This window comes from Myodes glareolus, chromosome 2 (genome assembly GCF_982192425.1).
Source record: "Myodes glareolus chromosome 2, mMyoGla1.1, whole genome shotgun sequence".
Lineage (NCBI taxonomy): Eukaryota > Metazoa > Chordata > Mammalia > Rodentia > Cricetidae > Myodes > Myodes glareolus.
In genome coordinates this window covers 93095626-93156255 of record NC_142027.1, presented here as the reverse complement: position 1 = coordinate 93156255, position 60630 = coordinate 93095626, and the positions used below count along the sequence as shown (strand labels likewise).

Here is a 60630-nt window from a genome sequence, read left to right as displayed (position 1 = left end):
AATCAGACCGAATTAACAAATCCAGATTTAATAAAGAGTGCAGAGTGAAGCAGTTCCCGGGTGACTCTTGGGAAAGCAGGAGACAGAATGTGCAGGGCTGAAGCCTAGGTCTTAAATAGTCTGAAGGTGGTCTTGAGCAGTTCCAGAGGAGCAGCTGCTGATGGTGGACTTTCTGAGGGGCGGGGTCTGGAATGGGAGAGCGAAACCCAAGTGGAACTTCCCAATATCCCATATTTTGTATACATATGGGTACCGGTTCAAGTCTGGCTACTTCCTGTTGGCAAAGGACAACATGCGGAGGGAAGATTCAGGAGTTGGTGGGTGCCATGCTCCATGGGAGGTGTAAGTGAAGAAGCATTCAGTCAACTGCCTTCCTGGAGACCTCAGACATCTGCCCCTTGAGGAGGCAGAGGACGCAGATTACTAGGAGAAAAATAGACTTTTAATACTGGCCCTATGAATAGGGCTAGGTGTGGGGAGAGTGATGATGACCAGAAAGAATGAGATGGAGATATGCCCTGGTTGAACAAAGAGACAAAGGGTGAATGAATGAGCAAGACATGAAAGCAGATATGCCCTTCATTGGGACATCCTGGAAAATCAGACCCCAGTGTGGGGCAATATTATATAGGCCACATATTTCTGCACTGTATGGCAGTCAGCCTCTCAACCCACAGTCGCACCTGAGATGGGCACAAAGTATTTGCAGACTGACTGTCTCCTGGGTCAGGATATGCTAATGCTGTTCTGCTCTCTTCTTTGGGAAGAGGTATTAATCCAAGCTAGTCACAGAGCTGCAACTTTAGTCCTGCTACCCCAAAATAAAATGCTAATGAACCTCCCCCTCAGCTTACCTTCGGGGATAAAAACTGTTTTGAGAATAAACGCGGGTGATCTTCAGGATTTGAATGGACCCCGAGACTCACTTCCGATATTGTTGTGAGAACTGTGTCTCAAATATTCCCGCGCCTCCACGCCAGTCCAGAGAGATAATTTATGTTGGGGTTGGACCCCGACACCCTAGTTGCTGGATAGGTACCTGCTTGAGCCTGAATAGGCGGTACCCGCCCTGAAGTTCCAGGAACTTGGGGAGATGGCATACCGAGGAAAGATTTGTTTTCCAGGAATACCTGAACCATCACACCTGCTGATACTTAGGGCGTGGGAAATGCCTCTATGCATCCTATAAAAGTGTCAACAAGAGTTAGGAGACAAAGGAGTTTTCTTCATGAGTGGGCTTGTGGGTGAAGTCAACCTGCCAGTTCTGGAACTGTTGGTGTCCTCGTAGTTGGTGTAGGGGTGGCATATCTGGAGGGCCGCCTGTGTTGGGCTTGACATGCTTTTCCCAGGAACATGCAGGCACCTGTAAAACAGTTGGAGTTGATTTTTTTCCCTTGGTGTCATATCAGAAGTCTTTGGCTTTGGGTTTGGGCATGAACATTTTTTCCTAGGGCCTGGTTTCATCCCAATGAATACACACCTCTAATTTGGGAGGAGCAGATTCAAAAGATTTATTGTACAACACGGTGACAACAAAGCAAACACTGGGAAAAAGTCTCAGAGTAAATTTAAAGAACCAGCATCACAAAAGCAACGTTAAGAAATCCGTGTTAATATGTAGGCATTCCACAATGCCTGCTAACTTCAAATCATACATATGTACAATTTTGTTAGTTTAAAAATGAAAAAGAACATTTGGCAAACTTTTTAAAAACAATTAATAACCACTTGTTAACTTTATTCATTGCCTTAAATTCTCGTCCATCTTTATCTTGGCCCTCAAGGCTGAAATGGAACATGGGGTCCTGCTGGACCCAGGACCCAGCACCTGCTTCAGTCCAGCATCCCTTTTCTTAATCCAATGGCAAAAGCCAAGCCTGGATTAGTCCTTCCCTCAGCAAGGAAATTGGTGGTTTGTACTTATTAGCAATGATTCGTAGCCAATCGTTGCACAAGAGAATAACCCAGGGAGCTTTAGAAAACCCCAGTGCCCAATTAAGGGAGGAGCACTGCTGGTGGGACCAGTTATTAGCATTTTTCATTGCTTTCTGGGTGATTTCCTTGTGCAGCCAAACTGCAGATCCAAACTCCTACCCCCATCTGCCTGAAGCTGTATGGCCACAGGTGAGGTACTCAGGTCTGAGTCTGTTTAATCCCTTCCCATGCAGAGGAGATATGATTCTCCAGCTGAGCTAACACAGATAGCATCCTCTCTCAGCATGGTGACCAACGCAGTCAATGTCGGCTTGGGAATTAATTCTCTAAGCGACATTATGGTCATTAAATAAATCTTTCATTTCTGTTCCACTCAAGATTTTGCTTTAGAATAAGACATGGAGGGGAAGCCGGCTGTGGAGGAAAAAATTCAGCAGAAGCAATAGCTGCTTCAAGTTTCTGTGACTTTTTTTTTTTTTAAAGTTTTCCCTCATCCGCAGCTGAAAACAGTCTCCTGACAGCCCCGTGCCAACTGGATACAGCTCAACACTATGCCGCATCCAAATGGCTACTTTCCATCTGAACGCCTGCCTTCTATTTTATCCTAATTTCTTTAGCTTTCATGCAAAGGAGTCAGATAGCTTCTAAATCGTTCAACACAAAGAATTTAGAACTCAGATGATAGAATCTGCAACTGGCGACCGCTGAACTCTCTATGACTGTGGTTGTGAGTCAAATCCCTAAGACAGTGGGTTCCCAACCCCACTACAAAAGAATCCCTTGTGTCTCCAGGGTGGTCCAGTGGTGAAGGCACTGGACTCAAGATCCAACAGATATAAGTCTGCAATGGTCTGAGCAACACTCACAGTAACACCCTTAAGTCTTAATTCACTGAACAAAAGAGGTTGGGCAAGTGGAGGAGGAGGGAGTTGAACATACCTGCAGGGTTCCAAATCCTCTCTAATGCTAACTCTAATGTTCTAAAAGCTGGGAACAGTAAAATCCACAGAAATTTAAGGACCCCAAGAAAACTGTAGTTGGTCCTCTATCGGTTCATCAAGATTGTGTTTATCAATACTAAAACTCTGAACCTCTAAAGTTACATCTAAAACCCGTTTATCTTGAACCATAAAACCTGTGAATGAGGCACACACCTGTCTGTACTTTTAACAGGAAACCAATGAACCAATGAGCTACCAAGCTATGCCAGGGGCCGGGGGTGAGGGGGTAGATAAGGTTGGGGGAGAGCTGTTAAACTGATAAGGCTATCAATACCCTAGTCATCAAATGCCATCAGATCTGAGAAAGACAAATAAGCAGAAGTGAGACGACTACCAGCTACCTAGGCAGTGCCAGGTTTCTCCGTGGCCACTGGGGAACAGAAGTCCCAAAGGCAGTACCAGTCTTTGACCACCAAGTCCAGAAGATCTGACAGTCTTTGCTGTAGGGCAGGGATTTGGGAAGAGTAACCTACCTTGTCTTGGCAAAATGGGGGAATCGACTCCCAGTGCCCTGTTTGTCTGTTGTCCAGTCTAGGCAGGGTCTTGGCAGCGATTTAAAGTGTGAAGCATTTGGTATCAGAATTGAATTGTATATCACTGTGTATGCCTATAATCTCAGCACTCTGCAAGCGGAGACAGGAGTATTGGGGTTTCCCCCAACAGTCCGATACTTAACAAGTCTTAGCTTACTTACTTACTTAACAACTTACTTAGCAAGACCCTGTTCAAATAAAGATTATGGTATCCCAGTTGGGGTTGAAATACAAAAAAAAAAAAAGAAGAAGCAGTTTGTTTTGTTTTTTGCTGTGTGACTGACTTTGTCACATTTAAAGCAAACTTCCAGATGGACTTCTTCTGTGACCTTCTTTGGAGGAGATACAGGATGCTGCTAGTAGCTGATATGTCTCTATAGCCTTTTTTTATTATTTAAATGCTATATTCTCAGCTCTCTGAAGGGCTTTAGGATGCAGGGTATAATTATCTGTTAGGTGTATCTGAATTAGACAAATGTTATTTAGGCTTAACTTTTAAAGCATGTATAAGTTAAATTTGGAAATACAGTTTGCTCAGTTAGTTGCATCTTACCAATGTTAGTGAAAGCAAGAAGGTTAGACATATTGTTATGATTTTCACCAACCAGCATGGCTGGCACTTCCGGGTTCCAGGGTCACGCATGTGTGGACAACCCCTCAGGCAAAAATACCTAGCTACCCCAGCCACCTTAAAAGGCCCTGTGTGATCCATGTGTGGCATGGCATGGTTGCATCACATACGTATGACACAGATACGTAAGCCCTTGCGTGCATGCGTGAGCTCTGTCATCGCGTGTGACGTAGCAGACCATAACATTTCTTATCTCTTTCTTATAATAAAAAGGTGGGAAGTTAGGCACAACAGGTTAAAGAAGTTGGGATGGTGGGTTCTCAAGACTGCTTCCTGCTTATTTGTGGGCGTTGTCTTGGGGGGACCTGAGAAAGCTGGGTGCTGGCCACATCCTGGGGTAGCTAGTGTCTTTACTCCTGTCCATGTTTTGTGGTATGGAACTGTCCTATGTCTCCTAGACCTGGTAAGGTATTGGCAGAACAGAGAACAAAGTTAAATTTAGGAAGAAAAAAGAATTTTAGGACCAGGGAATTGAGAGGGGTTTATCTGACCTATTTAAGGTGTATCCTCCATCAGTTAGCATTTTCAAATAAAATATAAAAAAAGGGTGTATCCTTCAATTTGGCTTTCTGGGACTCACAGAATTTCTTGGATTTGTGAAAACGTACGTTTTAAACAACTTATCATGTTTATACCAGAATGACTGTGACAGATATTTTTGTATCTTACTGAAATTTGTTTGGTGAGGCTGTCCTTTTAAACCGACAAAATCTTTCAGCTGTCAAACTGCATCAGAGATCTTTGAGAAGGATAAAATTTACTTGAGTTATTGATTAAAAAGCAACAGAGAACTTACTTGGTTGGCTACCTAGAGTAGGGGCCTCCATGGTCATTGAGGGTCGTATTTGCCTTTTGTTGTTTAGCACAGTGTCTGCCAGGCTTTTGAAGATCCTGTGGGTTAGAAATCTGTAAAGACATGTCTACTTGGACCTGAGCAACAAGGCTGTCGATTCCAGCGATTCTGTCCATGTCTAGAGATCTTCAGTTTAGATGAAAGGCAGTTTTGCCCAGCAATCAGTGCTTGGCAGTTGACGCGAATTATGGATGGACATTGTTTTGTGCCCATCTGTCTTCTGTCTTCTTTGGAGGAAGTAGAGTGTGTGCTGCTGCTAGGAGCCAATCTGTCTCTCTCTGTTATGAAAAGTCTTTTAATAATTAAACATTTAAATGCCATATTCCCCAGATCTCTGAGCAGTTGAGGACTGTTTATGGGGGTATAGATAATCTATAACTACAGCATAGAATTTGCCTGGAGAGCTGGGTCTAAGCTCGACTGTACTGGCTTTCAACTTAACAGGTAAGGTTTATACTTGTAAAAGACAAAGAAGATAAAACTGCTTGCAATAGAAGGTTAACGGTAGAACTGACAATAGTAGAGAACAGCTCAATATATTTTAAAGCAGGGTTGGGTTAAATATACTGTATTTTTGTAAGAAATTTAAGAGTACATACCAATTTAAAACATTTATGAGACTTATTGCTTTCTTAGTCTGGAATGAGATATAATGTTCAGACAACTATAACATTTAACAGTAAACATATATGCACTGATACCCAGTTGAATTTAAGTTTTATTCACATATACACAGAGTTAAAGCTAAGTTATCTCTCTCTCTGTCTCTCTGTCTCTCTCTCTCTCTCTCTGTCTCTCTCTCTCTCTCTCTCTCTCACACACACACACACACACATTAAATAGGAGTTGGGCAAAGTGGATGCTTTTGGTGGGCCCTACCCAAAACATGTAAAACACACATGGCAAAAAAACAGCTTCCTTTTTTTTTTTTTTGTATAAAAAAAGGGTGTATCCTTCAATTTGGCTCTCTGGAACTCACAAGAATTTCTTGGATTTGTGAAAACATAAGTTTTAAACAACTTGTCATATTTATACCAGAATGACAGAGTAGCAGCTCAGGATGCTCAAGATCAAAAGAAGGCCCAAGTGAATGAGCTGGAACAGCAACTGGAGGATTTGGAAAGAGATTTGTTTCTTCTTTTTCTTTTTCTCCCCTCCCCCGCCCCCCGAGACAGGGTTTCTCTGTGGCTTTGGAGCCTGTCCTGGAACTAGCTGTTATAGACCAGGCTGGCCTCGAACTCATAGAGATCTGCCTGCCTCTGCACCCCAAGTGCTGGGATTAAAGGCGTGCGCCACCACCGCCTGTCCTTTTTTTTTTTTTTTTTTTCTCAGAGAGTAAGGTATAGCAGAGTTTATTCAAGGAGAATGGATTTGTCACGGGTGAAGCTGGAGCAGAGGAGAAAGAGCTGGGTTGTGGGGGGTGCCGAACCTGGACCCAGAAGTATCCCCTCACAAGTCATTAGCCAGGGACCGGAGATGGGGGCGGGGTGGTATGGTGGGTGCGGGTGACATCCCCCAGAAAGTCTGGGGCCAAACCAGTGGTGGGTTGGGGTTTCCCTGTGCAGGACATCTCCCAAACAAAGGAAGCCCAAGGGGCAGGGATTGTCCCTGTTCCGGAACAGGAAGTCACCTGGCACTGCAGTGGCTCTGAAGGCAAATCGGAAGCCTTTCCCCCAAAAGGGGTGAGGACTCAAAAGGGATCCTAGATCCCTTTATAGGCTTTGGGTTTGGAATGGATGACTTACAAAGCAAGAGTCAGTTTAATGTGGAAGAGGTGGGGAGGAAGGAAGAGTGACTTTTCATGGCCACGGGGTCGCCAGAAACACTCAACTCCACTCAGGTCTGGCATGAATCAGACTGAATTAATAAATCCAGATTTAATAAACAGAGCAGAGGGACGCAACTCCCAGGTGATTCTCGGGGAGGCAGGAGAGAGAGCACCGGGCAGATCTAGTGACTAGGTCTTACTTAGCCTGTAAGTGGTCTTGAGCAGTTCCAGGGGAGGGCCAACGGCAGACTTTCTGAGGGGCGGGGTCCGGAATGGGAGCAGTGAAACCGGAATGGAGCTTCCCAACAGTATTGTGGAGTGAACCCAGCACCTTGTACATTCTAGGCGGGAGGGTGTTAGAAGGGTTCTAGGCAGGTGCTGTATTTTCACTGAGTCCTCTTCATAGTTATTCGAGACAGGATCTTCCTCGGTTGCCCAGGCTGGCCATGAACTCAGGTGTATTGTGCTTCAACCTCCCAGGTAGCTGAGATCACCACCCTAAAGACCCAGGTCTGGCAGTGAGTTTTGTTCTAAAGATTTCTAACAGAGACTGCTGGGTAAGGGGTAATGTGTTTGTAATTTTAATAGATATTGTTGGTTGTAGATGCAAACAGATTCTAAAGTTTATTCACAGCCTGGAGACATAGATCAATTGACAGAAAGACTGCTTAGCACTTAGGGAGCCCTGGGTTTTTTTTCCCTATCACTTCATAAAACCAGGCACAGGCTTGTCAACCTGCTCTGGGAAGTTGGAGGCAGGAGGATCAAAAGTTAGCTCCTAGCAAGTTTCAGGTTAGCTTGGGCTATCATCTTTATTTTGTTGTCTATTGCTAAACACCACAGCCAAAAGCAACTTTTGGAGAAAGGGTGTGCTGGACTTACAGTTTATAGTCTGTAATGAAAGGAGGCCAGGAGCTCAGGGAAGGAACCTGGAGGCAGGAATGGAAGAAGTCATGGAGGAACTGCTTACTGGTTTGATCTCTGTGGCTCAATGGCTTGCTTTTTTATATAACCCAAGGCTCTTTGCCCAGGAGATGGCACCACCTACAATGAACTAGATCCTCCTACATTAAATACCAATTAAGAAAATGCCCCAAAAGCTTGCCTGTGGGCAATATAATGGAAGCATTTTCTCAGGGGAGGTTCTCTCTTCCCAGCTGACTCTAGCTTGTGTCAAGTTTTGTCAAGTTAACAAAAAGTTAACCAGCACAGTTATAAAAAGAAACAAAACAATCTCTTAAATCAGAAAATAGGACATTATGGTATTGACAGCAACAAAAAAAAGACATTAAAAATCAATAGAAAAGGGAAGATTGCCCAAATTCAGACATGTACAAATATAATCAATTGATTTCTACCAAAGGAACAAAGGTGATTCAATGAGAGAGAAAAGTCTGTTACAGAACATACAGGGAAAATTAGATATACAAATGTTATACAAAGATTTCTGGGCTGAGGGCAAGGCTCCGGGGTAGAGGCCTTGCCTAGAAACCCCAGTGAGAGGCTTAGCTGGACAGTACTTGCTTAACACGTACAGGACCCTGGATTTTAAACCAAGACCCACAAACAATAATAATGTCTAAACTCTAACCTTGCAGCTTAACAAAGGAAAAGTCTGTTGTAATGAGATACAGAGAATAGGCAAGTTCATAGGAGCAGAGACTAGAATAGAGGTTGCACCTTTATATAAAGGGAGAGTTAGCAAGGAATGAGGAAAGAGTTTTCGTTTGGAGAAAGTTCTTCAGATGGCAATAGCTGCCCAACAACATAAATGTGCCTAATACGAATGAGTTCCTCCCTTAAAGTAGATAGAATACGCCTGAGTGGTGTACATCTATAATCTCAGCACTGAGGAGGCCGGGGTCAGGCTAAGGTGCGTGGTGAGGATCTGTCTTAGAAAGTCAAAAGGTCGAGCTCAGTAGTCAAGCCTTGGTTTACTGTGCACAAGGCCAACGTCAACACTCAGCATTGAAGTTATTTTTTTACTCCAATGTCAGGCCTAGAGAAATTCTTTGGTGTGTGTGTGTGTGTGTGTGTGTGTGTGTGTGTGTGTATGTCCAACATAGACACAAAGAATCAGAGACCTAGTGTAACACAAAAAACTACTATCTGTAGAAGGGAACAAGAGAAAAACCTAGTTGACTTTGAGTTTGGTGGTGAAGTTTTAGAAACACAATCTCCAAAAAAAAAAAAAAATTGACACTAAACTTCATTGAAACAGAAAATTAAAACAGAAATTAAAATAAAATTAGAAACTTTTGCTTTGTAAAAATCAGTAGAGAGAGAATAGAAAGACAAACAGCAGAATGGAAGAAATCTTCATAAAACACACTACCCACAGATTCAGATACAGATTAAATTATCTCCTCAAGCCAGGCCTAGTGGTACAGGCCTGTCATCAGAGCTGCTTGGGAGACTGAGACAAAAGGTTGGGTAGTTCAAGGGTAACGTGGACTACATGGTGAGTTTAAGGATAGCCCAGACAATGGAGTAAGATCCTGTCTCCAAAGAGTAAAAAGAGGGCTGTCATTGTGACTCAGTGGTTGAGCACTTGTCTAGCAAATCTTGAGGTCAGTCTCAGCACACAAGTGCACACACACAGTGATGTGTTATGGTTTGAAAAGATATCTTTCTAAATTTGTGTTTTCCAAGGGTGGGGTGGGAGTGGGTGCTGTGAACCTTTAAGAGGTAGAGACTCTAGGGGGAACTTACTACAGTTGTTTAGCTGTTGTTTAGTTTTTTAGGCACTGGGCTTTAGTCATACATTGATGTTTATAGAAACACCCAGCCTCAGTCAGAGAAGCTTCTCTTTGCAAAGAACGATGGTGAGCACAAAGGGTGTGGCTGCTCAAGGTAAGGGGAATAAGTGACATCTGAGTGCTGAGCCCTAACTAGGACATTTATGAGACTCAGGGAATGTCACAGAAGAAGAGCAGAGAATGCAAGAGAATGCAAGAACCAGATGCGGAGAGAAGGGTCAAAACGTTATCTTCTGGACATGACATAGCCATTACAATCATGAACGTCCAGTAGCTGTCAACTGTCAATCATGGAAGGGGAGGGGCTTATGGGATCATATCCCACCCTGCTGAATTATTGACTACTGACGGATTTTGTCTGAGGCACCCATTGTCTTCAGTTCCAAGCCTATGATCACCTAACCAGGTGGCCATGGTTAAACACAGCTGGTCACAAAGCAAACAGATATGAATGCTAGAAAGGGAGGGGAGGGGAAAGAGTTGACAGGAGGGTGGGAGGAGATTAGAAGAGGGAGGGAGAGAATAGCCAGAATATGTTATACACCTGTATGACATTGTTAAGGAAGAAAATCAGTAAGAAATATTTATAAAAAAAATCAAGAAGTGGGGCCGAGTAAGATGTGCTTCCTGGCTCAAGACTGGAGTCCTTTTCTTAGATATATGTTCCGACCGTTGAAATGGAAATTCTCTTAACAGAAGCTAAGCCCAGTGGGTCACTTGAATTTGGGTTTGAACTTCCAACAGGGAGGAAATGAACCTCTTCTCTTTGTAACTTAAGTACTTCAGTTATTTCATGATAGCGATGGAGAATTGACTAATACTTGTATCTTATTTTTAATACAGTTTTTATTGATTCTTCGAGAATTTCACATCATGTACCCGATCTCACTCATTTCCCAGTTCCTCCATATCCACCCCTCACCCCTGTAGCATGCCCCCAGAAATTTAAAAGATATTAATTAAAAATAAAACCAACAAATCAACAAAAAGTCACCTTGTTCTCCCATCTTTCCCACCTCCCCATCACCTCTTCGTTTGTCTTTTGGCATTGGGAGCTGCTGTGTGCCATGTAGTAGACCCTTTGTCCACTCAGCCTTACTTGCAAATGTTCATTATGTAATGTATTGTGGTCAGGTCCAAAGCTTCTGGTTCCGGCTACACCATCAGTACTGGACCCTCATCAAAACTCCTCTCAGATTTCCTGCTGTTGCCCTGAGTTATGGAGATCCTGTGACTATGGTGCTGCAGGACCAGTCCCTTCTTGTGTTTCAGCAGGTCATAGATGGGGTAGATGTGGGAAGGGCCCATTCAAAACCCTGAATGTGGGTCTGAATGTTATAGCTGACTTGATCAGTCTGGGTCCCTGGTACACTGCCTACCAATCCCAGGCCTGGATGTCACCATGGATTCAGTAGCAGCACAGCTAAGCCAGATCAGTGTAGCCCCTGTGGCAGCATGGTCCTAGGACACCAACATGGTCTCAGATGGCTGACCAGTCCCCTAGTATCTGCATGGCCCTCAGTGGTAACAGGGGCCACAGGCATCAACTCCTGGCTGCTGTAGGGCCATGGACTCAGATATGGCCCTGGGCTGCAGCTTGGGTTGGACATCACCATGGTCCTGGGGAGCAGGGCAGGTCTCTCAGATCCATATGGTCCCAGCTACAGCATGACTTTCAGACACCAATATGGCCACAGATGGTGGCCCAGACCTTGGGCATCTGCACAGCTACTCAGATCAGCATGACTCCTGCAGCAGCTCAGCCCTTGGATGCCAACAAGCCCATAGATGGTGGCCTAACATCGGGTATTTGTGTGGCCTTTGGCAGGAACATGGGTCACAGATGTCAACACAGACCCCAGATGGGGTAGGACCACTGAGCCAGGCATGGCACTTGGCAACAGCCTGGACCTGGACATCACCAGGACCCAGGGTGGCAGTCAGGCCGCCCACAGCAGCCTGCTCCTCAATACCTTTGCTTCTTCAGCTCTGCCTCTTTCCACAGCACATGGACTGGCCTGCTCCTCTTTCTCTCCCATTTCTCCACCACATATTGACTCATCATAATGGCCCCTACCGCAAGGACACCTGGCAGGACTGTGGAAGTCTTCAGCAAACGTGGGTTGTGAGGACCCAGGTAAGTCTGTGGATGTTTTCAGACAGCCTGCACACAGTACCCAGGCAGACCTGTGCCTGTCTTCTGCCCACCTGAGATGTGGGACCCAGGCAGGCCTGTGGATGTGTTCAGTTAGCCCGGGCCAAGAGGACTCAGGCATTATTACATGGCTGTGTTCTATCTGCCTAGGCAGAGAGGACCCAGGTAGGCTGTGGCTATGTTCAACTTGTCTGAGCAGAGAGAACCCAGGCAGGCCCGTGAACGTCTTCAGCTGTCCAGGGGCATCAGTACTTATATGTTAACAATTAAAACATCACCAGTGGTTCAAAGATGTCCTATCAATTTAATCCTCAGAATCAGAGGTAGATAATGTGTGAGATGTGGGGAGGTGAATGGATTGCTAGGTTCATGGAATTATCATGGGAGTAACTTTATCATAAAAGTGAGTTCTTTCTGGCTCACTTGGTTTGTATGTGTCAAACACATTTACATGTATAATACAGGTTGGGCACCCTTAATCCAAAATTTGAAACACACACACACACACACACACACACACACACACACACCTATCTAGGAATATATAAAAATATATAAATCAATATACATACAGCTTCTTAAGTCAGGATCTGGAAAGATGGCTTATTCAATAAAGATATGTATAAGCCAGGTGGAAAGAGAGAACAGATTCCAAGAAATTCTCTTCTGTCTGCATCTGCCTCAGGAGTTCAGGGATTAAAGGTGTTCACCGTCATCACCTGTTCTAACAATATTAGTGTTTTTAAAGTATTGTTTAAGCTTTTTCACTGGTTTTCTTGTTCCACATCTGAGAAGTAAGTCAGATAAACTGTCATATTCCAGTCTCTGAGACAAGAGGGCTGAGTTTGAGGCAAGCCTAGGCGATGTAGAAAGAACTTGCCTCAGAAAAGAGAAAACAGAGAGGGAAAAAACCAAGTCATCAAGTAGTATTTCTGGGACAAAGGCCATTTATTCAATTTAAAAACTAATTAACATCAGGCAGTGGTGGCATCTGCCTTTAATCCTAGCACTTTGGAGGCAGAGGCAGGTATTTCTCTAATTTTGAGGCCAACCTTGTCTACAGAGCTAGTTCCAGGACAACCAGAGCTATATAGAGAAACCCTGTCTCTAGAAAACAAAACAAAACAAAAATAAAAACAAAACCTATTTCCTTAATTTGTGTGTGTATGTTTGTATATATGTTGTTTACATATGTGGTATACCACACGTGTTCGTGGGTTCACATACATGTATCATACATTGAAGTCAGAGGAAGACACTAGATGCTCTGTGCTATGGCTCTCCACTTTATTCCTATGAGACAGGGTCTCTCATTAAACTTGGAGCTGAACTGATGTCCAGCAAGCCCCAGTGATCATCCTGTTTCTGCCTCCCATAGCACTAGGGTTATAGGCCATGCCTGGTGACCCTTTATACATGGGTGCTGGTGTAGCAAGTACTTACTCATTGAGCTATTTTCACAATGTATATACATCAGTGTGCAGGACAGAGAATAGTCTTGGGTATTATTTTCAGGAACATTGTCTGTCTCTTTTAAGACAGGTCTCTCACTGGTCTGGAATTCACCAATTAGACTAGACTGGCTGACCAGAGGACCCAGGAATATCCCTGTCTCCATCTCTAGTGCTGGCATTACAAGTGCACAGTAATACTCAACATTTTTGTGTGGGTTCTGGAGCTTGAATTCATTTCCTCATGCTTTCATAGCAAGCACTCCCCCTGACTGAGCCATCTTCCTAGTCTCATTTATTTGGCTTTAGTATACGCTGGTATTTGACTTCCAGAGATGCCTACACCTGGGCAAAGCAGAAGCTTCAGCAAGTGACTATCTCCAGACATAAACTCAAATGAGTTCAGATAAATACACAAACAGAGAGTCTTGGCTACACAGAGAGACTATGTCTCGAAAATAAATAAATAAATAAATAAATAAATAAATAAATAAATACAAGCAAAAACCAAAATTTGGGAAATCTGTATGCATGCATGTCCAGATGACCCCAAGAGTGACCCACATGCTGGGTTTATAGCCTATCTCTGACCTAGAGAAAAGTAGTAGAGAGATGAGTGAGTATCTTCCTGGAATGCTGGACAAGAGCCTGAACTCTTGATAGAAGTAGAGAAGGGCATGGGAACCCCTCAGGGGACTCAACTCCTCTTTGTTCCTTTCATAGACCCACCCTGCGTTTTTTGTCTTATGGTGCTGGTCAGGATGAAGGATAAACACTCTAATTTTGAGACAGTAGAGAGAACAGGCCAAACCCATCCCTACTCCTGTCAATCCATTGCCCTGGATGTTCAGGTCTCATTTCTTGTTTGGTTGTTTTATTTTACGTGTGTGCATCCATGTGGGAGTCAGAGACTAATGTAGGGTGTTTTCTTTACCTGCTTCCCACCTTGTTATCTATCCACCTGTTTATTCTGAGTGTGTGAGTGGTTTTGTGTGTCTGCCCATGTGTGTGTGAGTACGTGTGTAGGTATTGGCTCCTGTGTATGGATATAAGGAGACTGGAGGAAGATTTTGGGTATTTTACTTGACCATTCTTATCTATCTATCTATCTATCTATCTATCTATCTATCTATCTATCTATCTATCTATCTATCTAACATATATATGTCTATATATCTATTAACTTTTGAGACAGGGTCTCACTAATTAGTCCTGGTTGACTTGGAACTAGACATATAGTCCAGGGTAGCCTCAAATGCCCAGAAATCAGCCTGCCTCTGATTCTCAAGTACTGGGATTAATGGTATGTACCACCATGCCTGGTCCCCTTTAATTTTTTGAGACAGGGTCATTCATTGGCTCTGAAGCTTCTGGTTTACTCTAGTATAACTTGCTATCAAGATTCTTGGATCCATCTGTCTGCACCCTTCAACACTTTGTTATGGGCATGTGTGATCATCATCTACTTTTATATTTGTACTGGGGATTCAAAATCTCTGATCTACTTGCTTTCTCAGCAGCTTCTCTTACCATGGAGGTTTCTCCCCAGCCTCTCTGGTTTTAGAGACATTGTCTCACCCACTGTGGTGGTTTGAATAGAAATAGTCTCCATTGGCTCATATATTTGAATGCTTGGTCATTAGGGAGTGTTTCCCTAATCCAAAGTCCCAAAATCTTCAGCATTTCACCAGCAAGCAGCATGGTCAAGCCTAATCACTCCTTGACACGGGTTAGAGGTGTGGCCATGTTTAGTAGGAGTGGCCTTGTTGGAGGAAGTGTGTCACTGGAGGTGGGCTTTGGGGTATCAAGTACTTAAGTTGGGACCAGTGTCTCCCTTCTTCCTGCTGCCTTCTAATCTGTACACAGAACTCTCAGCACTTCTCATGTCTGCCTGCATGTCATCATGCTTTCAGCCTTGACTATAATGAACTGAACCTCTGAAACCATAAGCAAACCCAATTACATGCTTTCCTTTACAAGAGTTGTTATTGTCATGGTGTCTCTTCACAGCAATAGAACACTAAGACAGAAGTTGGTATCAGAAGTAGGATATTGCTTTGACAGGCCTGACCACGTTGTTTGTTGGTGGAATGTGGTAGACTTTGGGACTTTGGATTAGGAAATCAGGTGAACACATTAACTGATGCTTAATGAGCCATACTAGTAGGAACATGGAAGACAATGCTGAGGTTGATTTGAACTCGGGGGCCCAGTTCCAAGAAGTTTCAGAAGGAAATAAGTGGCCTAGAGATGGTTCTTATGATATTCTGGCAAATAAATTGGCTGCTTTCTGCCAAAAAAAATCTGCCTGAGGCTAAATTGAAGAGTTTTTGGATAAATGGTGCGAGCAGAAGAGATTTCAAAACAGTTTAGTACTGACTGTGTCATGTAGTTATATGTGGCCAGTCTTATGCAACTTTATAATAAAGAGAAGCAAGCTGAACAAGAAAAAGTAAAAAAATGTACAGTTTGAAGAGAAAAGAGGCACCAGGAGGTGTAATGGAGTCCTATGCTCAAGGAAATTAAAAAAAAGTCTGTGTCAGGAATGCTGCCACTGCCTCTTCCTCCTTCTGCTCCTACTCCTCCATCTCTTCCTTCTTTTTCTTCATCTCCCTACTTTCTGCTCCTTCCTCTCCCCCTCTTCTTCATTCCCTCTGTTTTCATTTCTCTTCCCCCTATTCTCTCCACTCACTCCCCATCTTTTCTTCCTTCTCCTCCCTTTTTCATTCTTTTCCCTCTTTCCTCCTCCCTCTTCTTCTCCTTTTTCCTTCCCATCTCTTCCTGTGCAGGGTATTGAACCTAGGGCCTTGTACAAGGTAGTCAAACATTCTACCAATGTATTCACCAATGTTTGTTTGTTTTTGTTTTTCATTTGAAATGGGTCTCAAGGTTGGTCCAATTAGACCAAAACTTGGATCCTTCTGGCTCAGTCTCCCAAGTACCTTGGATGATAGGTATGTACCACCACTCCTGGTTACTGCATATTTTCTTTCTACATGTGATCTAATCCCTATATCAGCCCCTCCAACCTTCCGGTACTGTCCTCATTCTCATTTTGCTCAGGAACAAAATTCAAGGCTCAGGGAGATTTGTGAACTCACCCAAAGTTACCCAACTCTAAGTAGCACAACTGAGATGAGGTAGTGACTGTGATGCTGTATAATCCTGATACTTGTGGGCACTCTAGGGCTTTGGGAGGGTTTTTTAAAAATAATCAAAACAGGCACTTTTCCACGTTGATAGGAAAGCCATGTTTATTGTAGCTAAGAAATTAACACTGTAACATTGTATATTGTATGGTAGTAGGATACAGTAAAATAATCGAGTGCTATCTGCCGCTGTATATAACATTCAAAGTTCCTAAAAATTTTTGTGAGCTCCTGGACTCACAAAATTGATCATTTTTGATCTTTGAGGACCTCACTGGTCGACTGGGGTCCTTTCCACAAACCTCAGACCCTGCCATTCCTGTATGTTTAACTATGCCTGTGCTTTTGTAGCTTATTTTCTTCTTACGTAAGAATTGAACTCAAGGTCTTGCACTTACTGGGCAAGAGCTTTACTGCTGAGCCACATCTCTAGAGTCTGTGGTCTGAGTTAGTTTTGAGAAGGTTCTGATGCAGAATTCAAGGGAGGCACTGAGAAGGGTTGCTGGAGTAAAAGTTTATTAGAAAGGTTATTAATGCCATGGACAGACAGACAACACCATTGCGGCACAAACCCTGAGTAGAATCAAGCGCTAACACTAGGGACACACAGCTTGACCGGGATTCTGGAGTAGAATTGGAGAGTGTCAGAAAGTGGCGGGCGGGGGGGGGTTTCCCTTCTAATGGATCTCTGAGGAAGTAGGGTAGAAGTGGGTTTACACTGTTAGACTTCAGCCAAGCTCTCCGATTTCCTAGAAGGGGAGCAGGATGTATGGCCATATGGTAGCATTTTGATAGCCCCAGAGCCTGTAAACTCAGTTCCTTATGAGGGAAATCCCAGCACCTGAAATCTGTCCTCATTAAATTTTTATTGCTGTGTGTGATGGCTATCCTTGATTGTCAGGTTGACTACCCAAGTGGGTAGGAATGTCTGTGAAGGATTTTTCTTAATCATTTGAAGTGGGAAGATGAACCTTTAATCCAGATCTTTTGAGGTGGAAAGATACACCTTAAATCTGGGCCACAGCTTCTGGTAGCAGTCTATATAAAGGACATGGAAGAAGGAAGCTTTTGCTTTTTGTCTGCTTGCCTTCATGTTCACTGGCATCAGAGCATGCTCCTTCTGGATTCTGGCCTTATACTGGAGACAAGCTGAGACCTGCAGCCTTATGGCCTGAGCAACTACTGGATTTTGGGGTTTTCCATTTGGTAGAAAGTCATTGTTGAACTAGTTGGACCACAGCCTTCAAACTGCTCTAATAAATCCTCTTTATAAATATTTATATAGATATATTCATTCTATTAGTTCTGTTTCTCTAGGTAACTCTAATTAATGCATTCTGGCAAACTCTATGGCCACAAGCTATTTGAGGAGGAAAGGCTTTATTATACTTCATTTACAGCTTACAGACATTCATTAAGAGAAGTCAAGGCAGGGACTCAAGGCAGGAAACCAGCGACAGGAACCAATGCAGAGGCCATGGAGGAGCACTCTTTACTGACTTGTTCCTCATGGCTTGCTCAGCCTGCTTTATTAGACCACCCAGGACCATCTGCCAAGGATGGCACTGCCAGTGAACTGGACCCTCCCACATCAATCATTAACCAAGAAAATGCCCTACAGACTTACCTATAAGCAATGCGATGGAGCCATTTTCTCAACTGAGTTCCCCTATTCCCAGATAACTCTATCTTGTGTAATGTTGATGAAACTTAACAAGGACAATGTCTGATTCACAGACAGTAATCTCAGTAGGGAGCCTGTCGGTGTCTGAGACACTGTAGCTATTGTGACTTGAGCAAAAGTCTGGATTCTGTCAAGTGTTATTCATTCTAGAAGTATAAAATGGGAGGACATGGGTAGGAACAGGGCCTTTGCTAGTTCATCCTCTCCCTTTCCAGCCTGGATCCTAGACTTGGCTCTACCTCCAAATGAACTCAGCCTTCACTTTTGCTTCATTGTCTCTGCAATGACTTTTCCCTTTTCAAGGAGCTTACAGAAGGAGGTGACAGGCTCCGATGTGTAACACAAAAAGATTAAGATAAGATTTGGGTATTGGCAGGAGGCCTAGTTGGCCAGGCTCTGTAGCCAGCCAAGACAGATGGGTGATTCTATTTGTCCCTTAGTCTTAGCAGAGCATAGGCTCCTTTCCCTGAATGACTGGTTAAGTCTCTGCAGACACCAAAGCATCTGGAGCAGAAAGAAGAGTTCCATGAAACTTTGCAACTCCCCTGCTGGGTGTCCACCTCATGCCTTACTGAGCTAGGATATGGGGTGGGGGTGAGCGGGAACCACAGCGAGTGTCAGACCAGGTGCATCACATAAAGAAAGACAGAACCTAGATCTGGGTTTTGCCTGGCCCCATGTAGGGCAAAGAGTGGGAAACAAGGGTGCTGGTAGCTGGGTTACTCTGGAAGCTGGAAGAGTTATTGGTGCAGAGGGGAATTAGGAATGGCTGCCAGAGGAGGGCATGTGAGAATGCTAAAGTAGTAATCCTTCGTTGTCTCTCCTTTTAAATACTATATTCATTTGTTATGTATTATATGTGTGTGTGTGTGTGTGTGTGTGTGTGTGTGTGTGTGTGTGTGTGTGTAGTGTGTTCACATATACAGGAGCATGTGGAGGTCAGAGGTTGACATCAGGCACTTCACCCCTTTTGCTAGTGAACTAGCAAAAGTCACAACCCGTGCTCCAAGTTAGGTCCAGCCACCTGTACTCAATAAGCCAAAGAACAGAGCTAAATTAAAGGTGGAAAGCAAAGATTGGGCATGGTAGCACACACCTTTAATCTTAGCAGAGGTGGCAGAGGCCGGAGGAACTTTGTGAGTTCGAGGTCAGCCTGGTCTACATAGTGAGTTCCAGGACAGACAGAGCTACATAGAGAGACCATGTTTCAAAAATATAAACAAACAAATAATGTGAAAAGCAAAGAGGAGGATTTCCACATTGAGAAAAGGGACAAAGAGATCCAGTGACCCCCCCCCAAGCCTGTCTTTGGGGTCCTGAAGTGAGATCAAAGTTCAAATGGAGCCCCAAGGCTGTTCATGCTTATGCAGTCTCCAAGGTGTGGTCAGATCTCAGACCACCCACTAGTATCTGGGTGTCAGTCTCATCTCATAAAGCGGTCTGAATAGAAAAGGTAGCTTCAAATAGTTGTTAGAACTATTTGAAATCTTTTTCTTGGAGACAAGTTTCCCCTTTGGCTGGTGATCTTTTTTTCTCTCAGAAAGAGATCTCTGGAGAAATTCCCATTTCTGCTGCTGTCCGACCGCAGCCTGGGTTCAGCTGGGGAAGAGGCGTCGACATGAGGAAATGAACTGTCTGACCACTGATGAGTTTCACACAAGTGGCTGGCCCCAAATAGCTCCATCCATTTTTATTTATACATCAAAAACAAGCATGTTTCTTCCAACACTAACAAACAAGTTTTTCCCATCCTTCAACATTTGACCTCCGGCAAAAACAAATATGTCAAATATGTTTTTTTTCCCCAACTTTTACATCAAAACATCTTTAAACAAAAAACACTTATCATTTTGGCAGCGTGGCCAAATATAGAGCCAGGTACATCCTGTTTTTAGAGAACTAAAAGGTGATTGGCATAGGCACACATTTTCAAGAGCAACAATCCCGCAAGCAGGTATCATGGTCCCAGCAGCATTCTGTACTGTCTCAAAGTCCACGGGACCTTGCCAAGTAAGACTGTCCCTGTGGCTTTTGCCTCATCTGGAGACCTGTTGGACAATCACTCAAATACTGGTTCAAAACTAGGCCTCACAGCTCCTAACACATTTGTTTGGGATCTATTATTTCATCAGTATGTTAGTCAGTGTCTCTTTAGAGCATCTTCATTTCTGCCAGGCCAGTGACACTTTTCTTGAGACAGGGTCTCATAGTGTAGCCCTGGCTGGCCTGGGACTCACTATGTAGACTATTTGGCCTCAAAGTCACAGATATCTGACTGCCTCTGCCTCCTGAGTGCTAGGATTAAAGTAATGCACCTACACCTAGCTGCTCTTCATCTTAAAAAGATAAAAAGAAGAAGGACTATTTGATTTAATTTATGAGAACACAAGGGTTTCATTGGAGCAGGAACTACAGGTATTTGTGAGCTACCTAATGTGGGTGCTGAGATTTGAAGTCCTCTGTTAGAATAGTAAAGACACTCCTAACCACTGGACCAGCTGTCTGCATGTTGATGATGATGGTGAGGAGAAGAGAAAGTGGAGGAGGAGAAAGACAAGATCTTTCACTGAACCTGGAGCTTACTGCTTCATTTAGGCCAATGAGCCTGTCTCTTCCTCTCAGTGCTGGAGTTGCAGAAGCATGCCCCCACACTTGGCTTTTATGTGGGCACTAGGCTCTGCAGTACTTTACCTATGGAGACATCTCCCCGTCACCTGAAATACATTTATACTGTGGTGTATACAGTATGTGCATGCTCGCGCGCGCGTGCATGTGTGTGTGTGTGTGTGTGTGTGTGTGTGTGTGTGTGTGTGTGTTTGTTTGTACTCACTCCCTCTCCCTATACCTTCCTATCTTTTTCTTTCAGTTGTGCTAAAAATCTACATCAGAGGGTCTGGGGCTGGAGGGTCATGGTAGGACAATTGCACATGGAGTCCCTAGGTTCCGTGTTTGGCTATAGAAAATAACTAAATATGGGCTGGAGAGACAGTTCAGTGGTTAAGAGAGCTTCCTACCTAGTTTGGTTTCCAGCACCCACACTTGGTGGCTCTCAGTTATCTGTAACTCCAGCTCCAGGTGGATCCGGTTCCTTCTTATGGCCTCTCTCACACACAAATACACACATATGCAAAAATAAATTAATCATTAGATGGATGAAAAAGAAAACTAAATCTATAAAAGAAAGATTTCCCTTCTTTACTTCACTGCCAGAGAGTGAACCCAGGGTCTTGAACATGCTAGTTAATGCTCTACCATTGACCAAGAGCTCCAGCCAGAATTTCTTTCCTTTTTAAGGTTGAATAATATTCCATTGTTGGCAAGGATCACACTTCATCTATCCATTCATTTGCCATAGATAAATTTTTTTCTTCCATCTTAAAAATTTTGTTGGTGGTGGCTCAGGACTTTAATCTTAACACAGGGGAGGCAGAGACAGATAGATCTCTGTGAGTTCACGGTCAGCCTGGTCTACAGAGCCAGTTCCAGAACAGCCATGGCTACACAGAGAAACCCTGTCTTGAAAAAACAAAAACAAAATAAAACAAAATAATTTTGTTTTACTTTGTTTTATTTCATTTTGTTATATTAAAGGTGAACAGTGGAACTGTCATTTATCCTGAGTGGCTCTGGGTATACTGAGCATTCCGGGAAAGGTCTCATGTTCAGGAGCACGTGGTTACCAAATAATGGACTCCACAAGATCTTTGTGCTTTTACTTTTACAGTTTGGTGTTTTTGTTTTCTTTTTGTGTATTGTATTTTGTTTTCTAGGTTTTGGGGGTTTTGTTGTCCTATTGGGTTTTTTTTGTTGTTGTTGTTGTTTTTTCAAGAAAGAACTTAAAGTTGGGTGGGTAGGGAGGAGAGGATTTGGATGTACTTAGGGTAGGGGAAGAATATGATCAAAATCAATTTACATTTAAAATTGTTTTAAAATAGTAAAAATAAGAAAAAAATTGAGTTGTGATTTGGATTTTCCTCCTTTTGGCTTCCCCTACACAATAACTTATTTGTTGCTGTGTAGAGACAGAGTCTTACTTGTGCAGCTCAGTGATGGAGCCCACAATCCTCCTACGTCATGCTCCTAAGTACAAGGATGACAGGTGTGCAGCATCATGCCCAGAGATGCTACTATTTTTCCAAACTGTGCCTTGCTTTTGAAATGAATGCTTGATGAGAACATCTTCCGTTGGTGCCTCAGCTGAGAGCTGGGCTGGAGAACAGCTTCACGGGCTGTCAGGTTTCAGTTGGAGGCTCTGGGTCATTTTCCCTCCGTGTCTGAGCAGCTCATTGAACCCCTGGTGTTGCCTTGATCACCCCTCCTTCCTTGTATATAAAATGAAGAGAATCACAGCACTGTCCTTTCCTTTTTGCTCTTCTCTTCCCCCCTTTCCTCCTCCCTTTCCTCCCTCCCCTCCCCGTCATTCCCCTTCTCTTACCTTGCCTCCTTCCTCCCAATCTCCTTCCCTCTCCTGTCCTTTCCCTTTTATCATCCCCCAAATCCAACAAAATAAAACAAAACAGCAGTTCTCCTTCCAAAGGACTAAAAGAGATAGTTTATTCTGGAGTCAAATGTGAGCGACCATGTCCCCAGATTTCATGTTGCAATGAGGAAGCAGTTTCAGGAAGGTTTTATAAAAATAGCAAAGAAGAGGAAGAATCAACACACTTTCAAATGCACTGGTGGAATGGTGTGGGAGGTCCTTCTGTCTATGTGTTGCTTTTATTGGTTAATGAATAAAGCTGTTTCGGCCAGTGGCTTAGCAGAACAGAGCTAGGCAGGAAAACTAAACTGAATGCTGGAAGAAAAAAGGCAGAGTCAATGAGAAGCCATGTAGTTGCCACCAGGGACAGATGCCTCTGCTGAAGCCCACTAAAACTTTGTCCATAGGCTACAACCTTGTGATGATGCACAGATTAGTGGAGACAGTTTAGTTTACGATATAACAACTAGCTAGAAATATGTTTAAGCTATTGGTCAAACAGTATTGCAAATAATATTGCTTCTGAGTGATTCTTTCATGTAACATGGGGTGGGGACCTGCTTGTTTGTGTTTTCTGTCCCGCTTGGTTCCCCCAGCCGGCAGGCCCCAGAGAAAATCAACCACACAGAGATTTCTATAAGTTCTAAAGCTGATTGGCCCATTAGGTCAGGCTTCTTATTAGCTAACTCTCTCATCTTGATTAACCCGTTTTTCTGATCTATGTTAGCCATGTGGCTCAGTACCTTTTTCAATGGGGCAGCTCACATCCTGCTGCTTCGGTGATCTGAGCAGGAGTGGGAGGAATCAACTTCCTCCTCCCCAGAATTCTCCTGTTCTCTTAGGATCATTTTCACTTCCTTGCATCATTTCCACTTCCTGTCTAGTTTCCCCGCCTACACCTCCTGCCCGGCCAATCAGCATTTATTTAAAACATGATTGACAGAATATAGACAATTCTCCCGCACCACTTTCAGGTCTGGGAAGCTAGGAACAAATGAGCAGCCTCCCCCAACAAATTACCTCTTTGTATTTCTTTGGGACTGAAAGACTGCAGGACAGGGCGGGACAGAAACCTCTGTCAACAGTAGAACCATCAGAGAAGAGGTGGGTACCAACAGAGTGGGGATTCTCTTACAGGCTTCAAATATCATCTGATGGTACTCTTAGCCTTTGAGCTGGTAGACAGTGCTCTGCTAAGTTAATACATTTTAAAAGGGATGTTAGATCAGACACAGAAGTGGGCAAAAAGTAGCTGTTGAAGGAGTTAAAGACAGCCTAAGAATAATCGTTATTAGGTTCTGGACTTGCCTCCTACCCACAATACGCGCAGCCTGGAGCAGAAGCTGCCTTCTCTGGCCATTTTGCTGAGGTATTCCCGCAGCATTTCGAAGCTGAGGTGCCCTGGGATCGGGCTGACTCTCCCCACCTGTCTTGGCCCCATTGAGCCCTGGTGTGGAGCTTACACCACCACATGACTTGTCCCTTGACAGCGACAGGGTGAGTGGGCCCCTGGTTGTGTTGGGCCCTTTTCTATCTTCTGAGGATCTAGCTGGCCCCCTTCCTTCCTCAGTTTCTTCTTTCTCTACAATGTCCAGAAAATTGAAGCTCAAGAATTGCTTTTCCCTCTGTTCAGTGGGTTGCTCAGTAAGAGGTTCTGTACGAGGCATTCTGCAGTGGAGAGGGGCCATTGACTTTTCCTCCCCAGCAGGGCCTCTGGAGACCACGCCAGGTCCTTCAGTCCTAGGTGGAAAAAGCAACTCCAATTCTTCTGGTGGTTCTGGGACAGTTGGTAGGGGACTGGGTAGTGATAGCACAGCCCCTGGGGAGGAATGGACACACCGCTTTGAGAGGGTGAGACTGAGTCGTGGAGGGGAAACCCTGAAAGATGGAGCAAGAATGGTACAGAGGGAGGAGCTGATCAGTTTTAGGGGGGCTGAAGAAGCTGCCCCTGACCCAACAGGAGTGGATTGTGGAGGAGGGGTGGCTCAGCTGACCTCAGGAGGAGGACAGCAGCCTCAGTGGCAGAAGTCTCGCCTGCTGCTCTGAAATGAAGGAGAAAGAGTGGGAGGAAGTTGCTTGGAGTTCTTCGTACTACCCAAGGCATCCCTGCCCCGACTCAGCATTCCCTGTTCTACTATCACTGATGTTCGCACAGCCACGGCCCTAGAGATGCCTGACAAGGAGAAAACGTTTGTGGTTAAGGTAGAAGGCCCTTCAGAGTACATTCTGGAGACAACTGATGCACTTCATGAGAAGGCCTGGGTGTCTGACATCCAGGCGTGCCTATGCCCAGGACCCTGCCCTGCTATCCGCCCCTGTCCCATGACCTTTCCCTGCCCCCTAAGACCTCCTCCTTCACAAAAGATGACACAAACAGCCTGGAGTTGCCCTGCCTGAATCATTCAAAGAGTGACCAGCCAGGATCTACTGGGACCCAGCGAGAGTAATGACCACCTGTTGCAAGGGGCTTATGGGGGTCTCTCCAATCAGCCATCCGCATCCTTCTCCTCTAGTTCTGCCTTCATTGCTGCCTCCCACTTTGACTCAATGGAACTGCTCCTCCAGAATTGCCCTCCCCTTCCCCTGCATTCCCATTGAGGAGGGGCCCCCAGTGGGGACAGTTGATCCCCTCTCAGCCCCCTCCCCTCCCCTGGGCACTCCAGAAGCAGACACAGGGTCATTCCTGTTCCGGGGCGGGGGTCAGAGGGTGCTAAGGGGGATCAGCAGCCCCTCTCAGGATATCCTTGGTTCCATGGCATGCTCTCTCGACTCAAGGCGGCCCAGTTAGTGCTGGAAGGAGGCACTGGCTCCCATGGTGTCTTCCTGGTACGTCAGAGTGAGACAAGACGTGGTGAATATTTTCAACTTCCAGGACCAGGCCAAACACCTGCGTTTGCCCCTGAATGGGAGGGTCAGTGCTGGATCCAACATCTGTGGTTCCAGTCCATGTTGGATATACTTGAGCACTTCCAGGTGCATCCCATCCCTCTGGAGTCCAGAGGTTCCAGTGATGTTGTACTTGTCAGCTATTGTGCCCTCTGAGCGGCAGCAGGGCCGGGAGCAGGGCTGGGAGCCATGCAGGGGTGTATGAGGGTGACAGATGCTATCCTGATTCTCCTTATTTTGAGCAAGTACTCAGACATTGGGCCATTACAAACAAACCCATTATGATTGGTACTCCATGTTGAAGACAGTCCTTGACCCCTCAGCTTTCCCCCAAGGGCGCTCTGCTTATGATGATGCAGCAGAAACCTAAGCTCATACGAATTTGCGATTTGTCCTTAATATTACCTTTACAGGCTTACTGGCCACGGGCAGTATGCTGATCCTGTCTCACAGTCCATGACATAGGCATGCCTACATGTCTATTTACAGCAAGTGTCCAACCTAGCCTTCAAGGCCCTCAGACTCTGTACACCCTAGGACAGTGTAAGCCATTTCCACAAATTTGTTTAGCAGGCTGAGGAACCATTTCCTAAAGTTTTGACCTGTGTCACCAATGCTGTTAAAAAGCGCATCCAATCTGGCCCTACCACGGATATCCTTATTTAACAGCTTACCTGGGAGGGGTTCAACACCGTCACCCATAACACCATTGCACCTCTTAGAAAAGAGGATATTCGTAAGTGACCAGAACAATTTATTTTTTAAAGTACACTCAAAGAATTCACACATGGGGCAAACACAACTGACCTTGGCACTGTGCACCTAAGTTATCTAGCATGGGATAAGCCACCTTATCACATGGGTATCACCCAAGTGAGATCTTATTAATTGGAGATGTTTGTATTTAAGTGATATTTAGGCTTTGTTATGGGAAATGAACTATGGAATCACCACTGGGAAATTTTCTTACATGCCCAAGTTTTTCTTGAGAAAACAACCACCCAGTAGAACTGCTACATAGAATCTCTGGGCATGTAGAGTGTGTGCAGGAGAAAGAGAGGGAGAGAGACAGAATTTCATAATACATACAATGACATATGGTTGTGACCCTTGTGTATTTCTCCAGTTCCTCCAATATCCTCCTGGTATGCCCATCAACTTCATGTCTGTCTGTCTATCTGTCCACCCCTTCCTCTCACTTACTTTGGTTAGCTCAGCCTGCCTATGTTCCTGCGTGGGGTCATTCTCTGGTGCAGGGAAACATTCTTTAAAAAGATAGATTCTCTCTACTATCTGCTGCACCAGTAGCACAAAGGTTTTTTAAAAACTATTTATGACTTTTAAGTTTTTGAGGTCAATATTCTTTTTGTTTGTTTGTTTGTTTTGCTTTTCTCCCAAGAGAAGGTTTTTCTGTGTAGCCCTAGCTGCTTTGGACTTGCTTTGTAGACCAGGCTGGCCTCAGATTCCCAGAGATCCTCCTGAGGGCTGGGATTAAAGGCATTAGTCACACTGCCCAGCTATATTCTTTTTTAATGTTTTTCAAATTTATTCCTTGAGAGCTCTCTCTCTCTCTCTCTCTCTCTCTCTCTCTCTCTCTCTCTCTCTCTCTCTCTCTCTCTGTGAGTGGGTACAATGTATTTTGATCATAGCCAGTCTCTGGTCCTTCCTCCAGTCTTCTCAGGTCTCCTACTATGTCCATCTCCTAACTTTATAGCCTTAAAAAAATCCACTGAATCCCAATTAGTGCTACCCACGAACATAAGCATGGATCCACCCACTGGAGCTTAGGTAACTACCCGGAGCCACACCCATGAAGAAAACTGACTCTGTACCCCAGCAGCTATCACTGCCAATAGCTTCTCAACCTGGGGTGAAGGCTCTTGAACCCCTCCCTCAGTTTATCTGGATTGCCCTCCTTACCCTGCCTGCAGGCTGCTCCCACACTAGATCACACCCTTCATGTAGAACACTTCCTCACACTGACTTCACACCCAGACAGGGACTTCTGAAGATTATCTTTATATAATGTGATACAGATATTCAGAGGGGTAACCCTGAGGCAGGCAGAAGAGGAAGGCACTGTTCTGGAGATGGAACAGTAAGGAGAGAGTTCAATATTCTAGGGAGCCGGAATCACTTAGGCATGCAAGAAAGGCATGCCAGAACCACCCCGAGGCCATTAGAACTCAGCTGTGAAAGGCTTATGCCTCCAGCTAAGAGACATCAATTGGATCATTGGCTGCTTTCATAAAGAAAGAGTGACAGGGACAATGAGACGGCTCAGTCGGTAAATACCCTTGCTGCCAAGTCTGATGACTTTACTTTGATCCCTGGGACCTACATTAAAGAAGGAAAGAGCCAATACTCACAAATTCTCCTCTGACCTCCATAAGGATGCTTTGATATTTGGTCACCCCATCTCAATACACAAATTAAAATGTGTGTCAGGCAGTGGTGGCACCCACCTTTTAGCCTCAGTACTTGGGAGGTAGAGACAGGGGGATCTCTGTGAGCTTGAGGCCAGCCTGGACTATAGAATGAGTTTCATGACAGCCAGGAGTACATAGAGAAACCCTATTCTGAAAAACTAAAACAAAAAGTTAAAGTGTAACAAAAGTTTTAAAGAGAAAGACCCTGGTCTGGGGAGATGGCTCATTGGGTAAAATAACAAGCCACAAACTTGACGATTTCAGTTCAATCCATGAAACTCACATAGACATAGGAGGGAATAAAACCCTATAATTGTTTCTCTGACTTCAACATGCACGCTGTGACACCTGCTTGCTCAGGCACACAATCACAAATGCCAAAGCATAGAATGTCTACAAATACCTTTGAGGATGTGGAGAAAGTGGAACCTGTAGCCACTGATGATGGGACTGTAACCTGCTGCAGCCACTCTGGAAATAAGGATGGAAGTTCCTAAAACCCCCCAAAATAGAAACACTATGTGACACAGGGAGATATCCTAGATATCTACCCTCAGACACACAAGAATATATATATATATCTATATCTTTAAAATAATAATAAAAGTTAATCTTAAATAAAAATGTAACTAACTTAGATGTCCACTGACAAATGAAGATACAGAAAGTGTGACAATCATACACAGATGCTCTTCTATTCAGCCACAAAGAAAAATGAAATCACATTGTCAGGAAAATGGATGGACTTGGAGAACATCATGTTAAGTCGAAGAAGTCAGACTCAGAACGACAAACGCCATATCTTTTCTCTCACATTCAGAATCCAGATTTAAATTTACAGATGTGTGCATGTGGGAGGAGTCATGAGAAAGGACAAACAGATTCTAAAGGAGGGAAGGAGGGAGAGAAATAAAATCCATGTGACACAAAAGCAGAGGAAGGTTCTCTTTGGAGGACTGGCGAAGGAGACATAGGAAATGGGGACGGGGACAATATGAATAGTCAGTGGTGTAGTGACTGGTGCAGTACCCACATCCACTCAGTAAATAGTCCCTCATCTGGGAAAAGGAGGACTCTTTAGGCAGGGTGAGGTAGGTAAATACAGACGAAGGAGGTAGGAAGATAAAATAACAACAGGGATATCTGAAAGAACCATAAGGAGTCATATTATCAGCCATTTACCTAAAAGGAATCCCATAACAATATAATTCTGTTCATATATATATATATATATATATATATATATATATATATATAAAATTGTATATATACAATTTTAGTGAACTTTTCTCAATTGAGCTGATAATGCCCCCCACTCCCCAGAACCAAAGATCACCTAACAAAAAGCTTAATGCTAGGCAGGAGAAGCCCTCTTTTTAGTTGCTGGCCAGGGCTGTCCAAGTAACATCCCAAATCAGACAGACTACTGCTGTTTTCTTTGGTTGACCCCCTATGTGCAGAAAGTAAGTTCCTATTGATCAAGATAACATGCACTTCAGACACAGAACCCAGATACCCCTGAGCTGGAACTGACCTGAATACCCTTTCCCTGAGGACCAGTATTTATGGTACCAGAAGGCTCTATGCAAGCGTCCAAAGGTGGGAGGCAACCAATAGTCCTATCCAGCTATAGATCCTATGAATCACATCAGTGGCCAGTGTGGCACAATAGTCCTAAGAGTGGAGTAGTGGCATGCACACCTTAGTGGTAACCAACAACTTCCTAATTGGATTTAAGACATGATTGACAAGAAGAAAGTAGGTCTGGCACTGAAAACCTAGCTATCTACTCAGTGATTGTGAAGTCATGGATATTGGAGAAGCATTTGCTACCACTACTTTGCTAAACCAGCAAAACCCTTAGTAACAGTCTAAATATCTGTCCTTAAATTCGTGGACAAGTGTAGTCTTCACCCCCTGTCAAGTAACTTTCTCTTTGCAACAGATGGAGACCACTACAGAAAACCATAGGCAGTCAAAATGCAGGGTTGTGAAGCCCACTCTCAATGGATACCTCTACACCTCAACTCCTGCACCTAGAGTTCAGTGAACATTGTAGAAGAGAGGACAGAAAGACTTTAAGAGTCAGAGGATCAGAGAGTTTCCTGTGAGATTGTATCTCCTAGGAATGTCAGAAGCTACACATATAATGTCTCACCAACATGACTGTTTAAACAATCATGAACAAGGATAACATCAATGGACATGCTGAAGCAGACAAAAAAAAGCCCATGAGGCCCCAGTCCCACACAAAGAACTACAGGCAACCAAGAAAGGCTGGGTGTGGGAGAAATAGCCTTCCCCAAGGAAGAACAATACCAACTTGTTATTCAATACCAATGATTGGCTCTGAAAACATACACAAAGCAACATTATACAAAGTGAGCAAGTTATATTTAGGGATGTATATGTTAAATATATGCATGTAAGTAAATATGATACACTTATAAAATACATATACATATATGTAATAATAATGGAAAAGAGTACATGAATTTGAAAGAGGGTAAAGAATGGTATATAGAAGAGTTTGAAGGCAGGAAAGGGAAAGGAGAAATGTAATTTTATATAATCACTAAAACAAAAATAAAATAAAAAATATTGCGTTTGTGGCGATGAAAACGGAACCTAGAACTCTGTGCATGCTGGGTAAGTGCCCTACCCTCGAGCAGCCTCCTCAACCCACATAGGAAGAAAGAATTTCCATTGTAACAGTTTGGGTCTGTGATCATGGCTCAGTAGTAGAGCCTCTGCCTAGAAAACCACAGTGAAGTGCTCTGGTCCTGGCTCATTGCTTAGAATCTTGCCTATCTTGATGTAGACTCTGGTTCCATTCCCAGTGCTGCAAACTAACTAACTAAATAGGAAGAAGATTAAGAAATATTTTTAAATTAGCTTGCACAGTAGCAAGTTTCCTTTCAGTTCTTCTACATATACATAGTTTGGGTTGACCTCTCTTCCTCCTCACAGACTACTATCTCTGTTTAAATCTTTTTATCTCTGTATTCTCTCCAAAGTTGATATCTTTACAAGGCGACTAAGCCACAAACCCTAGGTTATCATGAGAGGATTATTACAGCAGGAAAATGTGCCCATTAACAAGATGAGTGTAACTCAAACTTTCTTACATTTTGTTACCTTTTGGCTGTGTTCTGACATACCAGGAACGTCTTTGAGGGATGGTGGCAACATCTTGGCTGCTTCAGCCTATAAAGTTATGTAGCAATAGCAGAAACTCCGAGACAACTCTTAGCCTCTTTCAGGGACTGAAAGGTAGGCTGTCTTGCCTCTGGGACAGATCCTCCTCCTCTTTTTCCTCTGTCTTCCTCAAGGTCAACTACAATCTGGTATCAGATTGGCCAAGAGCAGATTTTGAGAACCAGAGTTTGGCATGGGCACGCATTCATTGCAGGTATAACAGCCGTGGGAACAGCCTGAGATTTTAAGAGCTTGTTAGTTACAGCTCCTGTTGATGGGAGTTACAGAGGACAGGCTGAGCCAACTTCCAGTACACTAGTCAAATAGATAAGTAAGACACGGAGAAGGTTCCATGAGTAAAGGTGATTGCTGCCAAGTTTGAAGACACAGTTTCATCCTGGGACCCTCATGGTGGAAGGAGAGACCTGACTCTTGCAAGCTGTCCTCGCATACAAGATACATAAATAAATGTCAAAAAATATAGACGAGTACCGGTGAAAAGCGGAAAATTTGGATGAATGTGACCACATTGGGAAAAGGAAAAAAGAAAGGGTTCCAGTGACCGTGAGTCTGTCTTTGGGGACCTGGCATGAGTCTTAGGTTTAAACAGATAAAGAATATATAATAAAGGGAAAGAGGTATGCATAATTAAGCAGTGTTGTTATAGACAGGGTGTGGTTGTTCATTGTTTGAGTTATGGTTCCACAGGTGGCTGGAAGAAGTTGTTGAAGGAACGGTGGGCCACTTCCCGCCACCCACCTCCCAGCTAGCTTTACCCCTGAAATAATTACACAGAAACTGTATTCTTTTAAACAGTGCTTGGCCCATTATCTGTAGCCTCTTATTAGCTAACTCTTACATATTGATCTAACCCATTTCTAATAATCTGTGTAGCACCACGAGGTGGTGGCTTACCAGGAGGATTCTAACCTGCAGCTGTCTTGGAGAGGAGAGTCATGGCGACTGCCTCATTGCCTTCTTCCTCCCAGCATTCTGTTCTGTCTACTCCACCTATCTAAGCTGCTGTCCTATCAAAAGCCAAGGCAGTTTCTTTATTAACCAATGAAAGTAACACATAGACAGTTAACCCTCCTCCATCAAGAAGTCCTGTTCTTGGAAGGTTAAGCAAAGTGCAGCCTCGTCATTGCAGAAACTGTCCTCATTTCGGGTATGGTGTGCCCCACAAAGGTTTATCCCCAGAAATCCAGGGACTGCTGCAGGCTGAGGACAATGACTGGAGGCGACCTTTAAGTGATTTGGAGGTCTGGAGCTGAACACTATGGAAACAGAGGTTGTTCAGTGAGGCTGGAGAGCTGACTCAGGCCATAAAGTGCCTGCCATGCACGTGTGAGGATCTGAGTTCAAACACAAGAGAGCATGTTTAAGGAAAACCAGAATACAGAATAGACCTTTAATCCCCAAGCTGGGCAAATGGAGACAGGATGATCCTTAAGGCTTGCTGACCAGATGGCTTAGTCTACTTGGTAAGTTTCAAGCCAATGAGAGGCCCAGTTTCTTTTCTTTTCTTTCTTTCATTTTTAATCTTTTGTTTTGTTTTGTTTTTTGAGACAGGGTTTTTCTGTGTAACAGCCCTAACTGTCCTGGAACTTTCTCTGTAGACCAGGCTGGCCTTGAACTCACAAAGATTCTTCTGCTTCTGCTTCCCATGTGCTGGGATTAAAGGTGTGCACTACCACTACCTGGCTGAGACTCAGTTTCAAACAAACAAACAAACACACCCCAAAACAGTGGACAGCACCTGAAGAGTGACACCAGAGATTGTTCTCTGGCTTCTATCTGAACATGCAAACACATATATGTGCATATAATACATATACATGTGCACCAGAATACATATACATACTTCCCCATGAACATGCATGGGTGCACACACACATATGTGATCAAGATGGTTACTCTTATGTTTTAGCCTTCAGTATTGAAAGGGGATGAGATAGACTAGGTATTGAAGACTATTTCTATATATTTTTAAGTTTATGCATGTCTGTGTACAGATGTGAGCATTCAAGTGAAAATGTCCATAAGATCAAAAGAATATTTGATCCTCAGAAACTGGAGTCACAGGAGGTTGTGGGATGCCTGATGGTGCCAGAAACTGAATTTGGATCATCAGCAAGAACACTATATGCTCTGAATCCCTGAGCCACTTACCAGGTCCAATCACCAGTTTCTAGATAGAAACTCCTTGGCTGACCAACACAGTGAGTTACGTGTCCATGACTGACTGAAGTAAAAGAGACAAACAGAGGCAGCTGCCAGGCATTGGTCATGCTTTTACTTCCCTGTGGGCTAGGAAAGGCAATGATGTAGTCCCCCCCCACCCCCGCCGCCCTGAAACACCTTCAAAGTGCCTGTATTATAGCAGAGTTAGATGCTACTCAGTCTACATCTTGGGTTAGATGACAGTGTTCATGTAGGTTCTAGGATATATTTGGGAAATTAGACTTAGACATCTGGAGCTCCAGGAAGGATAGAAGCAGCAGAAGTCACACATGTTAGAACACGAGGGATCCAGACTGGAGAGGCAGACAGGGTTAGTGACAGAGTCCTGTCTTTATTCCCCCTCCTCTATTTTACATGTGTGTAGGCACACATGTGTGTGCTTGCACATGGAAATCTGTAGTTAATATCAGGAATCAGTCTTCCACTATCAAGACCAGGTCTGTAGATCAAATGCAGAGGTCTACAATATGGATCACTCCATTGACCAGACTCCTTGGTCAGCTTGCTCTGGGAGTCCCTTCTTCACCTTCAGGGAGTTATAAGTGGGTTTCTGTGCTCACTCTGAGTTGACACAGGTTCTAGGGATCTGAACTCAGATCCTTATGTTTATTCAGAAAGTTCCTTAGCCATTGAGCCCCAGGGGCTCCTCAGGGGTGGAGACAGAGAACAGGTGTAGAGGTGCAGAAAGACAGGTGAACAGATTTATAAGGGAGAAGAGCTCTGTGTATCACCCTGTGCATGTGTGTATGTGCGCGTGTGCTATAGTTAGTATCTTACTCAATCATTCTCCACCTTATTTTTTGAGACAAGTACTCTCACTGAAGCTGGAGTTCATTAATTCAGCTAAGACTGAATGGCCATACCTCTCTGGCATGGGAATTACAGGCCTTTGCCAAGGAGCCCAGATTTTTACATAGGTTTGGGGAGATTGAACTCAGGTCCTTATTCTTGCACAGCAAACATTTTACTGACTGAGCACCCTCAACCCCATCTATCTATCTATCTATCTATCTATCTATCTATCTATCTATCTATCTATCTATCTATCTATCTATCTTCTGTCTGTCTGTCTGTCTATCTATCTATCTATCTATCTATCTATCTATCTATCTATCTATCTATCTACCTGAGTCAGGGTCTCTCTATGTAGTCCAGGCCATAATTGAACCGTCTGTGTGATCAAGGATGACTGTGAACTTTTGGATCTATTTCCACTTTCTGAGTGCTGGAAAGACAGGCATGCACTGCTCTGCCCGACTTATGCAATACCATGGTGCTTCGTTATAAGAAGCACTCTACCATCAGTTCCAACCTCATTTCATTTTCTGATGTTTTATCTCTGCAGCCCTGGGCATTTCACCTATTAGGTAAACAACTGTCCTTGATCTCCGCCTATAGCCCTTTGATTTTGCCATCTGGAGCATCAGCCAGGATTAGCTAATATTCAGCACCCATAACTAACAGGTTTACCCAGTAGTAAATCTTTCATGGTTGTGTCATGATTTACTATATACCAGCTAGTACAAAGCTCACACTCAACAGCTGACTCATACCTCTACCCTAGTTGCCTCAGGATCAGGTACCAGGAAAACAGGGATAACTCTGATGACCTGGAATCCACTGAAAACATCTGTTGTCTTTGCCTTTTCTGTGAAAATTGTTATAAAGGCCCTTGGACTTCATTTTGCCTTTGCTCTCTCTATCTTTGGATTGTCCCCAACTCCCTATGTGACCCCATATAAAGTCACATGCCTCCTGTTTCAGGAGACTGTTGTCATGAGGGAAACAGTAGGAGCATCTTAGTGGCTGTCCCCCAAAGGGCAGAATGTTCCTTTGTGGCTCAAACACCCTTCAAGCAGCTAGTAAATTGCTTTTGCTACATCAAAGACTTTAGAAGACACCAGGGTGTTTTCCTCGGCACATGCACTAACACAGGGATGTTATTCTTATATGTCATAAGATGACTTTCACTGGGGTTTTAGACATTCTCCCATTTTGTAGGTTTTTCAAGAGGATTGGGGGAAGAAGAAACCTCAAAAGGGAGATTTGGTTTACCATGATTTGGGTAAAGCCTTCATGACCCTCAAAGGCATGACACCTCAAATACTGTTTGTGATGGTTAGCTTTAATTGTCAACCTGACACATCTAGAATCACCTAGAAAAAGAGTCTGAAGGAGGGAATGCCTACATTGCAATGGCCTATGGGCAGTCTGTCTTGATTGTTAATTGATGTGGGAAGGCACAGGCCATTGTAGGTGGCACTATTCCTTAGGCAAGGGTACTGAACTGTGTAAGAATGAAGAAACTGAGATGATCACGAGCAAGCAAATAAATGAGCATACACACATTCTTTTATCCCTCCCTCCCTCCCTCCCTCCCTCCCTCCCTCCCTCCCTCCCTCCCTCCCTCCCTCCCTTTCTCTTTCTTTCTTTCTTTCTTTCTTTCTTTCTTTCTTTCTTTCTTTCTTTCTTTCTTTCTTCCTTTCTTTCTTTCTTTTCTCCCTCACCCCCCCTTTTTTTTGCTCTTGACTGTGGGTGTAATGTGGCCAGCTGTTTTAAGTTCCTATCTTGACTTCCCCATGATAGACCATGACCTGGAATTAATAAACTGAAATGAACCCCTTTCTTTTCTATATTGCTTTTTGTGAGGGTATTTTATCACAGTAATAGAACTGAAACTAGGAAACCACTAGCATATAATTTTAAGGATTAAGTTTCCAACACATGACATTTGGAGATACTCATTCAAACCATACCTCTCAGCTTATGCAAACAAAAACCTTTGCACATTGTAAAACAGGAAGCTTCCTAACAATGGTTACCTGGCAGAGTGGTTATTATCTTAGCACTAGAGAAACAGGAAGATTGCTAGTCTGAGGTCAGCTTGTGATAAATACCTAGACTTTGTTTCAAAATATCAAAAAGAGAACCGAGGCTGTAGCTCAGTTAGTAAAGTGTTTACCTTGTCTTGCAGGCTCCATTTATAGCACCCCACAAACCTGGCATGGTACACACGACTGTTATCCCAGAACTGGGGAGATGGAGGCAGGAGGATCAGCAGCTCAAGGACATTCTCAGTTTCATAGTAAGTTCAAGACCAGTTTTGTTATACATAAAACTCTATCTCACAACAAAACAACAACAACAACAAAACTCCAGCAACTACAGCAGCAAAAAAGGCCCACTCAACAAAAGGGCAATCATACTGGAAACCTGGCCAAATACTCAGGCCTAACAAGCTTTTGAATCTTGGAGGAGAAACTATAACCACCAGTGCACTAAGACAGTATAGTCCTTAACCTTATTCTAAATATGTATCCTTATACACACAGATAAGTGTAGTCCTCACAGTTCATCAAGTAAACTTTTCCTTGCAATAGAGGGGGACCACTGAAGAAAACTACAACCAATCAAAATGCAGAGTTGTGGAGTTCAGTTCCAGGGAATATATATATCAGAAAATTCCCACACCTAAGGCTCAGGGAACATTGTGGAAAATGGGGGAGAAAAAGTTTAAAAACCAGAGCATCAGGAGGTTAAATTTAGAAATACATACATATGTATTTATAAATACGCACACACACACACACACACACATACACACATATATATTCACACACATATGCATGTAATAACAATTAGTGAAAAAAGAGGTCTTGAATTTGCAGGAGAGTGGAAAGGGGCATATGGGAGATTAGGAGGGAAGAAAGGGAAGGAAGAAATGTAATTATAGCATAATCTCAAAAATAAAATAAAGAAGCAGATCCCAGCAGCCAGCCAGCAGGTAAGAGACCTGAAGGCAGCCACACTACCACTGCCATCCACTGGACTCTGCTTCCACAAGACTCACTTGGCCACCCAACCACACCTTGCCCAGCATCCTCCTCATGGTCAGCCCTTTCCTGCGATATCAGCAGACCCTATAGGCACAAGCACCACTTATACAAGTTGGAAGAACGGATGGGCAAATACCATTGTAAGAATACATTCAACAGCATAAAGGGAAATATGACACCACCAGAACCCAGTGATCCTACAACAGCAAAGCATGAACATCTCAATGCAGATGAAGCAGATAAAATGATATTAAAATGACTTTATAAAGATGATGGGGGCTCTGCAAGAGGAAATCAAAAATTCCCTTAAAGAAATCAAGGTAAAGACAAACAAAAGATTGGAAGAAATCAATAAATCCCTTAAAGAATGCCAAGAAAACCAACTAACAACAATGAAACAGGTGAAACAAACAGTTTAAGACTTGAAAATTCAAACAGAGGTAATAAAGAAACCACAAACTTAGGAAATTCTGGAAATGAAAACTCTGGGTAAGAGAACAGGAACTACAAATGCAAGCATCTCCAACAGAATACAAGGAATGGAAGAGAGAACATCAGGTGTTGAATATGATAGATATTCATTGCTCAAAGTAGATTCATTGGTCAATGAAGTAGACTCATTGGTCAAAGAAAATACTAAATCAAAAAAATCCTTGGCACAAAATATCCAGAAAATCTGGGACACAATGAAAAGACAAAATCTAAGAACAGGAATAGAATGGGAATAATTCCAGCCAAAGGCACAGAAAATATATTCAACAAAAAATCATAGAAGAAAACTTTTCAACCTAAAGAAGGACATGCTTATTAAAGTACAAGAAACTTACAGAATACCCAATAGACTGGACTTGAAAAAAGTTCCCTAGACACATAATAATCAAAACACAAAACATCCAGAATAAAGAAAGAATATTAAGAGCTTCAATGGAAAAATGTCAACTAACATATAAAGACAGATCTATCAGAATTACACCTGACTTCTCAATGGAGACTCTGAAAGACAGAAGGTCCTGTAGAAATGTTTTGCAGACACTAAGAAACATGAATGCCAGCCGAGACTACTATACCCAGCAAAGCTTTCAATCACCATAGACAAGGAAAACAAGATATTCCATGACAAAATCAGATTTAAACAATACCTATCCATAAATTCTGCTGTACAGAAAGTACTAGAAGGAAAACTCCAACCCAAGGAAGTTAGCTGCACACACAAAAACACAGGCAATGGAAAATCTCACACTGGTAAAACCTAAAGAAAAGAAACACACACACACACACACACACACACACACCACCACCACCACCACCACCACCAGCAGCAGCAGCAGCAGCAGCAAAACCAAAAAAATAATAGGAGTTAACAATTACCAATCATTAATATCCCTTCATATCAATGGATTGAATTCACCTACAAAAAGACACAGGCTAACATAATGGATATGAAAACAGGTTCCATCATTCTGCTGCATATAAGAAGCACACCTGAAGTTGAAAGACAGATTTTACTTCAGAATAAAGGGATGAGAAAAAAAATCTTCCAATCAAATGAACCTAAGAAGCAAGCTAGTGTACCTATCCTGGTAGCTAACAAAATAGACTTTAAGCTAAAATTAATCAAAAGTGATGGAGAAGGATATTTCATATTTATTACAGGAAAAAATCCATCAAGATGAAGCCTCAATTCTGAACATTTATGCCACAAATACAAGAACACCCACATTTGTAAAAGAACCATTACTTAAACTTAAATCACACATGAAATCCCAGGCATTAATAGTGGAAGACCAACACCCCACTCTCACCAGCAGACAAGTCTGCTAGTCAGAAACTTAACAGAGAAATAAGGGAACAAACAGATGTCATGACTCAAATGGACTTAAAGACATCTTCAGAGCATTTCACCCAAACACAAAAGAATTAAGCTTCTTAGCACTTCATGGAACCTTCTCTAAAGTTGACCACATACTTGGCTATAAAGCAAATCTCAACAGATAAAAAAAAACAAAACAACAAAACTGGAATAACTCCCTGTATCTTACCAGAGCACCATGGGTTAAAGTTAGAATTCAACAATAACACAAACTATAGAAATCCTACAAACTCATGGAAACTGAACAGCTCTCAACTGCATTACCACTGGGTGAAGGAAGAAATAAGAAATTAAAGATTTCCCAGAATTCAGTGAAAATGAATCCACAACATACACAAACTTACAGGACACTGAGAAGCAGTGCTAAGAGGAAAGTTCATATCACTAACTGTCCACATAAAGAATTTGGAGAAATCTCACACTAGCAACAATAGCACACAGCACACCTAAAAGCACTAGAACAAAAAGAAGCAAGCTCTCACAGGGTAAGTAGATGGCAGAAAATAGTCAAACTCTGGGCTGAAATTGACAAGATAGAAACAAAGAGAATGCAAAGAATCAATGAAATGAATAATTGGTTCTTTAAAAGAATCAACAAGATAGACAACCCTTATCCACACTAACCAAAAGGCAGAGAGAAAATATCCAAATTAACAGAATCAGAAATGGAAAAAGGGACATAACAACAGACACTGGTCGTACTTCAAAAACCTATAACCCATAAAATTGTAAAATTTCAAAGAAATGGACAATTTTCTAGATAGTTACCACATACCAAAATTAAATCAAGACCAGATAGATGATTTAGATAGACCTATAACTCCTAAGGAAATAGAGGCAGTCATTAAAAGTCTTCCAACCAAAAAAGGCCCAGGTCCAGATGGTTTTGGTGCCGAATTCTACCAGAATTTCAAAGAAGGGCTAAACTAATATTTCTTAAATTTCTCAATACAATAGAACAGGAGAAATATTGCCAAATTATTTTTATGAGGCTATAGTTATCCTGATACCTGCACCACACAAAATGCAACAAAGAAAGAGAATTACAGATTAATATCCCTCATGAACATTGATGCAAAAACACACAATAAAATATTGGCAAACTGAATTCAAGAGCACATCAAAAGAATCATATACCATAATCAAGTAAACTTAATCCCAGAGACGTAGTGATAGTTTAATTTATAAAAATCTGTTGATGTAGAACAGAGAAGCTTCTGCAGCAGGAGCTAAAGGGGCCCAGTGCTCCTTTCCCGGATGTTCTGCCCCGTTCCGGACTGACACCCACTCACCGGTCTGAAAGGTTGTCCTCAGCACAGGGACAGGACTCTTGGAGGTCAAAGGACCCCGCAGACAAAAGGGAGAACTCGAGGGGGAGGGGAGAGTTGTGTGGAGCCAAGAAGTCCCTAGCCATAATTAAAGGACATTGAACCTATAATTTGTGATCCTAGAGAAGCTAAATAAGAAGTGAAACCCAAAGAAAATCATTTAGTTATCCTCCTGGATATTGGAAGTAGACAAGATTGCCAGGCAAAACTTGGGTGCATGGGGGTGGGTGTAAGGGAAGATGGGTAGAGAGAAGGGAGAAGGGGAAGATTGGGGAGAGCTTGGGGAAATGGAATGGGTGGGATGGAGGAAGGGTGGATATGGGAGCAGGGAAGTAAATATCTTAATTAAGGGAGCCATCTTAGGGTCTGCAAGAGACTTGACTCTAGAGGGGCTCCCAGGTCCAAGGAGAGGTTCCCAGATTGTTCCTTGGGCAGCAGTGGAGAGGGTGCCTGAACTGACCTTGTCCCATAGCCACACTGATGAATATCACCATAGAACGTTCATCTGGCGATGGATGGAGATAGAGACAGAGACCCACATTGGAGCACTGGACTTAGTTCCGAAGGTCCAAATGAGGAGCTGAAGGAGGGAGAACATGAGCAAGGAAGTCAGGACCACGAGGGGTGCGCTCACCCACTGAGACAGTGGGACTGATCTAATGGGAGCTCACCAAGGCCAGTTGTACTGGGACTGATGGAGCATGTGATCAAACTGGACACTCTGAATGTGGCTGGCAATGAGGGCTGACTGAGAAGCCAAGGACAATGGCACTGGGTTTTGATTCTACTGCATGGACTGACTTTGTGGGAGCCTGGTTTGTTTGGATGCTCACCTTTATAGACCTGGATGGAGGGTGAAGGACCTTGGACTTCCCATGGGGCAGGGAACCCTGACTGCTCTTAGGACTAGAGAAGAAGGGGGAGGTGGGGAGGGGGAGGGAGAAGGGAGGCGGGGAGGAGGTGGAAATTGTATACATAAGTGACCCAAAAAATTCTATGAGGGAATTTCTATAGCTGTTAAATACCTTCAGTAATCTGACTGAATTAAAGATTAACTCAAAAAAATCAGTAGCTCTCCTGTATACAAATGATAAATGGACTGAGAAAGAAATCAGAGAAACAGTACCCTTTACAATAACCACAAATAATAGAAAGTATCATGGGGGTAACTTTAACCAAACAAGTGGTATGACAAGTAAGCCTTTGAAGAAAGAAATTGAAGAAGATATTAGAAAATGGAAAGATCTCCCATGTCCATGAATAGGTAGGATTAACACAGTAAAAATGGCAATCTTACCAAAAGCAATCTACAGATTCCATGCATCCCCGTTAAAGTCCCAACACAATTCTTCACAGACCCCAAAATATCAATGATCACCTTCATGTGGAAAAAACAAAAACCAGGTACTGTACAATAAAGGAACTTCTGTAGGTATCACCATTCCTGACTTTGAGCTCTACTATTACAGCTATAGTAATAAAAACAACTTGGTACTGGCATAAAACAGACAGGTGGACCAATGGAATCAAATTGAACATAAATCCATATACCTATGAACACCTGATTTTTGATAAAGAAACCAAAATTGTACAACAGAATAAAGAAAGCATCTTCAACAAATGGTGCTGGTATGGATGTTAACATGCAGATGACTGCAAATAGATCCATATCTATCCACATGCACAAAACTGAAGTCCAAATGGATCAAAGACCTCAACATAAATCCAGCTATACTGACCCTGATAGAGGAGAAGGTGGGAACTAGCCTTAAATGCACTGGCACAGGAGACTACTTCCCGAATGGTACACCAGAGATCAACAATAAACAAATGGGACATCCTGAAACTGATAAGCTTCTGTAAAGCAAAGAACACTATCAATAATACAATATGGCAGCCTAGACAGAATGGGAAAAGATCTTTACCAACCCCAAATCTGATTGAGGGCTGATCTCCAAAATATATAAAGAACTCAAGTAACTAGACATTAAAATACCAAATAATCTAATTTAAAAATGGAGTACAGATCTAAACAGAATTCTCAACAGAAGAAACTCAAAGGGCCAAAATACACTTAAAGAATTGGTCACCATTCTTTGTAGAAGGAGAAGCGGGCTGCGTTCTCGGAGCAGCAGGCTGCATTCTTGCCCGGATCCCGGCTAGCTTACCCCCAAAATAATTACATGGAAACTGTATTCCTTTAAATACTGCCTGGCCCATTAGTTTCAGCCTCTTATTGGCTAATTCTCACATCTTGCTTTAACCCATATTTAGTAATGTGTGTAGCACCACGAGGTGGTGGCTTACCAGGAAAGATTCATCTTGAATCTGCTTCCTTCTTGGGTCGGGGAATCATGGCATCTGCCCGACTCTGCTTCTTTATCCCAGCATCCTGTTCTGTCTACTCTGCCTATCTAAGCTGCTGTCCTATCAAAAGCCAAGGCAGTTTCTTTATTAACCAATGAAAGTAACACATAGATCGATGATCCTCCTACATTAATTCTTATTCATCAGGAAAATACAAATCAAAATGACTCTGAGATACCATTTTATACCTGTCAGAATGGTTAAGATTGAAAACACCGATAACAGCTTATGTTGGGGAGGATGTGGAGTAAGAGGAACACTACTCCACTGCTGGTAGGAATACAACTTTGTACAGTCTCTTTGGAAATCAATATGGCAGTTTCTTAGGATATTGATAATCAATCTACCTCAAGACCCAGCTATACCAATCATGGGCTAAAACCAAAATGATGCCTAATCATATCACAAGGATACTTGCTCAACTGTGTTTATAGCAGCATTATTCATTAATAGTCAGAACCTGGAAACAATCTAGATGCTCCCAACCAAAGAATGGATAAGGAAATTATGGTACATTTACACAATGGAGTATTACTTAGCTGTTAAAACAATGACATCTTGGAATTCTCAGCCAAATGGATGGAACTAGAAAAAAATCATTCTGAGTGAGGTAACTGTTGGGAGTGGATTCTGTTCTACCCAGACCTATAATAAATACACAGAAACTATATTATTTGGAATACTGTTTGGCCAGTAGCTTAAGTATATTTCTAGTTAGTTCTTATATCTCAAACTAACCTATCTTCATTAGTCTGTGTATCACCACAAGGTTATGGCCTACTGGCAAAGTTCTGATAGGCTCCAGTTGAGGCATCTGTCCCCAGGGGCAACTACATGGCTTCTCCCTGGCTCTGCCTATTCTCTCTATATAACTCATTCAGCCTGGATTTACTCTATTAAGCTACTGGCTGAAAGCAGCTTCTTTATTAACCAATGGCAACAAAACATGCACACATCATATATCACCTCCCACATCACCTCCCACTTTCTGTTTAAATAAAAAGGAAGGCTTTAACTTTAACATAGTAAAATTACATATAACAAAACAGTTATCAAGCAAAAATTATAGCTACAATATTTATATCTACTTTATCATTTATTATAACTAGGAAAAACTATAACTATCTATTCTTCAACTCTATCAAAAGGATATAATGTTGCCTAAGTTAACAGGAAGTACATTATAAGCAACTTCCAAAACTATAGAATTGACAGAGACATCTCGCTGTCTGGACAATCACCCAAAGTTCTTCTATAACACTGGAGCATTCATCTTTAGTCTACAGGCCCATAGTATCTGGCAGACTTTTCCATAAAGCAGGAAATTTCAAAGACAGTTCTGCCTATATTGACAGTTTGTCAGTCACTTTCTTCTGTGTCCTGAAGAATGTCTGGCAGTCTCTTTCATGAAGTGGGAACCTCAAAGGACCATCTCAACTTTAGGCAAGTTCTGCAGTCATTTTTCTGTGGGGCCTGCATGTCCAGCTCACACAGCATAACAATATTTGGGAATTTGAGCATAGTTCTTTCTAAACCGCTTCCTCCTCTTTGTTGGGAGAAGTATTTTGAGGGTGTTCACAGCAATCTTTTTTGGGGAAGGGTCTTGGTCCATCAAACCACATTAGTCCAGAAGGAATCCACAGGTTCTCATCTTCTGTGGAAACAAAAGAAGAACCTCTTTTCCAAAGAAATAAATCCTTAGACCCAAATTCTAAAGCCAAGATACCTTTAAAATATGTATGTTTGTTTAGCTTAGCAGCCTATACAATGAAGTGTCTCTCTATACTTAGTTTCTTCACAGTCAAAAAATTCAGAGAAAACACAATATACACCAGATTCTCTGTGTATATTTCATCTTTATGTGGCTTATTTTTTTTTACTGCTTTTAATCTATGACTATCTGTACTCTGTCTCTTTAAAGACTTTGTTTTTTTAAAATAATTTACTTCTTTTTATAACTCTCTATACTCTTTTTTTTCTCTTTCCCAAGCCTATGTACATTTATTCAACACTGTGATCCATTTAGAGGTCTTTTTTTTTTTTTAAATCGGAATCTGTCTTTATTGTGTATCTGTGATTATTTTCTGACCAGAAGCGTCCTTTTTTAAAAATGCCAACTGGGCATGACTAGGGCTAACAGAGCCCTGCCTGCTTGCTCTACCTGGTCCAACATGGTGGAGGCATGTTCACTGCCTTTGAGAGCCATGTATATTGCACCATTTTTAGGTACACAGTGGGTTGCCATTAAGCAAATTGTAGCACTCTGCTCACAGACCCCACTTAAATGTTCCATAGCTGGACCTCCTGAAAGAGTCAGAGCTGTTCTTGTTGGCAAACCAGGAAGCCTTTTTAAAGGAGCCATGCAGTTTTTGCTGCTACCACTGAGTCAGGAAGCCTCCTCTTAAAAGAATCATGCCTCTGCTTGTTTCTGAACAGAGTCCAGACCCAGGAAGACAAACATGGTATGTTCTCACTCATAAGTGAATATTAGGCATAAAGTAGAGGGTAACAAACATGCAATCCACAGCCCTAGAGAGTCTAGATAACAAAGAGGGCCCAAAGAGAGATGCATGAGTTTCCCTGGCAAAGGGAAATAGGAGATATCTCCTGGGTAAACTGAAGCTGGGAGTGGGGAGTATGAGGTATGAGAACTTGAGGGAGCATGTTGGGCTGGCTGGGTGCATGAGGCAGATTGAGGGCAGGATGAATGGGGAGTATAAGAAAAGAAACATCTTGATGGGGGGCATTTTGGAGTTAGGGAGAAACTCCCAGTAATCCACAAGAATGACCCCAGCTAAGAAGTTAAGACTCCTAGCAATAGTGGAGAGAGTACCTGAGTGCCTGAACTGACCATCTACTGTAATCAGATTGGTGACTACCCTAATTGTCATCAGAGAGCCTTGATCCAGTAACTGATGGAAGCAGACATAGAGATCCACAACCAAACACTGGGCCCATCTCCGGAGTCCTCCCGAAGAAAGGGAGGAGGGATTGTACAAGCCAAGTGGGTCAAGGTCATGATGGGGAAATCCACAGAGACAGTTGACCTGAGCTCCTGGGAGCACATGGACTCTGGACCATCAGTTAGGGAGCCTGCATGGGACTGACCTAGGCCCTTGCATGTATGTTTGTGACAGTTGTATAGCAGTGGGATCAGAACTTGCTCCTGGGGCTTAGTTGGCTTTTGGGATTCTGTTCCCCATGGTAATTACCTTGCCCAGCCTTAATGTGCCATGTTTTGTTTAAGCCCATGGGAGGGCTGTCCCATTTTTAATGGTGATGAGGAGGAATGGATGGGGAGGTGGGTAGATCAGTGTGTGTGGGGGGGCAGGAACAAGAGGAGAGGATGGAGGGAAAACTGTGGTCCCTATGTAAAATAAGTGAAAAATGTTAATTAGACAAAATTAAAAGAATAAAAGAAATAAAAAGGAATGAAGCTAAAGAGGAAAGACAGTGAAACTTTGCTAGGTGATGGTCATGTTGACAACAGCATAGTTTACTGTTCTAGGGTTTGCTCCTTAAATACTTGTATTAGCAACGAAAAGCACCCTACATTATGTTGTGCAAAAAAGGTTAAAAACTAAAATCCAGAAGTTAAAAAAAACAGGTGTAAATGATTAACAATGCCAGATGAATCAAGAAGTCAGGTTGCTGGAATTGGTTCCTGGCCAGGGAGACCCCCACTTTGGATTGCATTTCAGAGTAAGAACAGGCCCTAGGGACTCTTCTCCAGGCACACAGCCATGGTGACAAATCCAGTAAGCATGAAATCTTTTCTCACAATGTTTCTTCTATATTAATCACATAGGCACCCCTTGGTGACCCTGACACCTCTCCTCTCTTAATGAATCCTGTGGTAGGGTTCTATGTCTGTGTTGTGTGGCTCCTTTCATGTTGGGCTCTCAGGTTGGGTTTTAGGTCTACATTTTATGGTTGAATTTTGTAGCTCAATTTTATAGTTGGGCTTTATGTTGGATTTTGTAGTTGAGATCTATGACTTGGCTCTCTTTGTGTTTGCATTTCATGACTGGATTCTGTATCTTGGTTCTATGTTATGGTTTCATGTTAGACTGTTACTGGGTTTTATGACTGTGTTCTATAGTTGGGCTTGTGGCTTTGTTCTGAGGATGGGTTTCATAGTAGAGTTTGTATCTTGATTCTGTGGCTGTGTTTTGTGTGGGACTCTGGCTGGAGCTTATGGATGAGTTGGCTCTGTGGCTGAGTTATGTGTCAAGCTCTATGCTTGGGGCTTGTGCTTAGGCTTATGTCTTGACTCTGTGGCACTGATTGTGCCTCCTTGTGATCAGACGACTGACTAGAAGCTGCAGCTTATTATAGCCAACCAGCACATGAAGATAATATCCCATATCGGTAGCCCATAAAAAGATGAAAGTTCAGAGTACACCTCTTTGAACGCATATCGCTTTCACACCATCATAAAATTGAACTTTGTTTTTCTGAAACCATTGTAAGTCTGTAGTTAATCATTTAAGAACAAAATATGCATCCTTGCTTCATAATATAACAGGAAAGGTTTGGAATTACATTTGATTATGTATGATCAAAATTTAAAAAAAAAGAAAAAGGAAAGAAGACACCAACAAAATCTAACTAACTGAATGGAAAGAAAGCAGGACTGGAAAGACATGGTTTGCTTTTTCTCACATAACAGATGAGTCCAGTTATGATACAGAGGATGCATGAAGCCAGCTGTGACCTCCTTCTCCATCTTATTGCCCTATTCTCCTTTGTATCTGGGGTTTGTCCTTAGGGTCTTGTTGGGGACAGTTCCCCAACTTCCTTGTTTATGGAAGACCCTGGGTAGTGCCACAGAAATCAGGACACAGGATGCAAAGTAGGAGATACAACTGCATCCTTTATTGCAAAGCCAGTGCTCTTTTTATAATACTCAAATCATGATTCAAACTAGGTTTCCATAATACATGAAAATAGTTTCATAGACTAGTCACTTGGTTGCAAATAATTTCAAGAGCTTCATGCCCTAGCTAATCTAAAAACTCTTGCTGTAATATACTATGTAAAAACACCTCATCAGAAGACAAACCACAACCTAATCAGAGCCTTTGAACCACAGTGCACATCTGTATTCTCAAGGACTGGCCATTGGCAAGGCACTCTACTGATGGGAAAGGTTTGCCTCCTCCCAACTTGGTTTGCCAAGCATATCAGCAAGAATGCTACCTCAAGTCTCCCTTGCACAGAGTTTCCATGCAGTTCAAAACCGGCCCTCTACAGGGTCTCAAGACAACTGCTGCACTTCTGACATGACAACCATATTCCATACAGCAGTAATGAGAATGGGTGATTTGGATGTTCTGGAGAGATGGCTCAGGGGTTAAGTGTATACACTGTTTTGGGGGAGGACCTGATTCAGTTGCCTCTAGATAAGACACCTGTACTCAAAAACACACACCTAAGACAAAATTTTCAGAATTTTAAAGGAAAGAGCAGAGATTAGTAAATTCATGTATTCGCCAGTTTTTCATTGTTGTGATTAAGTATCGAGAGTGGAGACTTCTGTGTCTTATGGCTTCAAATAGTTCAGTCTTTGGTTGTTTGTTTCCATTACTCTGAATTTGAGGTCAGCCTAAACATCATGGTGGGGGCCGTGTGTAGAGGTGTAGGCTGATCACATTACATGGGACAGGAAGCAGAACGGGGAGGGAACCCAAGACCACGCAGAATCTTTTGGCTATGTTTCTAGGGTTGTGCTTCCTCCAGCCTCACCGCAAGGGCTCCAGTTAATCCTGATCTTTTGGATGATTTGATGCGAACAAAGCATCTGCCATGTAAGGATGCTCCAGCAGTCCTGTGGAGAGGCCTCCCACCAACATCTGGTGCCAACTGGGCAAGCCAGGAAATGTGTTACCTTCAAAGCGAATCCTGCAGTCTCAGCCAAGGATTCAGAGATAGCATCCTGTGTGACATCCAACTCCATTAATAATTCCCTTGCTAGAGTCATCCATTCAAATTGGCCCTGAATTGTTTGAAAGATTTATTTTATTTTTGATTATGTGTATGTGGACTGGGACTATAGCACAATGGTGGGGTGTAAGGGTAGCACCAAAAATGTAAGTGTCTCTGTGTATGTTTGTGTATGTGATCTTAGGTGCTTATGGAACCTAGAGTTGTGAGATTCTCCTAGATTTGGAGTTAGAGATTGTTGTGAGCTGTCTGATGTAGGTGTTGAGACAAGAGCAGCATGAACTCCTAACTTAGAGTGAGTATACACAGGCCTAGGACACAGGTCATTAGAATAGCACTTGTTTAGTTTGTTAGAAAGCCCTGGTTTCATGCTGATGCCTGAAAATAAAAGACAGTAGATTTCTATGAGTTCCAGGTCAACCTGATCTACACAGAGCGTTTCAGACAGTCAAAGCTACCTAGTATGTTGATGGACTGCCTTTTCGTTTCCTAACTGCTCAGACCCGAATAATCACAATGTGTAATCACAACGTGTAATCTTAATTACAACACTGTTCAACTAATGATTCAGGCATATTTATAGCTAGCTCTTACATCTTGAATTAACCCATTTCTATTTATCTATGTATCGGCATGAGGCTGTGGCTTACTAGTAAGGGTCCAGCGTCTATCTCCTTCAGCAGCTACATGGCGTCTTCTTGATTCCTCCTACTTTCTCTCTATATCTCGGTTCAGGTTTCCTGCCTGGCTTTACTCTGCTAAGCCATTGGCAGAAATAGCTTCTTTACTAACCAATTGTAGTAAAACATATTCGCAGCATATAGAGGGGAATCCACATCAATAGTGAGACACTGTTTCAAAATAAACAACAAAACACAGGACAATCAGAAAAAAATGGGCACGTCAATCGACTCAATACAACAATGAAAAGAATTGAATCTTACGGTCACTCAAAAATGCTAATTGTCAATAAAAAGATGCAGGATTTGTAGGTTTTAATAGCATCTACTCATTATAGAATCCCGTGTCAGTTTGCTCTTCCTAGTGTACATTGCTGACTTTGGGCCAGTACTTGGCTCCACGTAGCAGGAATGTAGCAGGCTGCCTTTTCAAGCCAGTCTTTCCACTTCTGAGAATCCATGTGGGAGAAACATGAGAAAACGGCAAGTATTTAGAGATAATGAGCCCTGCCAGAGTGTCCTGTTACTGTTTTGCTGGCTCATGTGTTTAGTGAAAATAGGATAGTAACACATAGAATAGGTGACACGGCCACTTAATATGGTTATAGATATTTCAAAAGAACTAAACAACGCTTTTTGTGGGAGTTCATTCTCTTCCAAAGATCAAACTCTGGTGGTGAGGCTTGGTTCAAGTACCTTAACTTTCTGAGCCATCTGGATGGGCCATCTTTAGATCTTTTAAGCAATATGGATAGTGTTTTCATGAAATATTTTATTTAAAGCTTATTTAATATTTTATTACATTTATCTAATGGAATACAGGAAGAATCCACCCACCCCGAGATAGCTCAAGCTGGCCTCAAACTCACAAGTTTGTTCTTGAACTCTTGATCCCCTTGTGTCCATCTCTTGAGTGCTGGGATTACAGGTGGGTCACCATGCCTAGTTTATGTGGGTGCCAGGGATGGAAACCAAGGCTTGGTGTGTGCTAGGCAAGTACTCTACAAGTGGCTGTATACTCAACCTCCATTTTCTTTTTGAGTCAGGGTCTTGCTACAGCTCAGTATACTCTTGAACCTATCTCTGTTTTCACAAGTGCTGTGATGACAAGCATGTGTCACCATGCCCAGCAGGATCAAAGTTTTGTTTCTAGACCTTTCTTGTGACTGAAAATCCTCACGAGGACCAGAGTTCAGATCCCTAGCATCCATGTAAAAGCCAGATGTAGTGTGTGTATATAATCACAGCACTAGAAAGAGACAGAAGATCCCGAGGATCAGGTGTTTCTTCTGTTTTGTTGCTTGTGTGTATGTGAACATGGCTTGTTGGGGGGGGCACTTGAGTGAGCCCCTGGAAAGACAGGAAAAACCTCACAGAAGTGTCCCCTGACTGCTTCTCAACAAAGCTCCTTCTGCCCTTAGAACCTTTATTCCTATGTGTTGTCTTTGTCACCTTACCTGATAAGTTATTTGTTGTTGTAACAAAATACCAGACAAGAACATCTTAAGGAAGAAAGGTTTATTTCGGCCCACAGATTTGCTATTGCTGGAATACAGCTCTTCTCACCTTCAGAACACTGTCTCTCGACCTCCCCATCTACCCACATTATCTGCATTCTGTACATCTCACCCTGTTCACTACGCCCCATAAACACCTGCCAGTCTGTTTTGGATCTCTCTTTCTCTCCCTTCACTTCACTTTTTCCTTTCCCTTCCCTACCCCATCCCCTCCCTTTCTTTCCCACCATCTCTTCTTTTCTTTTTCTTTCTTTCTCTCGCTCTCTTTCTTTCTTTTTCTTTCTCTCTTCTTCTCTTTCTCTCTCCATCTCTTTCCTTTCTCCCTCCCTCCTTCACTCTCTCTTTTCTTCTTCTATCCTGTCTTTCTATGTGTGTACACAAGTGCAAATATGTGCACGTTGTGAGAAGTCCAGAGGGCAACCTCAAATGTTACTCAAATGATGCCCACCTTATTTTTTTAGATTTATTATCTTCATTTTATGTGTATGGACATCTATGTGTATGTAGACCTGCATGTAAGTCTGTGCACCATGTATTGCAGTGCTTGCAGGAGCCAGAAGAGGGCACCAGATTCATTCGAACTAGAATTATAAAAGGTTGTAGGGCACCATGTCTGTGCTGGGACTCAAACCTAGGTCTTTTGAAAGAGAGTCAATACTCTTAACTGCTGAGTAATTTCTCCCACCTTGTTTTTTGACAGGGTCTCTCACTGATCTGGAACTTTCTGATTGGCCAGGGTGGCTAGCCTGGTGCCAGCAAGCTCCAGGGACCCACCTCTCTCTACCTTCCTAGCGCTGGCGTTACAAGCAAATGCTACTAGGATTAGCTTTGTGTGTGTGTGTTGTATATACTTGTTCACATCTATATAGGTACAAGTACACAGTGTTAGAATATCTGGCATCACCTAGCCAACCCCAAGGTCTTACAGTCATGCATGCATTGTTAGTATTCAGGCAAATGCTTAGTCAGCCAGGGACACTATAGCTGTATTGCACTACATAATCTATATGCATGCACTCTTTGGCTGTGTAAGTCTCTGTAAGCATGTGATAGGATCTCTTTAAAAGCAAGCTCCACCCGTACCTTGCTCTCTCCACACCACTTCCCTTCCCAAGGCAGGCCTCAATGACTCTCCTCTTCTCACCCCTGTCAATAAACTTTCACATGGTTTTCTTGTCCATTGTGGTTCATTCTCTCTGCTGCTAAACTACAATATTTGGTGCCGTGAGACTTGACAGGTCCTGAGCCCAGTCTACTTAGACAGCCCACTTTCCAGCTACTCAATTGCTGGGCCCCTCCACATAACATTGGCTGTGATTGGTGAGTCTCCCTTCTCCTGTTCAGTATAAACACTTCCCTGGACCTGTGGGAATGACTGTTGATTGTTCAGCACCCCACTGGTGTCCTTGGAGGTGGGGAACCCCCAGCCACAGTCTTCAAGGCTACAGGTGACACCCTTTGCCCAAAAGCACCTCTGGCCATTTCCCAAGATAGATAGTTTTCATATAGTCCTCATTTCTTGACTGTGGTTTCTCAGATCTTGGCCCTACCTGCAGCATATCTGGTACCTACATGTCTCCTGTGATGTAGGTGGGTCTTCTGTCTATGGGTTACTTTCATTGGTCAAATAAAGAGAGTGCCTTGGCTTTTGATAGGACAGCAGCTTAGATAGGTGGAGTAGACAGAACAGAATGCTGGGAGAGAGAAGCAGAGTCAGGCAGAGGCAGAGAGTGACCCACCATGAAGCTGCCAGGTCAGACATGTTGAATCTTTCCCAGTAAGCCACGACCTCATGGTGAGATACAGATTGTTAGAAATGGGTTGAATCAATATGTGAGAGTTAGCCAACAAGAGGCTAGAACTAATGGGCCAGGCAGTGTTTAAATGAATACAATCTGTGTGTTGTTATTTCGGGTATAAAGCTAGCCATGTGGGAGCCGGGAAGGATAAAAAGCAGGCCTGCTTGCCTTATCACTACACTCCTGGACCCTCGTGTCCCTTGGGCTCAGCCCTGGTCCCTGCTTTTTGTCTGAGGAATCACTGAGCAGCTCGCACCTTCTCATTTAATCCTCAGTTAATTTCTGGGATTCGAGAAATTCCAAGCCATTGGATCTTATTTCCCTGCCTCACTCATGGGTAATTCACCTTGCAACACAAACCCAACATCTCCTCTGGGATGTCTTTTAGAAAAAAGCCTCAAACCTCTATGCTCAATGCCTGATTTAAAGGCATCTAAACTCACCTTTGCACTCAGATGTGGCCCAAATACCCCTTAGATAACCACTCAAAATGGCCAACTAACAGCAGTTTAGACCCCGATATTTTATGGGACCTTTCTAACTTCTGCCAGCGAATGGGTAGATGAAAGGAGTTGCCTTATATACAAGCCTTCTTTTACCTCAGCTCCAAGCCCCTTCTCCATGCTTCCTGTTCACTCATTCATATCCTCCTAGCCATAAAGTCTGAACTAGATAAAACCCCCACTAGCCTGGACCCTGCTAATGAACCCCCACTATCCCAACCTCAACATACAACTGCTTCTTTGGCTCCTCTGCCTCTTCCATCTCTCCGGTAATGGGCTGTTTGAACCACCAAGCTCTCGCATATACTTTCACCCCTCCCATTAATTATTCTCATGCCAACATGGGACCCCATCCTTCCCTCTCCACCCATTCCAACCCGGCTACCATTCTCCCTTTGTTAGAGGTTGCCAGAGTGGATAGACTGGTTAAGGTACATGTCCCCTTCTCATTAAGTGAGCTCTCTCTGATAGAGAAAAAAATTCTTTCATCAAAGAATTTCAATATATAACTCAATCGTATGGCCTCATGTTTCATCTCTCTCACACACACACACCATATGAACATATGTGTGTATATATATATATATATATATATATATATATATATATATATATGACCCTAGCTAACAATCTGCTTCCTGAGGAACACAGGTGAGTTGAGGAACAGGCCAGAGCACATGCAGACAAAATTCATCAAACTCAGGGAGCATATCTGGCCGGGGCTGAGCCAGTCCCCGCCTGGGACCACCAATGGGACTATATATCCCAGGAAGCACTCTAGTTAGGACCTGCCTCCTGGCAGGGTTCTGTAAGGCTGCCCTTAAACTGGTTAGCTATGAAAAATTCTAAGAAAGCATCCAGGACAGACAGGAAAATCCATCTCAGTCCCCAGAATGCTTTACAAAGGCCCTATTACAGTATACAAATCTAGACTCTGAAAACCAGAGGGCACACAACTACTTATGACCTATTTCTTTTCCCAGAGCTTCCCCAACATTAGATCCAAGCTTAAGCGTCTGGAGAGAGGACCCCTAGCCCCACGGGCAGAAGTCTTAGTGCTGACCTTTAAAGTGTACCATGGGAGAGACGAGAAAGCCTGTAGACAGAAATACCAAACGCTGGCCAAGGACATCCAACTGGCCTCAGTGATTACCTGGACTCCCTTATCCCCAGGGGCTCGAGGACCATTGGGTCCCTGCTTCAAATGTGGTCAGGAGGGTCAATGCACCCAAGCTTGTCCTAATCCCCGCAGGCCACCTAGGCCATGTCCAAAGTGCCACAAAGAGGGACATTAATCAGTTGACAGCTCCCACGCACCTCATGGCATGGGGACATCAAACACAGAGCACCCTCCAGCTAACCTTCTAGGCCTGGCCATGGACAACTGAGGGGACCCGGGCTCTCTTGACTCCACCACTGTTTTCTCTGACAGGGAGCCCCGGGTAGTCATCACAGTATCAGGATGGCCCATCTCCTTCCTCTTGGACACCAGAGTCATGTACTTGGTCCTGAGAGAGTTTGGGGAACCCACTTCTCCTTCTTGTTTCCCTATTGTTGGGATTGGGGGACAGCCTTACCTACCTCATCAGACTCTACCACTCAACTGCATTTTCAGGGCTATTCCTCCCATTCATTTACTTTTGGTTGTGCCAACTTCAAACTTCCCTGTACCCTTACTGGGAAGGGATCTTTTAGCCAAAGTGGGAGCTTCTGTTTCTTTTTGTTCCCCTCATCTGCCGGACCCCAGACTCTCCAGCAGCCCTTCTCCTCCTCCTAGCCACCCACCCTACTGGTTCCAACATGTCATTTTCTCTGTCAGCCTTCCAGGTAGACCTCCAAGTTTGGGATACCCAAAGTCCTTCTATTGCTAGCACCATTCCCCTATTGTTGTCCAATTACAGGGCCCTACCTGGTACATTATCCAAGCCCAGTACCCACTCTCACTCCAGAGCCTTAGGGGACTTAAACCTATCATCTCTGCCCTCCCAAGAGAAAAAAAACCTACTTCATCCTACTTCTTCTCTTTTTAACACCCTTATACTTGTAGTTAAGAAACATAATGGGAATTATTACCTGGTTTAAGACCTCCAGCTCAGGCTGAAGAGATGGCTCCGTGGTTAAGAGCATTGCCTGCTCATCCAAATGCCCTGAGTTCAATTCCCAGCAACCACATGGTGGCTCACAACCATCTGAAATACGATCTGATGCCCTCTTCTGGCCTGCAGGCAGACACACAGACAGAATATTGTGTACACAGTAAATAAATAAATATTTTTTAAAAAACCTCCAGCTCATTAATTCTGCAGTGGTCCCCCTCTATCCTGTGGTGCCAATCTTTACACCCTTCTTTCCTCTATCCTTTCAGGGACCTCTCATTTCTCAGTCCTAGACCTCAAGGGCGCTTTCTTCTCTATCCCTCTCAACACTCAGTCTCAAAATATCTTTGCTTTCACCTGGGCTGACCCTGACACTCACCTTTCCACACAGCTCACCTGGACTTTTCTACCCCAGGAATTCCAGGACAGCCCATATCTATTTGGCCAGGCCCTAGCTTATGACCTACTCTCTTTGTTTCTCCCCAAATCTAAACTCATACAGTATGTAGATGACATTCTCTTTTGTAGCCTGTCTCTACAAACTAACACCAAATTAACACCTCTGCTCTTCCAAATTTCTTGTCCAGCCAAGGCTAGAGTCTCACCTTCCTAGGCTCAACTGTCTACTCCTCAGGTCACCTACTTGGGATTAACCATAACCCCAACCCACAAAGTCATTACTTCTAATAGAAAACAACTAACCCAGTTTCTTGCAGTCCTCTACAAAAGAGGAAATATTATCATTCTTAGGACAAGCTGACTTCTATGTTCCTGGATTTCCTCTTTCTCCCTCCTAGCTCATCCTTATATGAGGCAGCCCTTGGTCTCCCACCTGAACCACTCCTCAATCCCATTAGTAAGCCCTTTCAGAAGCTCCAACAGGATCTCCTCCAGGCTCCAGCCCTTCATCTCCCAGACTGAACTCATCCCTTCTCCTTCTATATAACAGAAAGAGAGGGTTATACCCTTGGGTCCTAGGCCACCAGTTGGAAGCTTTCTTTGCACCTGTAGCATACCTGTCCAAAAAAAAAAATCTAGATCTTAACAACTTAGGGATGGATGGGACTCTGCATATGTATTTTGGCAATTAGTGAACTCTTCATTTGTGACTCAATAAAACCCCTGATCTTTGGGTCACCCACCACTATCTTCTCCTCCCATCTCTTAATTTACAAAGGCTCACAAACATTACCTCCTTCCTGAGTTCTTTCTCTCCAGGCGGCACTAGTAGTAGATGTCACACTTACTTTCCAATCTTGTCCACCCCTCAATATCTCAAGTCTTCTTCCTCAACCCAACACTGACCACTCCCCATCTTATTCTTGCATTGAAACTCGAGCCGAATTACTGCCCCTTCCTTCACACATACAGGAGGGCACACTGCCTCAGGCCATCTGTACTTGGTACACAGGCGGCCGCTCCTTTTTACACGAGGGGACCTGAAAAGCAGACTACACCATATTGTCAGATACTGGGGTGGTTGAAGCACAGACACTCCCCACCCACACTGCTAACCAACAGGCTGAACGAATAGCTCTCACCCATGCCTTCCAATTAGCACGAGGACAACCCCTAAATGTTTATACAGACTCCAGATATGCTTTTCATAGCCTCCTGTCCCATGCTACTACCTGGAAAGAGTGTGGGCTACTTACAAAAGGATCCATAACTCATTCAAATTATGACCATGTTAAAAGCCCCCCATCTCCCCAAAGCTATAGGAATTACTCACTACTGGTCTCATCAGATCAACATCTCCATCATCTCTAAAGAAAATAACAGAGCTGATGAGACAGCTAGAGCAGCAGCCTTCCAAGGCCCAGACTCACCTCCCCCATGGTAGGGAGTCCACACACTACAACCCATATCCCCCCAGTCACCACCGATCCTAACCCTAAGCCCTAACCCGACACTCAATAAATTCTGTCCTATCTACACCAGCTCTCTCACCCTAATAGCCAGGCTCTGTCTCATTTTGTCAAGGCTCACCTCCAGCTCACCCCTGAAGACTCACATTTCTTAAGAACTATTACTGCCTCTTGCAAAATTCTTCAAATGTCAGATCCTAACTCTGGAGATTGTAGCCCCCCTTTTCCTACCCACCAGGTCAGGGGCTCCCTCCTGGGAACTGACTGGCAACTTGAGTTTACCCACATGCCCATAGTCAGATGAGTTAAGCATCTCCTGGTTCTAGTGGACATGTTCTCAGGCTGTGTGAAGCATATCCCATCACCAACAAGAGAGCTCAGTCTCTCACCTCCTTCTCTGGGAGATTATTCCCTATTCATAATCGCCACCTCTTTTCAGTCAGACAATGGTCCTGAGTTTATCTCCCAGATCTCCCAAAGCCTATCCAAACCTGTCAGCATCCCTTGGCATTTTCATATTCCTCAGTCCTTAGGAAAGATAGAATGAGCCAACTGCTTCTTAAAAAAAAACCACTTTTGTTAAAATGTCACAGGAACTTCACCTTGACTGGGTAAAGCTGTTGTCTCTGGCTTTTTTCCTGCTCCAGGCTCTCCCCAAACCACTCCTTTCCATCTCTTCCTTTGAACCCATGTATGGGAGGCCAGGTCTAACCCTTGGCCTTCCATCCAAACCCTCACCTTTCTTGATCACCTATTCACTTTCCTACTCTATCATCTCTGCTCCCTCCTATATAACTTCACTACTTTACTACGGAGGTGACTACTCCCTACCCTGACCATGCACCAACCTCTGCCAATCCCCAATCAACATCTGGGATCAGGTCCTTCTCTCTCCTCCAGACCAATGCCCCTCACCCTTTCTCCATAAATGGCAGGACCCTTTCAAAATAATTCTTGCAACACCTACAGCTGCTAAGCTTGAGGGCCTCGCGCATTGGATTCACTTATCCTATCTCAAACCCTTTACCCCTCCTCCTCAAGCTAATCCTTCTTCATAGACAGTGACTCCAACAAGACCCTGCTTCCTTAAGTTTCAGAGGACACCAGGACACCAGTTAACTGCCTTGTCCCCAATTCCAGAAGAATGAGGCTTCACCCGACAACTGTACTCAGCTTTACTGGATTGGGAACCCTATCTGTTTTTCTTCCTGACCTCTCTCCTTGTTCCCTTGTCTCTACTAATCACACCCTGCTTCATCAATTTCCTCCCTCCCTATGGATCTCCAATGACATATTCAAAATTTCTAATTAAACTAATTAGCTGTTGCTACAGGGCTACCAACTATTAGCCAGAGAGCTGGAGACATAAAGACTGTCAGACACGCTTGGGCGGTAAGAAACAACACCACCCCAGAGATATCCACACCCCTGAACTCGAAAAGGGGACGCACAGAACAGACTTTAATATAATTCTTTGCTATTGACTGCCCTTAGCAATCAACCACCTGTGTCTCCCAAGTGTTAAGGGACTGCTATGGTGATGGGGGAAGGAACAGGTGTTTTAAAAGAACGAGGCATAGTCCAGATTCCTCTTTCTTGCTGTGTTACTGTCCATGGCTTAAACACTAACTGATAGAAGTCTGATAAGCTATTAATCTACTCTAGCAGAGTACTAAACACTATATCTATCACTACATCATCATAGCCACAAGCTCAGGATTTTAAATTCCCTTTGGGTGTCTTTTAATGTGTCTAAAATTTACCTCTTTTTGTAAACTGAAAATTCTTGTAGGCTCCAAGGAGTCGACCCAAAACAGGTCAGATTCACTCCAGATGAGTACCATCCCACCTTTCCCTGGTTTTGGGACTGCCCATCTCAATTCCCAACATCTAAGGAAAAATATGTTTTCCCTAAAGTTAACTTTACCTTCTGCCCTGCCAGCATCCTGCCAGGTCCAAAGGTGCCAGATGCTTCCACAAAGCCTGTGCAGCGGCCAGCACTCGTGCTTTCTCAGGTTCCCCCAAAATGGCACGCCCCCATGTCAGCAGGAAGCAGTCTCAAAGAACTTTGTGTCCTCACTTCCTGCCCTCACTTGCTATCCCTAACTCACATTTTGTAATCAACAGAAGGGAAGAATGTTACCATTCCTGGTATCACCTAGCCAGTCCTGGGGTCCTACGGCTGCACATGTGCTATCAGGACACAGGCAAATACCTAGGCAGCGCTGGGGTCCTATGCCTGCACATGTGCTGTCAGTACTCAGGCAAATCCTAGCCAGTCCCAGGATCCTATGGCCGTGAATGCGTTGTCAGTATTCAGGCAAATGCTTAGTCAGCCCAGGGCCCTACGGCCATATGTCACTACATAATCTATGTGCGTGGGTGCGTGGTTGTGTCTCTGTAAGCATGCTTTGCTTAAAAGCGAGTTCTGCCCATTCCTTACTCTTTCTACATCACTTTCCTTTATGAGGCCGGCTTCCATGATCCCCCTTCTTTTCACCGCTATCAATAAACTTCCATGTCGGATTGTTGTACATCGTGGTTTGTTCTCAGCACTGCTAAACTACAAACACACAGGCCAGAGGTGGACTTCAGGTATCTTCTTCAATCAATCTTCCCATTATTTACTTATTCTATTAATTTTTATTTTTTTAAATTATAATATAATTACATCATTCCTCCTTAATTTTCCTCATTCCAACCCCTCCCATGTACCTGCTTGCTCTTTCTCTAATTTATGGACTCTATTTATTTAGTTATTGTTACACACACACACACACCCCTACTCAGTCCATATAATGTTTCCTTATGTATATGATCTCTTTATGCAAGGTCTCTCACTGAGCCTGTAGCTTATACATTCAGATAGACTAGTTGACCAATGAGCTTCAGGAATCTTCCTGTTTCTGGCTCCCCTCTACTCACCCACCCATTCAGTGCTCTGTTACAGGTGTACAGCATTGTACCTAGCTTTAGATGTGATTACTGGGGATCCACACTCAGATCATCATGATTGTGCATCAATCACTTTACCCACTGAGACATCTGTCAAGCCCTTCACAGCTGGCATTTTCTGTGGGTTCTCGAGATTGAACTCACACCTTATGCTTGCAAAGAAAGTATTTTTTTTACCCACTGAGACATTTATTTCTCTATGCTCTGTCCTGGATTGTTTAAGGCAGACTCTCCTGAGCTTTGGCTCACTGGTCTTAGAAAAAAGGTTCCTCCCAATTAAAACATGCACCAAAAACACAGAACAGGGAACAGAAGTATTGTCAGGAAGAACCTGCAAATTTCTTTTTCTTTTTTTTTTTTTGTAATTTTATTAAATTATAAAAGTTTCCATTTCCGCCCCTCCTCCCACCACCCTCCCACTCCCCCCACTCCCTCTCCTCCTCCCTCTCCATCCCTAAGAGCAGTCAGGGTTTTCTGCCCAGTGGGAAGTTCAAGTTCCTCCCGCCTCCCTCCAGGTCCAGGAAGGTGAGTGTCCAGACGGACTGGATCCGCAAAATCCAGTATATGCAGAGGAAACAAGTCCCAGTGCCATTGTCAATGGCTTTTCAGAAAGACTCCGGGCCAGCCACATTCAGAGAATCCGGCCACATTCAGAGAATCTGGTTGGATTGCGTCCTCGTTCAGTCCCAGTCCAACTGGCCTTGGTAAA

General features: G+C 43.4%; 1 pseudogene; it reads left to right on the top strand.

Annotated features, from left to right (window-relative positions):
• The first annotated feature begins 9543 nt into the window (after positions 1 to 9543).
• On the top strand, positions 9544 to 25951 carry LOC125396966 (SH2B adapter protein 1 pseudogene; annotated as a pseudogene).
• Positions 25952 to 60630: the final 34679 nt, after the last annotated feature.